The sequence below is a fragment of the Oryx dammah genome, unplaced genomic scaffold (assembly GCF_014754425.2).
Source record: "Oryx dammah isolate SB20612 unplaced genomic scaffold, SCBI_Odam_1.1 HiC_scaffold_13, whole genome shotgun sequence".
Classification (NCBI taxonomy): Eukaryota; Metazoa; Chordata; class Mammalia; order Artiodactyla; family Bovidae; genus Oryx; species Oryx dammah.
Window position 1 is genome coordinate 9,145,006 of NW_024070197.1, and position 69,401 is coordinate 9,214,406.

The window sequence follows — 69,401 nt, forward strand, 5'->3', positions numbered from 1 at the left end:
GTTTGAAGGCATGAGCCACCTGTCTCCTTGCAGGGCCCTGCTGTAAACCGTTCCCTGTTCCAAACTCTGACGTTTTTGGTCTTGTTTGGCCTCACTGTGCGTCAGGCACACGGACCTGGGTTTCAGTAACACTTATGTTCTAGCGTTAAGTTTTCAATTACATTCTATTTATTTGTTTTCATGTGCTGTGTCCTTGTTGCTGCAGGTCTTTTCTTTTCTTGCGGAGCACGGGGTCTAGGGCATGTGGGCTTCAATAGTTGCAGCTTGTGGGGTTTACAGCACGGGCTCAGTAGTTGCGGTGCACCGGCTTCGTTGCTCCGGCATGTGGGATTGTCCCAGGCCAGGGATCGAATCCGGGTACCTGCGCTGGCAGGCAGATTCTTACTCACTGCGCCGCCAAGGAAGCCCTCCATGAAGTTCTATGAGCAGGAAAAAAAATTTTATGAGCACCTGTTTTCTTGCCCATCCCTACTATTTAAAAGCGCCTTTAAAGAGGTGGCCTAGCCTATCGTCAGTGCTTACACATTCCCTGGAGACAGACTGTTCGTCTTTGGGAGTTGACGGTTGCCCTGGCAACGGATGCAGCGTGGGATTAGCTTTCAGAACGCAGCTTGTGACTGGTCAAGAGAAAACGAACTGCGTGACCGCCTTCTCCACTCCGCCTGCAGAGGCTAGAAGCCTTTGACATCGGTGTACTCCAACCGAAAGCCGCCTCTGACGCCAGGGTTCTGTCCGCCTTTGCCATCAGAGGACCGTCGCCTCGAGGATCCCGAATCCCGCGCGGATCTGGGAAATACTGAAGAGTCTGCGCAGGCGCAGAAGCTTGCATGGCGCTACAGCTGCGCAGTCAGCCGCGGTGCCTTCAAGGGGATGGTAGGTGTCGGGGCGGGCTCGAAGTCCAAGACCCAGCTGCCTGGTACTTCAGAATACGAGTGTTAATAACATTCATTGTGTCCTCTCGGTCTTTGGCCAGAAGAGCGGCTCCGAGCAATCTCGGGGTCTTAGGCTATCTAGAAGGATAAAGGGGCGTGAGAAGCTGGTGGCAACTGTGGCGTGTTTGGAACCGGTCCTTAGGCTGGACGAGGGGCGGGATGAGAGGCGGGGCGGGGTTTTGAGGCGTGGTTATAGAGCGGGGATTGACTGGAATGCAGGAAAGTGGGGCAGGACCTCCGGTGGGAGCCAATGAAGCTGGAGTAGGCGGGACGCGCTGGCAGTTCTGAGACTCCTACCCAGTATTCTTCCTGACTCCAGGAGGGAAATAGGCTCAAGAGAGGAGTGGAGGGTAATCCAGGGCTGTTTATTCATTCTTGGTTTAGGGACTCATTGGCTGAATTAAATGGTGTTGAACCAGCTCAGGTTGTCAGTTTTATTTTCTAAGCTTATTTTCTAAGGAAAGTAATTAGTAAATGTTTAGTAACAAATCTCTCTCTATTCAGTTCAGTTCACTCAGTCGTGTCCGACTCTTTGCGACCCCATGAATCACAGCATGCCAGGCTTCCCTGTCCATCACCAACTCCCGGAGTTTACTCAAACTCATGCCCATCGAGTCGGTGATGCCATCCAGCCATCTCATTCTCTGTCTTCCCCTTCTCCTGCCCCCAGACCCTCCCAACATCAGGGTCTTTTCCAATGAGTCAACTCTTCGCATGAGGTGGCCAAAGTATTGCGGTTTCAGCTTCAGCATCAGTCCTCCCAATGAACACCCAGGACTGGTCTCCTTTAGGATGGACTGGTTGGATCTCCTTGCAGTCCAAGGGATTCTCAAGAGTCTTCTCCAACACCACAGTTCAAAAGCATCAATTCTTCGGCACTCAGCTTTCTTCATAGTCCAACTCTCACATCCATACATGACCACTGGAAAAACCATAGCCTCGACTAGAAGGACCTTTGTTGGCAAAGTAATGTCTCTGCTTTTCACTATGCTATCTAGCTTGGTCATAACTTTCCTTCCAAGGAGTAAGCATCTTTTAATTTCATGGCTGCAGTCACCATCTGCAGTGATTTTGGAGGCCCCCAAAATAAAGTCTGACACTATTTCCACTGTTTCCCCATCTATTTCCCATGAAGTGATGGGAACCAGATGCCATGATCTTCGTTTTCTGAATGTTGAGCTTTAAGCCAACTTTTTCACTCTCCTCTTTCACTTTCATCAAGAGGCTTTTTAGTTCCTCTTCACTTTCTGCCATAAAGGTGGTATCATCTGCATATCTGAAATTATTGATATTTCTCCTGGCAATCTTGATTCCAGCTTGTGCTCCTTCCAGCCCAGCGATTCTCATGATGTATTTTGCATATATATAAGTTAAATAAGCAGGGTGACATTATACAGCCTTGATGTACTCCATTTCCTATTTGGAACCAGTCTGTTGTTCCATGTCCAGTTCTAACTGTTGCTTCCTGACCTGCATATAGGTTTCTAAAGAGGCAGGTCAGGTGGTCTGGTATTCCCATTTCTTTCAGAATTTTCCACAGTTTATTGTGATCCACACAGTCAATAATACAAAACTGAAGCTTGTGTTACTTTTTGTCTCACTCTTCATCATAAGGGGACTTCCCTGGAGGCTCAGACTGTAAAGAATCCTCCTGCAATTCAGCAGACCCGGATTTGACCCATAGGTGGGGAAGATCCTCTAGAGAAGGGAATACTGTCTTCAGTATTCTTGCCTGGAGAATTCTATGGACAGAGGAACCTGGTGGGCTACAGTCCATGGGGTTGCAGAGTTGGGCACCACTGAGCGACTAACAAAAGAGTCTGAAATGCAGTACTCGGATGCAATCTCAAAAACAACAGAATGATCTCTGTTCGTTTCCAAGGCAAACCATTCAATATGATGGTAATCCAAGTCTATGCCCCAACCAGTAAAGCTGAAGAAGCTGAAGTTGAGCGGTTCTATGAAGACCTACAAGACCTTCTAGAACTAACACCCCCAAAAGATGTCCTTTTCTTTATAGGGGACTGGAATGCAAAAGTAGGAAGTCAAGAAACACCTGGAGTAACAGGCAAATTTGGCCTTGGAGTACAGAATGAAGCAGGGCAAAGGCTAATAGTTTTGCCAACAGAATGCACTATGGCTCAGATCATGAACTCCTTATTGCCAAATTCAGACTTAAATTGAAGAAAGTAGGGAAAACCACTAGACCATTCAAGTATGACCTAAATCAAATCCCTAATGATTATATGCAATATTGCTCTTTACAGCATCAGACCTTGCTTCTATCACCAGTCACATCCACAGCTGGGTATTGTTTTTGCTTTGGCTCCATCCCTTCATTCTTTTTGGAGTTATTTCTCCACTGATCTCCAGTAGCATATTGGGCACCTACTGACCTGGGGAGTCCCTTATACCAAGGGAACATTTCATGCAAAGATGGGCTCAATAAAGGATAGAAATGGTATGAACCTAACAGAAGCAGAAGATATTAAGAGGTGGCAAGAATACACAGAACTGTACAAAAAAGATCTTCACGACCCAGATAATCATGATGATGTGATCACTCACCTAGTGCCAGACATCCTGGAATATGAAGTCAAATGGGCCTTAGGAAGCACCACTACGAGAAAGCTAGTGGGAGCAATGGAATTCCAGCTGAGCTATTTCAAATCCTGAAAGATGATGCTGTGAAAGTGCTGCACTCAATATGCCAGCAAACTTTGAAAACTCAGCAGTGGCCACAGGACTGGAAAGGGTCAGTTTTCATTCCAATGCTAAAGAAAGGCAATGTCAAGGAGTGTTCAAACTACAGTACAATTGCACCCATCTCATACATTAGCAAAGTAATGCTCAAAATTCTCCAAGCCAGGCTTCAACTGTACGTGAACTGTGAACTTCCAGATGTTCAACCTGGATTTAGAAAAGGCAGAGGAACCAGAGATCAAATTGCCAACATCCACTGGATCATCGAAAAAGCAAGGGAGTCCCAGAAAAACATCCATTTCTCCTTTACTGACTACGCCAAAGCCTTTGACTGTGTGGATCACAATAAACTGTGGAAAATTCTGAAAGAGATGGGAATACCAGACCACCTGACCTGCCTCTTGAGAAATCTGTATGCAGGTCAGGAAGCAACAGTTAGAACTGTACATGGAACAACAGACTGGTTCCAAATAGGAAAAGGAGGACATCCAGCCTGTATATTGTCACCTTGCTTATTTAACTTATATATATGCAGAGTACATCATGAGAAAAGCTGGGCTGGAAGGAGCACAAGCTGGAATCAAGATTGCCGGGAGAAACATCAATAATCTCAGATATGTAGATGACACCACCATTATGCCAGAAAGTGAAGAGGAACTAAAAAGCCTCTTGATGAAAGTGAAAGAGGAGAGTGAAAAAGTTGGCTTAAAGCTCAACATTCAGAAAACGAAGATCATGGCATCCAGTCTCATCACTTCATGGGAAATAGATGGGGAAACAGTGGAAACAGTGTCAGACTTTATTTTTGGGGGCTCCAAAATCACTGTAGATGGTGACTGCAGCCATGAAATTAAAAGACGCTTACTCCTTGGGAGAAAAGTTATGACCAAGCTAGATAGCATAGTGAAAAGCAGAGACATTACTTTGCCGACCAAGGTCCATCTAGCCAAGGCTATGGTTTTTCCAGTAGTCATGTATGGATGTGAGTTAGACTTCAAAGGAAGCTGAGCACCAAAGAATTGATGCTTTTGAACTGTGGTGTTGGAGAAGACTCTTGAGAGTCCCTTGGACTGCAGAGATCCAACCAGTCCATCCTAAAGGAAATCAGTCCTGAATATTCATTGGAAGGACTGATGTTGAAGCTGAAACTCCAATACTTAGGCCACCTGATGCCAAGAGCTGACTCACTGGAAAGATCCTGATGCTGGGAAAGATTGAAGGCAGGAGAAGGGGACGACAGAGAATGAGGTGGTTGGATGGCATCACTGACTCAGTGGACATTAGTTTGAGTAAACTCCGGGAGTTGCTGATGGACAGAGAAGCCTGGTGTGCTGCAGTCCATGGGGTCGCAAGGAGTCGTACCCGACTGAACGACTGAACTGAATGAGTGACTAACACTTTAACTTTTTTGTCATACCAGGTGTAAATAATCTCTCAGGAATGGAATGGCCCAAGCCTTGTGATGCTATTTTCCTGGTGAATTTATCAGTTCTTTTCTGTTTTTCTGTAACAGCTGATATTTACTGAACAAGGACGTTTTCTGACTCAGCAGGGATTTGCTTTTATACAGCTTCTGATGCAAAGAGAACAATTCGTTTCTATCTTGTTGGGACTTTCTTTACCAACAGAGAGGTAAGTCTACCCATAAGTTTCAAAACCAAGCAATTAAATGCTGTAAGCCCCCCGGCCCCCACAAAAGGAAATCTTCATATAATAATCGCTTTTTTTTTTTTTTTTTTTTTACTGCACCATGCGGCTTTTGAGATCTTAGTTCCCCAACCTGGATTGAACCCTGAGACCAGGGCAGTGTTAGTGCCATGCCCTAACCACTGAACCACCAGGGAAATGACTTTTTTGGGGGGGGATTATAGCCATCCTAGTGGGTAGCATCTCATTGTGGTCTGGATTTGCATCTTGTTAATTTATGTTCAACATCTTTCGTGTGCTTGTTGGCCATCTGTGCATCTTCTTTGAAGAAATCTATATGCAGATCCTTTGCCCATTACTAAGTGGGCATTTTATAAAACTGCCTTTTCCCCCAGCTCCTTGAAACCACCGTTTCTTTTAATAGGTATGATTTTCCCAGACCAGTAACTTCTCAATGTTAGGTATCCACATGCCACCTCCTTGGTTCATGCAGAATGGCTAAGATGCCACTGCCTGTCTGAAGAGTCTACTAATTTCAGTCTATGTCCTTAAAAACTTTCAACCACAACTATGATTGAATGATCAGCATCACTTGCCATGAATGGAAATTTGCACATTTTCAATGGACAGCAATGCCCACCCAAAGTGCAGAGTTTGGAGTCCTGGAGTGAGGCAGTGTTAAAGCTACTTACTTTCTCACTGGGGTGACCAAGAGGGATCAACAGACTCAAAAGGGGACACTGGTCTCTCAGGTGGATAGAGCAGATACAGCCCCACCCCTGCCAACGCACAGTGAACATGAAGCACTAGTGAGGGGAATAAACAGGTACTGTGATCTGACACACAGTTATCAGATCTGGCAACTGGGTTGCCATAGCACAATCTGGTTTATCCATTGGCAGGATGCAAGGCTTTAGCTGAATGTTCCCCAACCTCAGTGATATATTGCCATCCAATTTTTTAGCTGCAAATGTGTGCCATACATTTTCCTTCAGATCAGCTTTAAAAAAAAAAAAACAAAACTTAAATTGATTTATTTTTAAAGAGGACTTACTACCTTTCCAGGAGTGGGAAACTGGTATCTCTCATCAGTAGAGGATAAAGGGGGAGAGGGGAAAGTAAAATAAGTACCAGGAGAGCAAAATAATGTTAAATTCTAGCAACAACTCTTGCCTGAGCCCAACTGTATCTTTGTAACTAGAAAAGAATAAACAACATGCAGTCCATACTTCCTCCTTGATTAGGCAGAACTAATGAGGATGGAAAATTGCTGGTTGATGATGTGCTGACAAACAACTGAAAATGAGTGGCTCCCTAGTTGTCCTTGACCCTCCCGGGCTTTGGAAAAACAGAATTAACCATCTCATCATGGGATGGTTTTCACCATCAGGAGCCCGCTCCTCCCAGAACTGTGAGCACTCGACAGTTAGTGACTGTGCATGCCCAGCCCCTGGCCCAGCCCCTGGCCGGGTGTGTGGCACTGAGCTGAGAAAACCAATTAACCCTTAGAAACTCAAAAACTTTTTATCAGAGAACACACACTCAAACATGAGGGTAGGCTTTTCTACCCTGGTCCACAGAACACAGATTATTAGTTACATAGATACCACACACACACACACACAAATGGCTGCCAACTTTCCGCAGGGCCTCTGAGTTCTATCTTTGGTGTAAAAACTCTTGCTTGAATACACTTAGCAATTTGAGTTCCTGCCCCTATTATCAGGCCCCTTGCTCAGATACAAAAGGCAAGAAGAAGTTGGACGTTTTCAGCCATTTGAAAACCAGTACACTCCCCACTGTGGTGTGGTCAGCCGGTAAGTTCCCATTTTCAACAAACCAACCAGTGCAACTCAAGGTGCAAGGTTTTAAATATCCCAGGGGCCCAGAGCATAGACTCCTGAACATTTTTTAGCACCAAAAGTAAATAAATTTATATTAAAAAAAGAAAAATATAAAAGAATATTAAATGTGCCAGAGTCTAGTATCTTCGTAAGATTGTTTGTGCTTCAGCAAACAGGTGACTGGATCATGTAGCAAGTGGGACACAAAAGCTCAGAGCCGAGGAGGTGCTATCAAAAGAGCTGGTCATGTGGTTCCCTGAAGTGAGACTCAGTTGTAGAACAGGCCTGGCCACGGCGAGCAGTGAATGCGAGGGCTCCAACTCCAAGGAATCACCTGGCAACAAAGAGCGCTCCTCTATGAAATGAGGCCATTCATTTCCCTTGATTCCAGAAGATTCAAGGCAAGGGCAGCACTTTAAAGTATTGGTGTTCCCCAACTTGGAGCCTATAGTAAAGTGCCCGTGAGTGGCCAGGTTGGACAAATGATGGAGGAACATTCCAGAAGTCATTTCTGTGCATCACTATTTTTGCGCAGAGCACATCTTCTGCATAGATCGTGTGAACCATGTGGAGACAATGATATCCACTGCAGCTTTCATAACTGAATCCAGCTATTTACAGCTTTAACTTTCATGATAAATTTGGTCTCATCATTTAACCAACCATTTGAAATGGGAGACTATGGGAAGAGGTAGCATGTGGATGTGCAGGGATCCTTTTGAGTGAGAGGTTTGGGAAGCTAGGAGTAGAAAGTTCTTTCTGTGAGATGTTAGATGTTACAGATTCTTCTTGGCTTTTTGTGGGTTAGTTAAGAAAGTACTAGGACAGACCTGAGATGAAGGGAAGGAAAAGGCTAGACTTTTTTTTTGTTTCAATAAAGAACAAAGTGCTGACATTTTGGAAACAATTAAGCCAAGGGTATACTGAAGGAAAACTTTGAAAATTAAAGCCATGAGTAATATTAGTAACAACAGTAACTGCAGTTGAATACAAATAGAGGGTTACTGAATCATCTCTTTGTTTTAATGTAAAAGAGTGTATTTGTTATATCTGATGCATATTTGTAGCTCACACCTGGTGAGTACTCACTATCTGACAGGTACTTGGTTCTAAGTGCTTTGCATCTATTTATGTTCACAGTAGTCTTTTGAGGTAGTAACTAGGATTGTGCCCATCTTCCAGATGAGGATACTGAATCCCTGAGAGGTTCCATGACTCTCTGTAGATCACCTGGCAGATGGCAGAACTCGGACTGAACTCAGTGAACAGGGTCCAGTCTACCTGACTTCCAAAGCTCCAGTTTTCATTGTTTTAATGAAACATGTGCAAATTTTCTAATCAATCTTTATTACCAGAGAGATTAATTACTCATGGCAGGGAGGGGCTTACACTGGGATGGTTTCAACTTTGGGCCTCAGAGGAACATTCTCAGATGTCTGGGAGCCTGCTGCTACCCAGGGGTCATGGGGAGGATTGCTACCTGCTACGTTGGAGTGTGAACTCACTGCTGTCAGCTGAGACCTGAGCAGCAGCACAAGGCTTTCTGACAATGTTGACACTGATATGGTTTCTCCTGGGTGTGAATTCTCTGGTGCTGACTGAGATGGGCCCTAAGGCGAAAGGCTCTCCCACACACATCACAAGCATAAGGCTTCTCCCCTGTGTGAGTTGTCTCATGCTGTATCAGATTTGTTTTCTGGGCAAAGGCTTTCCCACATTTAGCGCACACATAAAGCTTCTCCCTGGTATGAACTCTCTGAAGCTTAGAAAGGCACGAGCCCTGCCGGAAGGCTTTCCCGGATTCCTGACAAATGTAAGGCTTTTCTCCGGTGTGAACTCTCTGGTGGTAAACGAGCTGAGCACCCAGGCTGAAGGTTCTCCCACAGTCACCACACGTATAGGGCTTCTCATCTGTGTAAACTCCCTGGTGCTCAGAAAGGCACAAGCTCTCCTGGATAATTTCCCCACATTCATTCTGCTTAAAGGGCTTCTTTCCGGCCTGAGTTCCCTGATGCTGAATAGGGTGGTTACTGTGGGCCAAGACTTTGTCACACTTGTTAGGTTTCAAGGGCTTCTTCGTAGTGTGGATTAACTGATGTTCTAAGAGATGTGCACTTTGGCTGAAGATCCTTCCACATTCGTTACATTTAAAAGGGTGTTCAATCCCATGGAGGGATTGTTTGATGAGGGAGGTACTGTAGATAAAGGCCTTCCCACAGTCCCCACATCTGTATGATCTCAATCTAGAGTGGATCCTCTGGTGCCGGATGAGCTGTGAACTTTGCCCAAAGGCTTTCCCACACTGGTTACACTCAAAGGGCTTCACCCTGGTGTGAATCAACTCGTGCTGAGTCAGGGATTTTCTGCAGCTGAAGGTTTTCTCGCATTTGTTACACTTAAAGCACTTCCCACAGATCCCTGCATGCTCTTTGTGCTCAGGTTTCTCACAAAAGCTCTCCCGGCTCTCACTGAGTCCTTTTTCTCTAGCGTGAATGCTCTGGTGGCAAGTTAGGGTTGAGCAGCAAACAAATCGCTCACCACACTCCTGACATCCATAGAGGGTTTCCACAGCATGGATTTTCTGGTGCTGAACAAGGTGTTCATTGCAGCTGAAGGTCTCGCATTTGGCACAGCTGTAGAGCTTTTCTGTAGCGTGCATGGACAGGTGTCAAATCAGGTGAGAGGGCCAGCTGAAACTCTTGACACATTTGTGACATTTGTGGGGCCTGTAACCCGTGTGACCCCTCTGGTGTTCACTAAGGTGACTGTTCCGATAAAAGGCTTTCCCACATTCGTTGCATTTGTAAGGCTTCTCTCCACTGTGAACCCTCTGGTGGATCTTTAGGGCCAGGCTATGGCTAAAGGTTTTCCCACACTCATCACACATATAAGTCTTCTCTGCAGTGTGAACAGACTGCTGTTGGACAAGAAAGGAGCTCTGCCTGCAGGCCTTGCCACACTTCTGATCCTCAGTGGTCATTTTGGCAGCATGAATTCTCTGATGTTGAAGGAGGTATCTGTTGGAGTTGAAGGTTGCCTTGCATTTGGCACATTCGTAGCATTTCTGAGTATGGGTCTTCTGATGCACAGAGAGATGAAAAGTTTGGCTAAAACTCTGGCCACAGTCGTTACAATTGTAGGTTTTACCTGGGGGTGCTTTATGACACTCAAAAGGCTGTGAGTTGTGATCTGCTGGACAGTCACCACCTTGACTCTCCCATGGTTCTTCTTCAGTGTGAACTTTCTGATGACACAGAACGTGTGTATTCTGACTAAAAGTTTCCCCGCACTTGTTACACACATAGGATGTGTAGCCTGTGTGAGGATGTGTTCCTGTGAAAAGGCAGGAACTCTGGCTGAGATCTTTCTCATACTCTTGAAGCACAGTGGGATGCTCCCTGTTGTGAAGAATCCAGTGACTCTGGCTGAAGCTCTTCCCACACTCACTGCACTTACATGGTTTCTCCCCTCCCTGGATGGTATCCTGCTGGCTGTGGTCTGAGTAGCACCCGAAGTCATTCCCACATTCCTGAGACTCAGCTGGTGCCAGGCTCTTTTCAGGGAGATCAGGTGTCATGGAACCCACTCCTGGGGAAAGGTGGGACTCGGGACTGAGGTCTATCTTGAGTTCATGGCTCTTGAGTTGGTAGCTTTTGCATTTTTCCAGACTGGTAATATCAGACCTCAGAAGACTTTCTGAATCTCCTAAAAAACTATCTAACCAGCTTTGGCCTATGGAGGCTTCTCCCAAATGGGAGTTCCAGAGATCATCCTTGGAAAAAGTCTCAGTAATCTCCTGGAAGAGTCCTTCTTCCAAGAAGTCCTGAGGCAGAGGAGAAGTCTAAGCTATGCCTGAAAGAGAGGGCAAGTGCAAATGTCTCATTTCTTGGGAGTTAGAGACAGGAGCTGCAGGCTAAGAGCAAACAAAAAGGAGAACAGGTGACACATCCTGAGTCAGTCCTGACTCGGAAGGGAATGAAGGAGACAGGGCCAGCACGGTGACCCAGGGGGTACTGACATCACAGGAAAAAGAGCCCATTTCAAGAGGTGTTAGGAGGGGGAGCTGGGGGACTTGCTTAGTGACCCAGTAGCTAAGACTCATGCTCCCAAGGCAGGGGACCCCAGTCCAATCCCCGACCAAGGAACTAGATTCTATGTACTACAATGGAGACCTTGACACAACTAAGACCCAGCACAGTCAAATAGATATTTAGAAAAAGGGGAGGTGGGGGTGGTGCTGGGCAGGCATGGAGGTTCCAGAGGGGTACTTGCCATCATCAGCCCCATCAGCTAAGGCATACTTCCTAGAGAAGTGTACTCAGTGGAAAAGAAGTATAAATGATGACAACGCAATACCACTGTCACCACAGGAGGACTTATCTGGATGTGGCTATACAAGCTTGGAGTCAGCCTGGATGCTAAGGTGGCAGAAAAGGAAACCCATGGTGCCTGTGTCCAAGTGAAACACCTGTGTGCTCAACAGGAGGCTACAGAAGGTCCACGCTCACGAGAGGTGAACCAAAAACAGAGTTGCCTGCTGACAGCTAGGGTGCAGGCTGAGACTGAGCCATGCGGCCCCCACACCATGGCCTCTGGTTCAGGGGCCCTTCTCCTCATGTGAACAGTCTAACAATGAGAAAAGCTGCTGGCACCCCAGGGAGGGCCCCTGACTCTCCCTTCAGGGATGTCTCAACCAGCACACCCAGGAATCCTGACTGCCTGACCAATCCCCCAGAGAAACTGTGGCCTGGGAGAGGGCAGAGTGAATGCTCTTAGCAGTGTTTAGGCCCAGGCTTGAGTCACTAACAGACAGGCCATCTGCTGGGCCAGGAAGGAAGGATGGGCCTGCCTGAAGGCAGGTGAAATAGGTAGACCGGGAGATCCACAGTGCTCAGGGGGCACAAGACAGAAAGGAGGAGAGACTGACTCAGAGAATGGAATGCTGAGCCCTGCTGAGTCTGGAAGGATGCAGAGGGGACAGAGGAAGGGCCCCAGAATAGCCATGTGCTGAACACAGAGATACACGGAGATACGGTATGCAGGGTGAGGCTCCCTAACCTGAAGCCAGTGCGTGGCAGAGTGAAGCCGAGAGACAGGGGGTGGAGATGTTCCAGGAGACCTCCTGGGCAGGAGGGAGGTCTTAAAGACAGAGGGCCCACAAAGGACCACACCCCATGAGCTCCCTCCACACTCCCCTGGGCGGGCCCTGGCTGCCCACTCACCAGCGTCTGTTGATTCTGGGCTTTCTTTCACCAGGGCCTCCAGCTTTTCCCCACCATCTAGATGGGAGGTCAAGTTGGGTCTGGGGGGGTCTGTAGGGAGAGAAAGGCATTGTCACCAACCAGATGACATCAACATGGGGGGCCATCGGGCTGCTGAACAGGAACTTCCTGGCTGTCCTGATGATTATTCAGCACCTGATCCAGCTCTGCAGGGTTCCTGGCCCAGTGGAGGAGAGGGACCCAGTCACAATCCAGGGTGATCAGAGATGTGACCACCAGGGCTGGGGACACAAAGGATCTGTAACAGCTCTTGAGAGATAAAAGAGAGTTGCCAGGGAGAGTCATGTACCTCCTCAGTCATCCATGATTCACTCATTCTCCCATGGACTGGACATACCTGAGGCCTCCATAAGATAGGCCCCATGATGAGAGTGTGTTGGGGGTCCCAAAGACCAGTCCTGCTTCCTACCCTCTGCAAGCTTCCTCAAGGGCAGGAACAGAGCTGTGATCCCAGGGGATGCATGCTACAGCAGGGAGACAGCCATCGCTGACTTCAAAGATGAGAAGCCATGAGCACAAGTAGGTTTCATTTGGCTTTTAGCTGAAAGAGGACAAGGAAAGAGATTCTCCCCAACAGCCCCCAGAAAGAACCAACTATGCCCATGCCCAGATTTAACCCAGTCAGACCCATCTCCAGAACAGTCAGAGTCAGAGTATGTTGTTTTCAGCCACACTTGTGGCATCTGTAAAAGCAGCTACAGGAAAGGAATACACCGCTAATAAATAAACACAGATGAGTGTCTGGAGGACTAGAGGAGAGCACTCTAAGTGCTGGCCTGGCACAAGACCTAGTTCCTAACACGCTGACTCCTGCTCCCTCTTCTATTCATTGAGCCCCCAAAGCCAGTACTGTCTGTTCCAGACACAGGGGCTTCACCAGGGAGCAGCACGGGTTCCTGCCCGCATCCGGCAGAGGGAGACAGACCATAAAATGAGCAGTGAGCAAGCCAGGCAAGGGAGAGGTAGGGAGTGGTCAAGGGGTCGCAGTTTGTCTTAAAGCAGCAAAGCCCCTCAAGTGTCAGCTGGAGGAATTCGTCTACTTTAAGGAAAAGGAAAGTGCTGATGGAGCTAGAGGGCAAGCACAGGTTTCTCTTCCCAGGCAGTACTGACATTTGGGGTTGGATAATCCCTGAAATTCTGGAGTGTGTGGCAGCACCCTGGGCTCCACCCACTGGATTCTAGGAGTACACCCTCCACTCCTCCCAAGTGGCGACAATCAAAAAGGTCACCAGGCACTACTGATGTCGCAGAATCAAGCAACTAAGCACAGTGATCTGAGGCGCTCAGGAGCCAGGAGATCACCCCATAGGTGACAGAGAGCCATGGGTGATCCCTGAGCAGGGCGATGACTCCCAGGGCAGGGGTGGCACTCACTCAGCAGGAAGAGGTTCTGGTAGTTGTCCAGAGCCGTGTCCCAGAACAGGTCTCCCTGCCCCTGCCCCAGCTGTTCCCAGTTCTCCAAGGTGAAGTCCATGGCTATGTCATTGAGGGTGGCAATTTCCTGGAATGCAACGGGACTGGGGTCAGGGAGGGGCCAATGGCTCACCTCAGCACCCTCATCCGCCACATGCCAGGCCTCTGGAAAAAATCATCTTGTGAGAAGCTTCAGATGTGAGACCCCATATTTTCTAGGCAAGGAAAAGGAGGCTAGAAAAGGAGATGTGCTATCCCCTCAAGGTCACAGAGGCAGGTCTGCCTCAGCCTAACATCCACCTACCTTGACTTTTGCTTTTTTCAGTGTTCAAGATTTTAAGTTTAAAAAGATTTTTTTATTTAAAAAATTCAAGCATAGTTCATTTACAATGTATTATTTTCTGCTGTACAGAAAAGTGATTCAGTTGTATATACATTCTTTTTCATATTCTTTTCCATTACAGTTTATCACAAGATATTGAATAGTTCCCCGAGTTATACAGTAGGACCTTGTTTACCCATTCTACAGTTTGCCTCTGCTCATCCCAAACTCCCAGTCCATCCCTCCCCAACCCCCTCCCCTCTCTGCAACCACAAGTTGGTTCTCTATGTCTGTGAGTCTGTTTCTGTTTCATTTCCATTTTCATTCATTCATTCAACAAACACCTCAAGGCTTTCTGTATGCCAGACCAGTAATGTTCCTAGGGACCCAGAGATGAGTCCCAATTAGTACCTGTCCCTGTGGAGTGCAGAGTCTGATGGGACTGACAGATATGGGCAGAGACACCCCAAGCTGGTGGATCTGTGTTACAGTGGAGGAGGCAGGGGTGACCTGGGAGACCAGAGCAGGGAGGAGCTAATGCTGCCCAGGAAAGGTGGGGAGAATAAACTGAGTCTTGAAGGCTGTGCAAGCTTTACCAGCTGGAGATAGTGGCTGCAGTATACTCTAGCAGAGGGAGGAGCCTGATCAAAGGCAGGAAGCTGGAAAGTATGAAGTAACATTTTCACACACGGCCAAGAAGGGAGTAGTACAGCTTGTGTGAGGGAAACGGAAGAAGAGGAGAGAGGAGGGCAGGACTCAAGCCATGTAGGGATGGGCTGAGAAAGCTAGATTCTATCCAGGGGGCAGTAAGGATTTCTGGAAGGGTACTGGGCAGGACAGTGACAGTGTGAGAGCTTTCCTTTGAGACTAATTGGGGGTGGGTGAGGCGGGCATAAGACAGTGAGCTGGAACAAGGCAGGCCAGATGTGCAGCCTCTGGGGATGATAGGTTGGGATGAGAGGGACACTTGACTCACCTCAGTCGTAGCTGATGGAGACCCAACAACCAGTTCCTCATTTAAGTTCCTCCTCCTCCTCCACAATCCTGGCTGGCAGGGCAGCAGAAAGGACTAGGAAACTGGGAGAAAGTGTGCCTTCCTCCTAGGGCTGACTCTGTGGCCATGCTGGAGGAGCTCCCAAAACGTCCAGAAGCAGGAGTGAGGACGTGTGTCTCCCTGCAGGAATCACAGCAATTCTATTTACTAAAAGCACCCAGCCCCAGTGCTTCAGAGCCTATACAGCCCTCCTTAGCACTTGTCAGGGTTAAGTACAGTCCGTAAATACCCACGTGGGAGAATGTGGACATTCAGATCTCTCACCTTGCTGGAACCTTCTGTCTTGCTCACCACTGTGGGCACAGTGCCTGGCACACAGTAGGGACTTATATCATCTCTAAGACTAGAGTTCAGGCACGCCTCCAAGACTGTTGTTATTTCTACAACAGCATGATTTCTTCAACTTTTGTTTTTAACCATGACCCACAGTAACAAAGATAATATATACTATGACTTCTCATTTGCATACATAACTGTACAAAAGCTTCGTGAAACAATACTTCATCTTACAAAGTAGGGTGGACTAGGGTGTTTACCATTCTATTTACTTCACTTAAAAAAAAAATATGGTCACTGCCCACTGGGTTACTCTCAACTCATAATAGACAAAACACGGTACACTGGCGTGGCCTCTCTGTGCTTCCTAAGTGGCATATGTCTATGGGTGTTGAAAGCATTCCACACCATGAAGCAACACCATGGGTCCATAATTCTTAAGCTTCTGGGCCAAGTATGCTTTAAATTCAGCAATTTTCAGATTATAAAAAGGTAATCCACCATATATGGTGTAGTTCATTAAAATCCCAGTACCAGGGGGAGGGGAAAGGAATAAGGGGAGTATTTCATAACTGAACACTTCAATATTCCCAGAGTGGAGGTAAAAATGTCCACTCTAGCCAGGATAATTAAAAGTAATAAATCACAGCATTTCTAGTCAGGTTCAGGCATCAAATTCATGGAAAAGATATTTGGTTTTCAGAGCTTTCTAGATTTTGTGACTGCAGATAATGGAATGTGATAGGCCTAAGAAGTGAAGTGAAGTGCAAGTCGCTCAGTCATGTCCAACTCTTTTCGACCCCATGGACTGTCACCTGCCCAGCTCCTCTGTCCATGGGGATTCTCCAGGCAAGAATACCGGAGTGGGTTGCCATGCCCTTCTCCAGAGGATCTTTCCGACCCAGGGATCAAACCTGGGTCTCCTGCATCTCACGCAGATTCTTTACCGCTGAGCCACCACAGAAACCTCAGGACTATAATAAGAGCTAATGTTTTACACAACAAGGATTTTCCTCACAAAGAGGTTAGCACAAAGAGGTTAAGACTTGACTTGTGAGTATAAGTCAATCCACAGATTTAAAAAAAATTTTTAAGTATAATTAATTTACAATGTTGTGTTAGTTTCTGGTATACAGCAGTGATTCAGTTATATGTATATATGTATACTCTTTTTCATATTTTTCCATTATTATAGGATACTGAGTATAGTTCCCTATGCTATACAGTAGGATCTTCTTATCCATCTTATATATAGTAGTTTGCATCTGCTAATCCCAAATTCCCAATCCATCCCTCCCTCAGCCCCCCTCCCAACGGGCAATCACAGGTCTGTTCTATGTCTGATCCACAGATGTTTTATCTGGCCTGAGTTGGCATAGAATGTTTGGTTTGTTTTTCTTTAAAAATTTTTATTTTTGGTTGCACTGGGTCTTCATCGCTGTGCAGGCTTTTTTCTAGTTATGGCAAGCAGGGTCTACTCTGTGCTGTGGTGTGCGGGCTTCTCATTGCGCTGGCTTCCCTTCTTATGGAGAATGGGCTCTAGGGCATGCAGGCCTCAGCAGTTTTGGCTCATAGACTCTAGAGGGTAGGCTCAGTAGTAGTTGTGGCACACAGACTCAGCCACTTCATGGCATGTGAGCTCTTCCCAGACCAGGGATCAAACCCGGGTCGCCTACATTAGCGGCAGATTCTTTACCAGTGAGACACAAGGAAAGCCCTGGCACAGAATGCTTTGACAGAAAATTCTTCTATGTAATCCCAAACTCAAAAGCTGGGAGATTTCACCTAAAAATTCAATTTCCAGTTTCTGAAAAATCCTAGGATTTGGCCATATGGGGTCTGCATTCCCACAGAGATAGTTTGTTGGAAGCCATTTAGAGCTCTCCACCCCCTAGATGGGATGATCCCTCTGAGAGGCCGGACAGTCCTCACCCAGACTTTTCTCTTCATTTCCTTATCTGCCTGGCCCTCAGACATCTGAATTTGATAACTCTATGGACAGTTTTCAAATCCCATTCTGTCCAAATCTCATAAAGTCTTAGACCTGGGAGGGAAGAAACTGAAGCCCTGAGGTGAAGCTCAAGGTCACCCACTGTCATAGTAACTTAAGGCAAATCATTACCAGACTGGAAAGTCTTAGGCCCTGGAGCCAGATAGTCCTGCCTCTTCCTGGTGTGGGACCACAGCCACATCATTCACCCTTTTTGTGTTTCACTTTCTACATGTACAAAATGAAGCAGAAAAAAACCAACCCACAATCTCTTATCTACAATTCTAAAAACAAAAGGCTTAGAACCAGAACTTCATTCATAAATTGGTAGTCAAACTGAACCCAAATAGCCACAAGCTATGCATAGTCTTTATTCTCCTTCAGTGTGACTAACGCCTTTTCCAGCAGAAATATTCAATTTCCAAGAATTGCCCCAGATATCACTGGGGGTGTGGCCTAATTATGAAATACTGTTGTTTGGCTTGCGACTCGATGGACTGTAGCCCACCAGGCTTCTCTGTCCATGGGGTTTCCCAGGAAAGAACACTGGAGCGGGTTGTCATTTCTTCCTCCTTCCCCACCCAGGGATTAAACTCGCATCTCCTGCATCAGCAGGCGGGTTCTTCACCACTGATCCACCTGCGTGCCCCCGTGCTCAGTCGAGTCTGACTCTGCAACCCTAGGGACTGTAGCCTGCCAGGCTCTTCTGGCCATGAAATTCCCCAAGCAAGAATACCGCAGTGGGTTGCCATGCCCTCCTCCAGGGGATCTTCCCTGCCCAGGGATAGAACTCGCGTCTCCTACGTCTCCTGAATTGGCAGGCGGATTTTTTTTTTACCGCTGAACCACTCACTGGGAAGCCTTGAGCCGCCTGGGAAGCCCCAGTTATGAAATACACACACTATTAACTTTCTAAAATCCAGAAAATTCTGATGACGGGGTAGCTGCTGCGGAGATTACAAGAGAAAATGTGACAACAGCACCTGGCACACAGACAGCGCTCAAATGAATGGTAAATATCTTGAATTCCTAACGAACTCCCATTCATTCATTCCCCCAAGATCCTGCCCAGCTCTGCCAACGACTTCAGGCAACTCACCTCCTTCTGTCTCAGTTTCATCATCCGAATAAAATGAAATAGAATCGTTCTTCTCAGGGGGGCCGGTTAGCGTTGGAAAGCACTTTAGCAAGATGTGGTGGTGATTTAGTCGCGTCCGACTCTTGGCGACCCCAAGGACTGAAGCCTGCTAGGCTTCTCTGTCCATGTGATTTCCCAGGTGGGTTGCCATTACCTTCTCCAGGCGATTTTCCCCACCCAGGGATCGAACCTGGGTCTCCTGCATTGTAAGCGTATTCTTTACCAACTGTGCTACCAGGGAAGCACGTTAGCAGGATCCTGATCCTTTATTCCGAACCAGCGTTCGAGGCTCCACCTAGATAACCACAGCCCAAGGCAACGCGCCCAGAGCCGAAATAGCCCCAGAAGCATTCCGTCACCCCTCGGGAAGGACCTTGCCCACAAGGCTCCAGAGTCCTCAGTGAGCCCAGCCCCGGTATATCCTCACCTCGAGACTGCAGTCCACCGGATTAACAGACACGGCGCCAGCCAGGCGAGAGGCGGAGACGCGACTGCTCTCACAAGCGCCTACTCGTATACACTTCCGGTGCCGGGCGAATATCTTCACGACTACTTCACCCAGGAGCCTCTGAGCCAGAGCCCAGGATTGTTTCCCAGAGGGCTGTGCGGAGGCCTTCCCTTGTCTTCGCATCTCCACCAGCTTCCTTGTCTTTAGCGGGCCCGCTGAGCACGCTGGGAAATAGACTAGAAAAACAAACGGCCCCAGATGGCATTTGGGTATTGTAGACACGTTTTTGATGGGCAACCAAATCACTCTTCTGCCTTTTCGAGAAGCCTGAGAGGGTTTTCCATTTCTGAAGGAGACAGAGTGTCGCCATGGAAACATATGAGGAGGAAACAATTCCTGAGAAGACGCGCGATGGTAAGGGGCGGAGTTGAGGCGGGAGAAATCAGACTGTGACCTCTGATTGGCGGGAAAATGCATCGGAGTTTATCCCGCCTTACGATTGGCCCTATGTTGGCACATGCGCAGTCGAAACAGGAAGCGTTCTACTAAAGGTGGAATAGGGTTGGGCGATGAGGGAATAATCCATCCCCCAGCCTTGAGTCACCGGACTGGCCTGCCGCAAAGGTGCCTGGGAAATGGAGTTCCCAGGCAGGCACAGCCCACAGGCAGTCGGGAAGTCGGCAAAGGCTGCGCGGGCGCAGTCCGCCTGGCGAGAGGATGCGCGCGCAGCGCCTCCCGCCCTAGCGGAAGTTTCCGCAGGGCAACTGAGAAGGTGAGTCCCAGTTCCCCTGGAGGGTCAAGAGAGTGTGGCTGCAAATATCTGTCTGCCCACTCAGCTCGCCAAATCCAGAGGTGAGGGGAAGACGAGGCGGAGTAGGGGCCTAGTCACTGTTCGGTCGTGGTGCCTGTGACGTCAGCGCGACCCTTTGTGGGAGACTGAGCCCTCGGGAGCGGGGATCGCGGGTCAGAATGAGAGAATCTTCTGGCCTCCGAGATAACCTGTCAGCTGGAGCTGTCCGGTCTTGGTGGTGGGCGTGGATACAACGGAGACGGGCAAAGCTAATGGAGAGTGTGACGGAAGCCCCGCCTTGGTACTATGTCATCCGTGGTCCCTCCGGAGGGCGGGGCCGAGGCAAATCATTTCACTGTTATTCCTCCTGCCCTAAGGTGGAGTCTAGCCATTAGCTCTTTTGCTGTGCTGCGTTTCAGGACCTGCCAGGAGGAATACAGTACTTAACACACTCCATATGTTCAGTAAATATTGAACAAGTCAATAAAGAAAATGTATGAATGAATGATAAAGACCGACTTGAGTGTTGGAGCCTTGGTTTTGAGTCCTGAGCTAGCCAGATGACATTAAAATGGTGACTTCCAGCCCTCGGATTCTTTTCTTCTATACATATTTATTGAGAGTTTACTATAGCTCTTTCCTCGTGTGACTTTTTAAAGTTACTTGCTTATTTGTTTATTAAGCTTGTATTCCCGCACTAGAATGAGCTTTGTCAGGTCAGGAGCTGTTGATTTCCTTTGCTGCTGTAGGAGTTCAGTGAATAATTGAATAAATGAATGAACATAGCATGTGTTGGTTGCGTAGCCAATTCTCAATAAACATCAATCATCATTTTTTACTCCCATGTACAGCAAGCCTGAGTCAGCCTCTCCACGTTTATTCATTTACAGGACACAGTTAAGATGGAGTTTCCAGCCCAGTGAATCTGAGGGCCAGATCGTGATCCCATAAAGGTACCATCCCCTCGGGCACATGCCTCCCCACCAGCAGCCTGTTCCTGCTCCATCTCTTGTGTGTTGCTTCTCTCAGACTTCATTCCCAGGAGGAAAGTTATCATGGGCATGGCAGTGGTTTCAAGGGCAGACACTGGAGTTTCATGAGTCTGCCCCAAGAGGAACTAGAGAGATCTGAGAGGCTCAGAGCTTAAGATATAGAAAGAGAAAAGGGAGGAATAGAAATATTAACAAATGGAAGATGATAACCAGTAACATAAAGGACTTTCCTGTTCTTTGCAGTTGATAAAAATGTATTCCATTTATGCCTTCAACCATTTTCAAATGTGAGCAGGCTCAGTTGTGTCTGACTCTTTGCAATCCCATGGATTTCAACCTGCCACGCTCCTCTGTCCATGGAATTTTCCAGGCAAGAATGCTGGAGCAGGTTACCATTTCCTCCAGGGATACTCCCGACTCTAGGAACAAACCCACATCTCATGCATCTCCTGCATTGGCAGGCAAATTCTTTACCACTGAGCCACCCAGGAAGCCACTCTGTCAAATAGGAACTGTTAAAAGCCCCATTTCACCATTGAGAAGACTGAGGCACAGAGAGGGTAAGTAACATGTCCAGCAAAGAGCACATCTGGAATTCAAATCCAGGCAGCCTGGGCCTAAAGCCTGGGACTGTAAGGACTCCCCTTTTTGCAATTGCAACAGAGACCAGCCTTTAAAGTGAATAAAGGAAAATGTTTTAATTGGATTGAGCCAGGCACAGAAGGATAAATACGCCATGATCCCACATATATGTGGAATCTAAAAAGAAGTGTCAAACTCATGATAACAGAGTGGAATAACAGAAGCTGTGGGGGAAAAGGGATATTGATCAGAGGGTGCAGACTTCCTACTGTAAGATGATTAAGTTCTGGAGACCTAATGTATAACGTGGAAACTATGGTAAGTAATAATGTGGGTGTATACTTGAAATTTGCCGAGAGAGTATATCTCAAGTTTCCTCACCCCACACACACACACACACACACACAGGTTGGAATTATGAGAGGTGGTGGATATGTGAGTTCGTTTTATTATGGTAATTGTTTCATAATGTATACTGTTAACCACAATCTCAGAAATGGGGACCAGGTTAAAATAGGCATTTATTTGAGGTTTGTTAGGACTGCAGCCCAGGAGACCCAGATGCAAGAAGCACTTGAGAACCTCCTAATAAATGCATCAGGACTTCCCTGGTGGTCAAGTGGTTAAGAGTTCACCTTCCAGTGTAGGGGGTGCAGGTTCAGTTCCTTATTGGGGAACTAAGATCCCATGTGCCTGGCTGCCAAAAAACACAAAATGTAAAAGAGAATGTTGTGAAAAATTCAATAAACACTTTTATTTTTAAAAGGTATACATATATTCGTGTTTTGATAAAATAAAAAGAAGCAACTCGAATTGTGTTCTGTTGGACTACAAGTGGAGGAGGCTGCTAAAGGCAAAAACTGCAAGGCCACAGTTAGTTACATGAGTTGTTTATCAAGAATTACAATTGGAGCTGGCAAGAAGTAAGGGTGCTTGTTAAGCAAGAATTAGTTGGGATCCAAAGTGGGTGTTTGGTTACAGGGGAAATAACCCTGACACACAAGATGCCAGGTAACAGATGTTTCAAAACACTGTGTCCTTGGGTTAGGCAGCAGTCACAGAAAGTTCGAGTTCTCACAGATCCTCAGTGACCACCCAGTTTTGGTTTTTTATGCCTGAACTATGATCACTGTTTTAATCTCAGTTTGTCATATATGCTGCTGCTAAGTCGCTTCAATCGTGTCCGGCTCTGTGCAGCCCCATGGATGGCAGCCCACCAGGCTCCCCTATCCTTGGGATTCTCCAGGCAAGAACACTGGAGTGGGTTGTCAGTTCCTTCTCCAATGCATGAAAGTGAGAAGAGAAAGTGAAGTCGCTCAGTCGTGTCCGACTCTTCGAGACCCCATGGACTGCAGCCTACTAGGCTCCTCCATCCATGGGATTTTCCAGGCAAGAGTACTGGAGTGGGGTGCCATTGCCTTCTCCGTGTCATATATATATATATATATATATGCTTCTCTGATAGCTCAGCGGGTCAAAATTTGCGTGTCAGTGCAGGAGACCCAAGAGACACAGGTTCAGTCCCTGGGGTGGGTGGGTTCAATCCCTGGGTGGGGAAGATCCCCTGGAGGAGGAGATGGCAACCCACTCCAGTATTCTTGCCTGGGAAATCCCATGGGGAGAGGAGCCTGGCGGGCTGCAGTCTGTGGACTCACAAAGAGTTGGACACAACTGAGCACAGACAGGCATATACTTATACACACAAGTTTTACACTTTAAATATAGACAGTTGTTGTTTGTCAAAGATAAATAAAAGTAATGAAAAAAAACCTTTGTCTTGCAAGGGTAAATGAAGTCAAGAGCAAAAGTTTATTTTGACTTTGATTTTGATATCCCAGCTAATAACCAGGACTGTACACTAAGAACAAATGAAATAATTTTGCTTTTTTTCCTTTTGCTGTTTAAAATATATTCATTGAAAGTGCCTGTTGTACTGTTATCCCTGTTGAATTTCTCTACTTCTGTTATGAACTAGTTTCATCCTGCTCTCATGACCTGAGTTGTGTCCCACGAAAATTCGTTCATGGAAACCCTCAACCTGAGTATTTCAGAATGTGTCCATATTTGTAAATAGGGCCTTTAAAGTGGTAATTAAAATGAGGTCTTTAGGGTGGGCCTGCTGTGGGCTAAATGTTTGTGTCCTCCCAAAGTTCATATGTTGAAATGCCCAATGTGATGGTTTTAGGAAGTGGGGCCTTTGGGAGGGAGGGAGGGAGGTAGGTCATGAAGGTGGAAAGTGAAAGTGAAGTCGCTCAGTCATGTCTGACTCTTTGGGACCCATGTACTCTAGCCTACCACGCTCCTCTGTCCATGGGATTTTCCAAGCAAGAGTACTGGAGTGGATTGCCATTTCCTTCTCCAGAGGATCTTCGCACCCCAGGAATCGAACCTGGGTCTCCCGCATTGTAGGCAGACGCTTTACCGTCTGAGCCACCAGGAAGTCCTGGTGAAGGTGGAGCTCTCATAAATGGAATTAATGCCCTTATAAGAGACCCAGAGAGCTGCCCAGCCCCTTCCTGCATATAAGGACACAGGGTGAAGTTGTCAGTCTGTAGCCCAGGAGAGGGCCTTTATCAGGACCCAACCACAGTGGTGCCTTGATGTTGGGCTTCCCAGTCTCTAGAACTGTGAGAAGTAAGTTTCTATTGTCTGTAAGCCACCCAGGCTATGGGCTTTTTTGTTTTGTTTAGTTTTGTTGGCAGTGTTGGGTCTTAGCTGAGGTGTGCAGATTCTCTAGTTGTGACTCACAGGCTCACTAGTTGCAGTGCTCAAGCTTAGTTGCTCCATGGCATGTGGGATCTTAGTTCCGCAACCAGGGATCAAACCCACGTCCCCTTCATTGCAAGGCAGATTCTTAACCACTGGACCACCAGGGAAATCCCATGTCTGCAATATTTATTATATTTATTACTATTATATCATTATAATATTGATTATAGCCATTTAAACAGACTAAGGCCCTAATCCAATATGATCGGTGTCCTTATAAGAGGAGGAGGTTAGATTGCAGACAGAGGGACAAGCACGTGAGGACAAAGTGAGAAGGTGGCCATCAGCACGCCAAGGAGAGAGGCCTCCAAAGAAACCAAATGCTGACACCTTGATGTCAGGCTTCTGGCCTCCAAAGCTGTGAGAAAATACATTCCTGTCGTCTTAAACCATCTAGTCTGTGGGAGTGAGCTGTGGCTGCCCAAGCTAGTGAATATACCTGCTGTGTCCTCATTTGTCACAAGCTCTGTGTGTGATTTTGGCTTTGGTTTTTGTTTAAAGTATTAGGAAATACTCAAGAAATACACAAGGCTTAGAGGGTATCATAGTGAACATCCATTATCTGACTAAGTCAGGATGTGGTGGGCTATGCTGCAGTAACGAATAAACCCTGAAATCCTGGTGGTTTGTATAAGGAAAGTTTATTTGCCAATCATGGGCTTGCAGTGTGGACCAGGCAGCTGCCCTTCATCTCGTGCCTCTGCCTCCTGAGGGCCATCCCTGCAGAGGACGGCTGGCAGAGGAGCTACTGGGGCCCCTAACTACCTTGGCCAGAAAATGACTTCTGCTCACACCCCATTGGCCAGAACTAGTCATGTGGCCCCAATCTCACTGTAAGAAACCCTGGGAATTGCAGGGGGAGTATGTGGCTATCTGGTGAGCACTAACCGTTCCTCCCATCCCCATCACGTGGTTCAAGAGATGAGCATCACAATTACAATTGAAGACCCTCAATGCTTCCATGATTGGGGCAGTTCTCCTGCCCAACTTCTGCTGACCTCAAGGCATTCCTGTACCTTTTGTGAGCTCTCTAGTTTCACTCTGCGTTTGTTCTGCTTTGTACCTGCCCTGGGCCCTTAGGGAGAGACTGGACATGGGGCAGGAACTCATTTTAGAAGTGGCCGTTTTGTGGGAATTCCCTGGTGGTCCAATTGTTATGATTCTGTGCTTCCACTGCAGGGAGCCCCAGTCAGGGAACTAAGATCCAGCATGCCACAGGGTGTGGCCAGAAAAAAAAAAAAGGCTACTTTCTGAGGGTATTCCAGGTATGATAACTTTTCTTCCTTCTGCATTCTTGTCACCGAGGAACTCAGGTGACTACTCAACAGCAATAGATTAAGTTTTTCAGCTTCCTGTCCCCCCCGCCATTCTGTTTTCTAGCATGATCTGTCCAGACTGTGGCAAAGGTATTGAAGCAACGTTCAAGTTCTGCCCCTACTGCGGAAAACCTTCGCCTACAGAGAAACATGAGGGGTCCCAGTCCTTTGTCAAACCGTTTACATCATCCTCCCAAGGTAAGAACCGGGCCTTTGTGCTTCTCCCTGGAGGAGGGGTGATGTGTGTATGTGCGTGCATCTAGGAAGACCACAGACGCCTTTGCAGCCTGCCTGACCCCGCGTGGATACTAAAGCCCAGAGCTCAGGCTCACTCTCTCTACTCAGTCTGTCTCTACTCAGGTATCTTTAGCAGACTCACAGCTCTAAACTTGACATTGACTCATTTCTGTCTCCGGCTTGGACTCCTCCCCTGAAATCTATATCCATATAAATCAGACTGCCTGCTTGACATCTATTGGATGTCCCATACATGTCTCCACGTGCCCAGAACCAACCTTTTGATAGGCCTGTTGCCCCGTCTGCCCCTTCCAGAGACTTCCCCATCAAGGTAACAGCAACTCAGTTTGTCCAGTTTCTCAGACCTTAGAGTCATCCTCAAGTTCTCTTTCTCTCCCACCCCACAACTGCAACCCTCCAGCAGATCTCGTCAGCTCTCCCTTTAAAAATCGCTGCTGAATCAGACTACTTCCTCCCACCACCCTGGTCCATCTCACCCACACCAGTATTGTCGTAGAAGCTTTCTTACCCCTGCTGTCCCTGCTTCTCCATCACCTGTGGTTCTCTTCAAGTGGCAGTCCAAAGGATCCTACTAAAACAAAGTCAGGGGACTTTCCTGCTGCTCCATTTCTTTCTCCAGAGGCTCTTCCCAACCCAGGGACCGAACCTGCGTCTCCTGCACTTCAGACAGTCTCCTGCATCACAGGCAGATTCTTTACTGACTGAGCCACCAGGGAAGCCCTAAATATATTCTTTTACTCATTTATATTACTGTTCAGCTTTGAGCTCTGTAAGGATAGGAGTTTTATCCTGGTTTTTAAGCTCTGTTGATTGTAACCTATTGTTTGCATAGCACCCAGGACCATGCCTGGCACAGATTTGGGTGCAGAGAAATCTTATTGATAATGAAGGAACAAAAACTAGTTAGAATTGATTAGGCAGAATTTTAAAGAACCAAATAAAATCTGTGATAATAAAAATAAATATCGGGACTTCCTGGTGGTCCAGTGGCTAAGACTCTGTGTTCCCAACGCAGGGAGCCTAGGTTCGATCCCTGGTCAGGGAACTAGATCCCACATCTTGCAACTAAGACCCAGCACAACCAAATAAATAACATCATGGCAATCAGAAACTCGTAGTATGCTTTAAGCTGTGGCCTAGACACAGCTTAAGGGAGAATAGTGAATTGGAAGATAGATCTGAAGAGATTATATAAAGGATACCACACAGTGCTCGAGGGTATGAAAGGGGTTCAGACCCATGAAGAAAAGAATAACTAAAAGGAAGAGTGTGCTTAGATTATTCAGGTAAAAGAAGTAGAACTTGGCTGTGAGGGTCAAAGGGAAGTGAGTGGTTGAATATGATCTCAGGGTTTCTGGTCTAATGGTTCCTGGAAAGGACCTTTGTAACTGCAGTCTGCATTCGGTCTGCCTCTCTAGGCTCAAGGAGAAAGACGAACACCAGTTCTGAAACACCTTCCAAGAAAGTGAAATGGTCCAGCTGTGCTGCCTCCCCCTCCCTAACCCTCCCCTCAGAAGGCAAGAGTTCTGGATCTGAAGACACCTTGAGTACCAGTGGGAAACCCAAAGGTGAGAGTTTTACTCAACCTGGCCTGACTCTTGGTGGGGGGAGAGGAGGGTCATCTGCCAGTGGGGCACCGTGCCTCTGCTCAGGCCTGCCTCCCCCTTGCTGGACCCTCCTCCCAGCATCCTCCCCCGCCGCCCTGCCTACAGGCTGCCCTTGCAGTCCATCTCTCCATGGCCGGAGCTGACCTCTCCCCTCTCTCCTCACAGCTCCCTACCATCCCCATGGCTGCCTTTCCTTTATTCTGACCATCCTCCTGCAGGGCACCTGAGCAGTTCCCCAGCTCCCCGTAGCAGCCCTCAGACGACCAGACAAAGCCCTCAGACCCTGAAGCGAAGCCGGATGACCGCCTTGCTGGAGGCTTTGCCAGTGGGGACGGTGCTGACAGACAAGAGTGGGCAGCACTGGAAGTTGAGATGCCTGCAGACCAGGGATGACCAGGGCATTCTCTATGAAGGTACACTCTGCACAGGCGGGCAGGTGCTGGGCTGGGTGGGCCGTCCTGGAGCCCAGGCAGAGGGGAGAGAACCCCTTTCTGAGAACAGAAATGAAAGTGTATCCCAGCAGCAGACCTGCCTCAAGGCAGCTTTCTTGTAGATTTGGGACTGCAGCCATAGTTGCCTGCAGCATAGGCGCCTGTAGCTACCGGGCAGGTAGAGTAAGTACCAGCAGGAGGCTGGGAGTCAGGCGACTGGGATTGGTGGGAACTGTGGCTAACCAGAGAGCTTGTGCCCTGTTTAGAGGCCGCTACTGACCTCACACGGGAGTGCAAGCGCAGTGTGGCCAGGAGATAAGGGCACTGATGACTGTTCTGTCTGCCCCGCAGAGACAGGATGGATGCATGCATGCTGAGTCGCTTCAGTTGTGTCTGATTCTTTGCGACCCTATGGAATGTAGCCCACCAACCTCCTCTGTCCATGGGATTCTCCAGGCAAGAATACTGGAGTGGGTTGCCATGCCCTCCTCCAGGGGGTCTTCCCAACCCAGGGATTGAACCTGCATCTCTTATGTCTCCTGCACTGGCAGGCGGATTCTGTACCACTAGCGCCACCTGAGAAGCCCATCTCTGCCACCAGAGATAGGATGGACCCTGCCCCCTAACGTTGGTGCTTGCGTTAGGAGATATGAGGTGAGGGGCAGGGAACAGCTCTACAAGAACAAGGAAGAGCACCCAGCACAGGTTTTTATTGTGGTTAAGAGATAAGGCGGGGGTGAGGAGTCTGTACATGAGCCAGAGCTTCGTGTGGTTTGAATCTCCACCATCAGCAAAAGAGGGAGCTCCAGGCTTCCTTATCAGCAGGAGGGGAAGAAGCAGGGCCAAGCTTAAAAACTGTCAGTAGGTAAACAAACCCCCATGGACAGAGGAGCCTGGTGCACTGCAGTCCATTGGAGAAGGAAATGGCAACCCACTCCAGTGTTCTTGCCTGGAGAATCCCAGGGATAGGGGAGCCTGGTAGGCTGCCGTCTATGGGGTCACACAGAGTCGGACACGACTCAAGTGACTTAGCAGCAGCAGCAGTAGCAGGTAAACAAAAAAATGCAGTCAGACACCTTGTTTCAATGAAGAAAAAAATAACTGCGCTGGAAATATTAGTCTTAATCAACCTGACATTTACTGCATTCATACTCCAGACCCAGACCCTGTCTAAGTAAGCACTTTATGTGGTTTTGTGAGATTTTTTTTTTTGCCTTTTTAAAAATTGAGATAAAATTCATATAACATAAAATTCACCACTTTAAAGTCTGCAATTTAGTGGGTTGCAGCAGATTCACGATGGTGTGCAACCATCACCACCATCTAGTTCCAGAATATTTCTGTCACCCCAAAAGGAAACCCTGTACCTCTAACAGTCACTCTCATCCCCTGGCAGCGACTAATCTACTTTACGTCTCTGTGGATTTGCCTGTTCCGGACAGTTTGGGCAGATGAAGTGATACACTGTGTGGCCTTTCGCGTCTGGCTTCTTCCCCTCGGCACGATGTTTTCAAGGTCCATCCCGCACCGTTGCCTTTGTCAGAACTGCCTTCTGTTTTATGGCTGAATAAGATGTGTCTGTTTCACATCTGGTTCTATTTATCGGTTGGTTTTAACTGTGTCCGCTTTAGGCCGTGATGAATAATGCTGCTGTGAACATGTGTGTGTATAGGTTTTCACATGGACATCTGTTTGCTTCATGTTAATCAGTTTAATTCTCACAACAGCTTCACGATGTCAGTATGGTCATCATCCCTATTTTCTTGATGAGGAAAATGAAACCCAGAGGTGTTAATGACTAGCCCTGGCTCCAGAGAGCTTCCAGGTTTTCAGGAACAGCCAGAAATGTGGATTCTGAGAGGAGACCTTGGACTTGGAAGTGCCAGGCAGACACTCGTGCAGGCAGTTCTGAGCCTCAGGTTGGTTGTGCTGCCGTAGAGCTTGGGTGTTGGAGACAGACCCAGGTAGGGCCATGACTCGGCTCTCGTGCACCCAGTGAGCCTGGGCAAGCAGCTGTCCCTCAGCGTCCCCACTGGAAAACTGAGAGCCGACCCACATCTCCTGCCTTGGCCAGCAGGGTCTTTACCCACTAGTGCCACCTGGAAAGCCCTTGGTTACACTGGGGCCCCCTGGATCCTCTGGGACAACCCCACAGCACAAGGCCCTTAATTTACTCACACCTGCAAAGTGTGTGGTTCTAGAACCTCCACTTGCCGCCCCTTAACACACCCGTGTGTTCCTCCCAGCAGCATGCCTGAGCCTTTCCCTGGTCCTCAGTTTCAGATGCTCTGGGGGGAATGGTTGCCTCTCTTTTCCATAGGTTCCCCCCGGGGTCCCTTAGAGCTCATTTTAAGTATGCTGTTTACCCTCTTATAAACTAGGCCAGGGTTTCTCAGCCTTGGCACCCTTGGCGTTCATTGTGGGGACTGTCCTGTGCACAATAGGGTGTTTAGCAGCATCTTTGGCCTTTACCCACCAGCTGCCAGGAGCACCAGTCCCCTGTCCCCGTCATGACAACCGGAACTGTTCCCAGACATTGCCAGATGCCCACTGGGGGGCAGAACCGCCCACTGTTGAGAACCACTGAGTCAGGCTGTCCCTCCAAAGATGGAGGGATCGTCAGCTAGTAATCCTCAGGTGGAATCACTCTTCTTTAAAAAAAACACAGACGCACACATTTGTTTATTTACTTGGGCTTCCCTGGTGGCTATCGGTAAAGAACCTGCCTGCGATGCAGGAGACATGGATTTAATCCCTGGGTCGGGCAGATCCCTGGAGAAGGGAATGGCTGCCCACTCCGGCATTCTTGCCTGGTGAACTCCATGGACAAAGGAGCCTGGCAGGCTACAGTCCATGGGGTTGCAGAGTCAGACACGACTGAGCGACTTTCACTCACTCACTTACTTGGCTGCATCGGGTCTTAGTCCTGGCACACGGGCTTAGTTGCCCCATGACATATGGAATCCCAGTTCCCCACCCAGGTATCGAACCCGCGTCCCCTGCATTGGAAGACGGATTCCCAACCCGGCTCACCTGCAAAATGGAGAGCTTTAATATTGACCTCACAGGGTTGTCGTTGGAGAGTTAAACAAGTAGAACAATGCGCAAACAGCAAACAGCGTATGAATGCTTCCTGTTGGCATTCTGGTTTGTTTTTTTGTTTTTGTTTTGGGGGGGTGGGGATTGGGGTTTTTGGCAACGCTGAGAGGCTTGCAAGATCTTAGTTCTGCAACCAAGGATTGAATCCAGGCCCTCACAGTGGAGGTACTAAGTCCTAGCCACTGGACCACCAGGGAATTCTGTTATTGTGGTTATGATGGATGCCAGCATGGCATTCTTGCTCCAAGTTCAAGGTCACCTGTCTCTTGGTGGTCGGAAGCTGCCACCTGCCTGCCTGCCACACTCTTGTCTGCCTTTGGCACATGTGGGGACCTTCCATACATCCATCGGGTTTGCATGCACCAGGGGTCTCCCAGGTCACAGCATCTGGAGCGCCAGGGGTTTACATCCAGGCTCTCCAGGGGCCTCGGCCACGTCCATCGCCCTTCCTGGGTGTCTGCTGGCTCCTGTCTGTAATGGGAGTTTCCCAGCTGGCTCTCCAGCTGTCAGCGGGAGGGACAGTTAGAAGAGTGGAGGAGAAAAGCCCTTTATAATCTGCACAGAAATGCAGGGAAATTGTATTTAAATTGCCAGCCGCCCTACCTGCTTCTGAGTGTCGGGCGTCTAGGATAACGCTTTCATCGAGTGATAGATTGAGTGGTGCTTACCCTCAGACCTCGAGGTGACTCTGTGAGACAGATCCTGCTATTATGCCTACGAGGTGCCCTGGCCACTTCCTGGTTGTCCCTCGAAGATTCCCCCCAGCCCCCTCCTCACAGGTGGGGAGGACCCCCTTTCCCCCTCAAACCAGCACCTTCCTAAGTTTCCCTCCTAAAGGTTGAGCTCAGGTCACCTTCGGCCTTGGCTCAGTAAGCACTGGTTCCTGCCTTGCTCCAGCCAGAGCTTCTTGTGGGCAAGCATGGCTTCTTAGTCACTTTACCACCTCCCTGCCCTTTATCTCAGTGTCTTAGACGACACCAGCCTGGGTGGCTAGGAAGGGTGGGGAAGAAAAGAAAAAAGGAAGTATGACTCAGAGGGCTGGCTGGGACCCTGGGCGATAGTTCAGTTCACAAACTCTAGAATGAGCTGTGTCTCAGCCAAGGCCACTCTGCCCCTTACCAGCTGTGGGCGCTCAGCTGATTATATTTTAAAAGCTGCCACGTATTGAGTGCTCCCGGTGTGCCCAGAGTGGTGCCAGGCTCTGAGGCTGGGAAGAGGGTCACTGAGTGGCTCATATGAAGGGTGAAGCTGGGACTTCCTTGGTGGCCCAGTGGCTAAGACTCCCAATGCAGGGGGCCCGGGTTCAATCCCTGGTCGGAGAACTAGATCCCACGTGCTGCAGCTAAGAGCTGGCATAGCCAAATAAAAAAATAAACATTAAAAAAAGAAGGTGCCGCTGAGGGATTCCCTGGCGGTCCAGTGGTTAGGACTCTGCATTCTCACTGCTGAGGGCCCAGGTTCAGTTCCTGGTCAGGGAACTAAGATCTCACAAGCCATGCAGCACAGCCAGGAAAAAAAAAAGAGTGAAGCCGGCTGTGATTCCTTCTCACTTGTGCCACTGTTGTCCTGCCCTCTGAACCATTGCCTCTGCTCTCTGGGATGAGCTTCATCACTCCTGCTTTACTGATGTGGAGCAGAGAGGCCCAAAAGGGGTTAGCCTCTGTGACACCTAGTCACACAGAGTTGACGGGGGGTCCTGGGCTTGAACCCAGATCTGCCTGGCACAGAGCCTCCCGTGCCACATGGCCTCTCTAAGCTTCAGCTCTCTGGTCTCATCCGTGAAGTGGGAACATGGAACAGTTCTCAGAGCTTTCTGAGATGCTCTTCCCTGGTTGTAATCCTCAGATTTGTCTCAGATAAAATTTTCCTTTTCTTTCGTTTTTTAAAAACAAGAGTGAACTTCCTGGTGGTCCACTGGTTAAAACCGCTTCCAGTGCATGGGACATGGGTTCTATCCCTGGAACTAAGATCACACATACCGCAGAGCAGCTGAGCCTGCATACTGAAACTAAGACCCAATGCAGCCTATATATATATTTAATATAGCTAACAACAATCACCATAATTATATGGTAGTAGAAAGACTCTGGTTTGATCCCTGGGTCAGAAAGATCCCCTGGAGGAGGAAATGGCAACTCACTCCAGTATCCTTGCCTAAAAAACCCCATGGACAGAGGAGCCTGGCAGCCACAGTCCATGGGGTCGCAGAAAAGTCTGACGTGACTGAGCCCACAAGACCTTCTCTGGGCTGTCAGGAGCCTTAAAGCAAACAATGTGTGCCAGGACAGGAGACTTTGCAGGGTCTGACATTAAGTGGAAAGGGCAGAGCTCTAAGAATGTTTAGAGGAAGTGCCCCAGGGGGAGATCGACACCTAAAGATGCTAAGGGAAGGAAGTGGGTGAGGCAGCCGGAGAAAGGGGATGGGGGCGGATGGGACTCAGCTGGAGCTCTGGGCTTTGGAGCAGAAGTGGTCCTTCAGCATGGTTCTGTGCTAGGCCACCACCGCTGGGCCTTCCTATCCCCTGCCATCAGCCTTTGCATATGGGCCGCCCTGGGACTTGGAGCTCAGGGGATCCCTGAGGGGCTGAAGGCTGCTGCAGGGGCCCTCCCACAAGGGGAGGGAGCTTATATAGTGGTCAAAGACAGGAATAATGAATAGTGTCCCCTGACCTAAAAAGGAACCTTGAGATTTAAAAAAGAGAAAAACGAAGTGGAGGGACTTTCCTATTGGTCCAGTGGTTAAGATAGCCACCTTCCAATGCCTGGGATGCGGGTTCGATCCCTGGTCTGGGAACTAAGAACCCACGTGCCACGGGGCAGCTAAGCCCACAACTTCTGAGCCCACACACCACAGCTAGAGAGTCGGAGTGCGGCAACTGAGACCGAACACAGCCAAAAAAAAAAAAAAAAACAAGGAACATAAAGTAGTTATGAAGATTATCGTAACTTACATACGGATAGGATTTAGTGGTCAGCAATCTGGAAGCATTTGCAAGTGCACTCTGTTTTGCCAGCGGGTGCAGAGGGAATTAAAGGGGACGAAGCTAAAGGTAGAGTCTGACTACTGAGGGAGAAGCATGTCTAGGCCAACAGGAACCAGGGGGTTCCTCCCCCAGGGATCTCATGACCATTATTCCTCATGAACCATCTGTGTCAGCAGAAGGTGTTCTTCCAGTTTTCAGAGGAAGGAAAGAATTAATGAGTAACGCAGCTGGTTTGGGTACACTCCTCATAAGCAAAAGCTCAGTGGCTAAGAAAGGGGAGCGGGCAGAAGAGTGGGCCTAAGATGGCGCTGATGGAGTCAGTGTGATTCAGCCACACACCCATATATGCAGACACATGCATACAGCGGCTGAGTCAGAGGCTTCAGGATCACCCCCCAGGCTCAGGGATTCGCTAGGGGAACCCACAAGTGTGCACAGCTGTGTATTAGAGAGAGAAAGAGGTAGAAAGAAAGAAGCTGTTTGAAAATGAGAAGGTTCAGGTCTTGAAAGTTGAGAATGCACTTGACCCCGTGGGAACTCATTAACCACAACTGCTGCTTGTTACTCGGAGGGCAGTGACCCTCATCTTCCCTGCAGATGATAACCTCCCTCATTTTGTCCGTCCACAGCTGAGTCTGACTCCACCACTGGCAGCAAGTCAAGTCCCCAGAAACAAAGATTCTCACTTAAACTAGTGAGTGGGCCCGAGTGGGGTGGGCAGCCTCGAGGGGAGGGGAGGGGAGGGGAGGGCTGGGCTGGACGGGCCAAAGAGCACAGCCTGGGCCAGCAGGGGCCCAGGGGCCTTGGGCGGGGCACATCTTCCTCTGGCCTTGGGCTCTCCGACATGGGGCCCCTCAGAGGCTGCAGTCAGGTCCGTCCCCGAGACCTGACTCGGATGTTGTCTGGCCGTGTGATCTGCACAAGCGCCCAAAACTGGGACAGCTGGTCCAGATGTCCTCCCTTGGATCTAGATGGAGGCCCTGTGAGTGATTTCAAGTGAGGGCTCTGGAGCCAGACTTGCAGATGAGTTATAGCACCTGCTTGCTGAGAGCTTGTTCTGTGCCCAGCCCTGGTTCATAATCAGACCTTTAGGATAGTCACCGTGTTCCCCCATTTAACAGATGAGAAAATAAAATCTTGGTCACTTGCCCAGGGGCACCAGTGGGCAAGTTGCTTTGTTCACTGCTGTATCACCAATACCCAAAAGAATACTAGGCACATAATAGGTACTTTATAGAAAGAATGAATGAATGTCAGAGCTGGGATTTGAATCCAGCTCTCTTTGATCCTGTGCTCTTAAGAACCCAGCTTTACTAGTTGTATTTAATTAAAGTATTTGGGTTGACTGCTTGGGAAAAGTGACCCAATGTTAATAATGGCTTACACAAAAATAATATTTTATTGCTCTTTCACTTAAAAGTCTGGGGCGGTGGCCCAGGGCTGATATGGTGGTTCCATAAACAAGGGGTTAGTTTCCTTCTCTCTTGTTGCTCCAAGACCTTCAACCTGTAATCATCTCATGGGCTGAAATGGCTGCTCCAGCTCCTACCATCTCATCTGCATTCCAGCCAATTGGAACAGGAGAAGAGAAAGGGGAGAGCTTGCCCTAGCCCTTTAAGAGCATAACCTGAAAGTTGCCCATCTTTCTTCTGCTCACATCCCCTGTGGCCAGAACTTGATCGTGTGGCCATTCCTCACTGCAAGGGAGACTGGAAAAATGTGGTGTTTAGCTGAAGGGCCTGTATCTAGGGAAAACTTGTGGATCCTGTCATAAAAGAAAAGGAACCTAGGCAGTTACTCAAAGTCTCTGATACGTGGTCGCATGAAGCAACCTAGGGTGTTGCTGGCATTACCCTGGGATGACCCATGGCCAGTGATGATCTGGGAGCCCTTGCCTATGAGATTCCAGTATGACAGCCTTTTCCCCTCCCCCCCCAACTAGGATGCCAAGGATGGGCGCTTGTTCAACGAACAGAACTTCTTCCAGCGGGCTGCCAAGCCTTTGCAAGGTATTCCTCAGGGAAGTGGGCAAGTGGGGTGAGTTTGGAGGTACCAGCTTGGTCAGAACAACTGGCTTCTCCCTGAAGGTGTGGGAAGGGTGGGGATGAATTTCAAGGCCCAGGTTTGCTCCCATCACCCCTCAGGCCTCAGAGGACAGACAACAGACATGGCCTGAGGCTGGCTCATCGTCCCAGCTCTTGAGAGCCGTGTATTACATTTTCAGAAATACTGTAAGCCAGTTATTAAAACAGCCATCATAAACTAATTGTACCAGAGACTTCCCTGGTAGTCCAGTGGTTAAGACTGCACTCCCAGTGGACGGGGCCCAGGTTCAGTCCCTAGTCAGGAAGCTAGATCCCACAGGCCGCATCTAAGAGTTTGAATGCTGCACTTCAACTCGGAATTCCCATGCCGCAACTAAGACCTGGCGCAGCCAAATAAATAATAATTAATCATATCAATTTACAATCAGGTTAAGAACAAGAGTGGGCTCTCCTGGTGACTCAGTGGTAAAGAATCTGCCTGCCAATGCAGGAGACACAGGTTTGATCCCTGACCCAGGAGGATCCCACATGCTACAGAGCATCTAAGCCCATGCAGCACCACTGCTGAGCCTGTGCTCTAGAGCCCAGAAACCACAACTACTGAAGCCCACACCGTAGAGCCTGTGCTCCACATCAAACAGTAGCCCCAGCTCGCCACAACCAGAGGAAAGACCTCACAGCAATCAGGATCCCACACAGCCAGAGATAAATAAAATGTGAAAAAGAGAGGAGCAAGGGTAATAAACACTCGAAGTTTACCACTTCCTTATTATTTGTCTACATTTTCCATTACCTGTCATCTATAATCTGTGCTTTTTTTTGTCCAGACTGTGTGGCATGTGGGATCTTAGTTCCCTGACCAGGAATTGAACTGGACCCTGGCAGTAAATGCACGGAGCCCTAACCACTGAACCACCAGGGAAGTCCCTATTATCTATACTCTTGAGGTTGCTTCCATTCACTGTATCCGTGTGGTGGAAATACCATATAAGGGCATACTACTGCCTCTCTGCCCAGCTCTTTATCTTCGGTGATACCACATTGGTAGCTTGTAATTGGCTGTACTGGGAAGCATTTACACCACGGAAATCCACAAACACAAATCAGGGCTATTTTTTTCCTGAACAACCAGTTATTAAACTTTCATCAGCACACTGCTCCATCTCTACCATCCAACTGAGATCCTGAAAGGTGGTCAGAAATCTAGTGACACAGTGATCAGTTTAGACTTTTCCCGATCTCATTAGCTCTCTGAGTGAGAACTCATGGGTTACATGGTCACTCTACCCCTTCCACTCACTCCAGATTTGTCAGTGTTTCCTCAAAACCACGTTCACACCCCCCCATGATTCCCCCCCTAGCCCTCACCCACCCACAGAAGCAATGTCTCAACCAGGAGGGAGACCCAGGGTCTGGCCGGGACTCAGGTGCATTCTGCTTCAAGTCTCAGAATGGGCTGTGGTCCACTGTGGGTGTGGGACCAGATGGGCCCTGACCTGTCAGGCCCCTGCCTCCCACAGTGAACAAGTGGAAGAAGCTGTACTCAATCCCCCAGCTGGCCATCCCCACCTGCATCGGTTTCGGCATTCACCAGGACAAGTACAGGTGAGTCACTTCACTTGGCACTCGCTTCGGGCTGCTTCCTGTCTCTCTGTCTCATGCCCAGGCGTGGCTGGGACCCTGGAGCCACTGGCCAGTTAGTCGCTTCCTTCCTCCCCCAGCTTTGAGCCAGACCGATCCCCCACCCATCCAACCCTTCATCTCACCCTGGACTGGGACCTGGTGGTCCCCAGCCACAGTCCCTCCTTGGTGAACTATACTCTGTCCCCGCCCCGGTCCTCTCTCCCACCTCCTGGGACACTCATGTCTTCCAGGTTCTTGGTGCTTCCCATCCTGGGGAGGAGCCTTCAGTCGATCCTGGATGACTTCCCGAAGCACGTGATGTCGGTGAGGTCTGTGTTCCAGATGGCCTGCCGGCTGGTAGGTACTAGAGGGTCTCAGGCTCCCATCCAGGGCATGGTGCCCTGGGTCCTAGTTTATCAGTCTGTTTGCTCTTTGATGCATTCAGCCCACATCTCCCTCCGCTGGGCACTGGGGCAAGTAGGGTGACTGGCACCGCTGAACCCCAGACCAGTAGAACCAGAGCGATAAGTATTGCCATGAGGGATGTTCAGGAGGCTGTGGGAGTTGGAGGAAGGGTCCCAGCCTAAATTGAGGGGTTTGGTTGTGCTTCCTGGTGGAGTTTATTTCTGAGCCAAGAGTGGGGAATAGCCAGGGGCTGGGTAGAGTGGGAGTGGAAATGCATGGGGCGCGCGTTCCAGCCCAAGGAAGTAGCTTAGGCAAAGGCTTGTGGGGGGAGAGCACAGGACATCTGTCATTCGTTCCTTCCTCATCCATCCTTCCATGAAATATTTATCCTGTCCCTGCTGAGTGTCAGACACCGTCCCAGGGCCTGGGAGTGCAGTGCGGGCCAGCACAGACATGGTTTCTATGTCTGCTGGGACATGGTGAGTTTAAGCCACGGTTGCACCAATAGTGAAAAGTGCTCTGGATAGAAGTGACCCCAAGCTGTGACGGAGAAGAGGACCTAACTTAAACTGCTGGAGGAGGGACTTCCCTGGTGGTCCAGTGGCTAAGGCTCCTCCCTCCCAATGCAGGGGGCCCACCCCTGGGTTCAATCCTTGCTCCAGGAACTAGATCCCACATATTGCAACTAAGAGTTCGCATGCCGCAACTAAAGACCCCGCATGCGACAATGAAGATCCCGTTTACCACACGTGAGACCCGGAAGAGCCAAATGCACACATAGTGACTTCCCTGGTAGTACACTGGCTAAGAATCCATCTGCCGGTGCAGGGGACATTTCGATCCTGGTCCGGGAAGATCACAGATGCCGTGCGGGGCAGCTAAGCCCGAGCACCACAGCTACTGAGCCCGCGCCTTAGAGCCTGTGCTCTGCAACAAGAGAAGCCGCCGCAGTGAGAAGCCTGGGCACTGCATCGAGGAGTAGCCCTCGCCTGCCACAAGTAGTGAAAGCCCTCACACAGCAGTGAAGACCCAGGGCAGCCAGAGATAGATAAAAAGAAACGAGAACTGTAAACAAACAGCTAGCGGCATGGGTCCCCAAGGTACGAAACGCAGTGTTTGCCTTGTGATGTGTCAAGGGTGGAAGGCAGGAGCTGCGTTGGTGTGGAGGCTCAGCAGTGACCAGAGGACCCAGGGCCTTGAACACCAAGCTGAGGGGCGGGACTCCTGTCCCAAGGGCACCGGGAACCCACGTGAGGACTGAGGACGGGAGGGGGAGCATCAGCTCTGGGTGTAGAAGGACCCCGTGGGCCACGTGGGGACGGCTGGGGAGGGTGCGGTGGAGGCTGAGTGAGGCGGGCACGAGAGGGGACCAGGCCTGAGGAGGAGCTGGGCCGTGGGGACGGAGTGTCTGTGGAAGCAGCAGAATGGGGCAGGCAGTTAAGCCTTGGAGTCAAGGGGGTTGCAGTCAAGATGCGGCAAGCACCTGGGGGTTCAATATATGCAATTGGAGCTCAGTGGAAAAGTCAGGGCTAGAAATAAAAATACAAAGTGCTCAACTAAATGTATTTCTGCTTCTTTGGACAAATGAGAAAACCTCTTTTGTATATATGAGTGTTGGTTTGTTTTTGTTTTTTTTTTTGGGCAAGGGTCAGTAAGTAACCAACTTTTTCCCCTCCAGAGATTTCAATCAACTAAGAAATAATGAGTTGGTCAAAAAGTTAATTCAGGTTTTCCTGTAGCGGCTTGAGGACAAACTAACTTTTGGCCAACCCAATAGATACAAGAGATCGATGGAAAATGAGATATCAGCTTCAATACTGAATTTTTCAAAATCCTAATGTCTTCTAAGACATTCTTAGGTGTGCTGTCGCGGCGGGCAGCCACATGCTTCACTCGGAATTAGTCAGGCCCTGTCCACCACTGGGGCTTCCCTGGCAGCTCAGTGGGTATAGAGCCCGCCTGCCAGTGCAGGAGACTCAGGAGACACGGGTTCGATCTCTAGTTGGGAAGATCCCTGGAGGAGGGCATGGCAACCCACTCCAGTATTCTTGCCTGGAGAATCCCGTGGACAGAGGAGGCTACAGTCCATGGGGTGGAAAGAGTTGGAAATGACGAAGCAGCTGAGCGCACACACAGGCAATCTACCAGTGTTACCACCCCCACGACAAGCAGGACCTCGTGACCCCAGGCCCAACAGTGGAGTTTCCTTCCAGGGCTTCACATCAGAGCCCCTTTGTGTTATCAGCACTTCTCACAGAAAGGCTTGCTTTCCTCCCCTAGCTGGATGCCCTGGAGTTCCTCCACGAGAATGAGTACGTTCATGGCAACGTGACAGCTGAGAATATCTTTGTGAATCCAGAGAACCTGTGCCAGGTAACTGCCAGATCCTTGCCCTCCCTGGGGGCTCTCTAGGCTCCCGGGCTCGCCTATCTTAAAACCTGCATTTATTTCACAATGCTTATTGCAGACAAAGAATTGCTATCCATCATGTATAAAGTGCTTCTTCGAGTAAATGAGGAGAGATAAGCCACTTAGTAGAAAAATGGACAAAGGATAGGAAAAGTAGTTCATAGAAAAGGAATCCACAGGTCAGTTAAATGTATGAAAAAATGCTCAATCTCCCGCAATTATTATTATATTCTAGTAATCATGGAAATTAAAATACACTACTACTTTTACCTTTCGGGTAGACACAATTAAAAAAAAAAATCTCTTGCTGATAAGGGTGTGAGGATACAGCAATTCTTTACTTATTGGAAGTGTACTTGGGCGAACTTTTTGGAAGGTAATTTCTTATAGCAGTCAAAATTTTAAATGTATATGGATTTTTGTTTTGCGTTTTACAGGATTCACGTTTATTGGTTCAAATACAGTACCTAACATTTGCTAAACATGCATTTCACACTAATTGGTCACCATTTCCACAGGTAGTCAGTGCACAGAAGAGGGCCCCTCCCTTGCCAGTTGTCAGGGTGGGAGGTAGCAGCGGACCTGGGTAGCAGAGCCCGCCAGTGGTCATCTGGTTGTGCAAGGTTGATGGAGCGAACTGCATAAGTTTTTGGATCTACCGGTTCCTCTGTGAGGAATTTATCCATTCCATGTTTTCAAAGATATATTACAGGGACTTCCCTGGTAGTCCAGTGGTTCAGAATCCGCCTTCCAATGCAGGGGACACAGGTTCAGTCCCTGGTCAGGGAGCAGAGATCACACATGCCTCAGGACAACTGAGCCCATGCACCACAACAAGAGAGAAGCCCCAAACGAAAGACCCCTCATACTGCGAAGAGGATCCCGAGAGCCGCAGCTAAGACCTGATGCAGCCAAAAATTAGGAAGAAAAAGATACACTTACAAAGTGTTCCTGACAACACTGATTCTGACAGTAAAATGAGAAAACCTCAATATATACTCCTGATAGCATATTGATTAGTATTTAAAGTAAATCATAATTACTCTTTCTAATGCTAGACACCAAACTTAACATGCCTTAAGCAAAAAAAAAAAGGGGGGGAGTTAGTTTAAAAACAGGGAGGTACAGTTTATTGCTCCTTGGAGTGAAAAAATCCAGGACTTCACTGGCTTCAGGCATGGCTGATTCTAAAAATTCAGACCCTGTCATTAGGAAACTGGATCTTCCATCTCTGGGCTCTTCTTGTGTTTGCATTGCTCATTATCAGGCAGTCCCTCTTTGCTATGGGGACAAAATAACCACCAGCAAATGAGGCTTAAATCCCCTCCATTTAGCAGCCCCAGTGGAGATGCATTGGGTGAGCCCCACCTCAATCACTTGGACTGAGAGTTGGAGAGGGGTGGTCTCAGAGAAAAATCCTAGAACCATATTAGGCAAAACCAGAACGTCTCTGTTAGTCCAGTGGTTAAGACCTTGAGCTTCCAATACAGGGGTCATGGGTTTGATCCCTGGTCAGACAACTAAGATCCCACATAGCAGGAGGCCAATAAGAAAAACAAGAAAGAGAACCAACAGAATGTATGTGTGTGTGTATGTGTGTGTGTGTGTGTGTACATAACATATATATATATGTATGTATATATATATATACAGAGAGAGACACTATAAGAATTTGACTCAAATTCAAAAATCTCAGTGTCCCTAGATCTGCAGTTGGCAGGCTGGAGAACAGGAGAGCTAATGGTATGCTTCTAGTCAGAGTCCAAAGGCCTGAAGAAACCTGTGTGAGTTCCAGTCTGAAAGCTGGCAGACTCGAGACGTGAGAAGAGTTGGTATTTCTGTTCAAACCCAAAGGCAGGAAAATGCTGATGTTCAGCTCAAGTGGACAGGCAAGGGGCATTCCCTTTCACTTAAGCTTTTGTGTTCTGTTCTTCAACTGATGAGATGAGGCCCACACACTAGAGAGGGCAGTCTACCACCCATTCCAGTCACACCCTCACAGACATACCCAGATTAACCTTTGGCCACACGTCTAGGCACCGTGTAGCCCAGTCAGGTTGACATATAAAAGTAACCATCACAAACTGTGACCAGAAAAATGTAGGTCTCACATGGACAAAGCCAACAGGTGTCCCCTCTCCATTCAGCAGAATAAGAGGTAGCCGTTGGAAAGTCAGTATGGCTAACTGTGTGTCTGGGGCTAAGCACTTTGTGTTTTAAACTCAGTTAAGCCTCCTGACAACCCTGCAAGGTAAGGACTATGATTATCTTCATTTGACCATTAGAGAAATCAAAGCACAGAGAGTTTCATAATTTCCCCAGAGCTGTATGGGCACTAATGGGCCAAGCTGGCACTGGAGTCTGGTCTGTCTGGCTCTGCAGTTAATACACTATTGAAGTGCAGAAAGCTGTGTGCCCAACAGGAGGTATGGTGCGGTCCCTCTGTGGAAAATTAGAGCATCCTCCTTATCCACATGTGTTTGCTGATTATTTAAAGAAAATGAACATATGAGAAGCTATTAGTGGTTACTTCTGGGAACTGGGACTGAGCAGTGATGGGAATGACTGGTTTGGGTTCTTTCCACATCCTCCTGTACTGTTTGGCATTGGGTTGTTTCAAATTGCACCTAGAGTTGAAATCTCTGACTCCAGAATACAGATTCCTAATCTTCAAACTGTATGGCTTCTCCCCACGTGCACACAGGTGACCCTGGCAGGCTACGGCTTCACCTTCCGCTATTCGCCAGGTGGCAGACACGTGGCCTACACCGAAGGCAGCAGGAGCCCACATGAGGGGAATCTTGAGTTCATTAGCATGGACCTGCACAAGGGATGTGGTAAGAGGCCAGAAAAGGGGTTCAGGAGCTTGGAGACATGCTTCTCAGACAAGGACAGCTCCCGGTTGTCACAGCCATGGACAGCAGGTGGCCACACGCAGGAGTCACACTAAGGCGGGGAGCCATGGTGGGGGTCAGAACCATGGACAGCATCCCTGCGTGTCAGGCGCTGTGGGGCAGCACGGAGGCCAGTGAGCCCTGGACTGCCAGGAAGCCCGGCAGGTCCCCAGGGTCACGTTCAGGACCTATGTGGACTTAGAAGGCGAGAGGGGCCCCGATGTCATCCAGGAGGGGCTGCTGATACGCAGTAGTGAACCATTGACTATCCATCTCTGCAGCACACCAGTGAGGTCTAGACAGAGACCCAGATGTCAGCAGTATCTCAGAAGTTGTCACTTGAAGCCCAGGGACAGGAGTGAGATTATCCTGGGCAAGTGCATGGGAAGAGAAGAGCACACTTTGAGGAGATGCCTTGAGGAGGTCTTGGCCTCTCTCACCAAAACCCCTTGAAACCATGGCCATCCAAGTCCCTGCCCGCATCCTCCCATTACGCTAAGTCCCCCAGGGACGGGATGGTGCGTGTGCCCCCAGCACCAGGTGGCAGAGGGTCCGACACAGTCAGCTTGCAGTGTTTGTCGAATGCTTATGTGAAGTGTTTAAATCATGTGATTCAGGAAGTGAAAGAAAACCAAACCCCGCTGTCTGCTTTGTCTGTCCTTCCCTACCAAGTGAGGCTGACTTCAGTGGCCATCCTTCTAGGCACCTTCATGCCTTGTTACATTTCTCCACTGGACTGTCAAGGGCTGGGACCCAAACTCTAGTCTGGAATTTAGGACTGTGGGAAGGAGGCCTTCCCTGGTTGTCCAGCAGCAAAGACTCTATGCTCCCAATGCAGGGGCCCCAGGTCCATCCCTGGTCAGGGAACTAGATCCCAGATGCTGCAACTGAAGAGTTCACATGCGGCAATGAAGATCGAAGATCCCACGTGCCACAGTTAAAACCCAGTGCGGCTAAACAAATACTAAAAAAGAATGTGGGAAGGGTCTTGTCACCCAAGGCTCTGAGGATTCACGGAACAAATAGGTTCATGAATGAAGGACAAGTAGGTGAGGGAGTGAGCTAGTGAAACCAGGATTGAAGAGATGACCAAGGGAGTGAATGAGTAATTGACTCGTGAAAGAGTGAGAGTAGACAAGTGAAAAGTGGATGAACAGTTGAGAGGCAGTATGTTTGGATGGTTGCATGTGTGAGCACATGCTTGAGTTGGTTAGAGAAAGGATGAGGGTGGGCGTGTCAGAACGTCTGCCTGAGTGGCCACGTTCCTTCCCTCCCTCCCCAGGGCCCTCCCGCCGCAGTGACCTCCAGACCCTGGGCTACTGTTTGCTGAAGTGGCTCTATGGGACCCTGCCATGGACAAACTGCCTTCCCAACACCGAGGAGATCATGAAGCTGAAACAGAAGTGAGTCTAGGGGTCAGCAGAGCCCAGTGCTGGTCCAGCATCCCTGCAGGTGGGGCAGAAGCTCAGAACCCAAGAGGGGACAGAAAAGGAGGAGGCAGCCTCTGGCCTCTGCAGTTCTCAGGCAGTGCTCTACGTCCGTTCCAGCGGGCCAGAGCGTGGGCTCTGGAGCCACACTGCCTGGGGTCAGACTCCGGCCCCACCACTGCAGGCTGTTGGGTGGGCAGCCTACCCTCCACAAGCGTCAGTGTCCTCCAGTGTTAGGGATCCTATTAGCGCCCACCTCAAGGTGGAAGGATTTGAGGGAGTTGGGTGCACAGCACTCAGCACAGAGCCTGGCCCGTAGAAAATGCTCACGGTGTGCAGGACACCATGATTCATTCACTCCCACAGGGACACACGGGCAACCTGAGCAGTTAGGCCTGGGCTTTGCCTCAGTATCTGGCAACACGGGCCTCTGGTGTCCACACTTCCCTCTCTTCTGCGTGTGAAGATCTTGCTAGTTCTGTTTTAGATGTTCAGCACCAAGGACAGTGGGATAAAACCAAAAGTGTTTGGGTGGTGTGGTTCAGCACCAAGGACAGAGGGAAGTGGGGGTACAGGGGGTGTGGGTGGGTGCGCGGTTCAGCACCAAGGACAGAGGGGCTGTTGGCTGTAAAGGGAGGTGCTGCTGAGTATGTGGACAGTGGACAGCTAGACTCAGGGTAGTTCTGCAGGTCCAGAGCTCGGGATTCAAGCTGTGGTGTAGGCTTGGGGCAGGAGAGCTACCCCAAGAGGAGCCATTCAGGAAATGGTGGAGTATCACATCTGATGTGCAAACTTGAAGTTCAAACAGAGACTCAGACTTCAGCAGTGTCTCAGGAGCTGTCTGCAGAAGCCCTGGGAGAGTGGAAAGAGAGAAAACTCTCCAGTGAACAGCATCGAGTCTGTGTGTCTTCTCAGTTCCGAGCATGCTGTGTCGATGGTTCGTGTTGAGCCTCTCATTTTGTCCCCTTTATTATCCCATCTTCCTTTACTCAACCATGGGTACCCACTCATACATACTGAATATATACGTGTTCTACTGATATGCTTGCTTAAATGTACTTGTATCTTTAAAATTGCATGACGGTCGTGGCACTGTATCTGACTTGCATAAATGTTACTCTGCTTCGAATCTCACTCGTTTCTGGCTTTCTTCACTCAACACTTCCAGTTTAACCCGTTACATGCGCGTCGAGTTTACTGCTTCTGACTATTGCTTTTAAATAAGGTATAGGCACATCTGTGTCCTTAAACGACAGTTTATATTTTTTTCTTAAACATGTGATGAGTGCGTTTGACTTGCATAAATGGTCTTGTATTCTAAGTCTCATTCTCCTTCTTTCACTTAATGCTTCATTTCTTTAACTTTTTACATTGCTAAAGAAGCTCAGTGCTTCTCCTCAAGTAATTTTAGATGTAGCTGTGTCCTTGAAAACTACGTTGTGTTTGATACATGCCAATCGAACACTCACCCGTATGTGTGTGTTCCGTTGGCATCAGTGGTACCCCGCCCCAGATCTCATCCTCCGTCATGTTTCAGCTTAGTCGTCACTCCCCAGGGAGCCCTTCCCTCACCCCCACCGCATCGGGTCTCCTGCTTATTCACTTCCAAGGAAGGGACACCTGTCACATTGGCCTGCCCGTAACGACCTGTTCACGGCTAACATTGCTGTATGCTTTTCTGCCCCGGGCAGAGCACCCACCGCTTCCCTGTGTCCACTCTGAGGCAAGTGCTCTCCCGATCTGAAGCACGGAGATATTAGGTGATCAGCCTGGGTCACACAGCTGATGAGAGGTGCTCCCAGGCCCTTTGACTCCAGAGGAGGCCCTTTCACCCGGAAGCTGGTACCTCCCAAGTTTGAGAGGCTCATCACAGCGTATCAGTGGCGTTTGGATGCAGCCACCCCCCACTCATCAGATACTCACTGAGCACTTCCCTGCACTAGGCTCTTCTAGGGCCTGGGGATACAGAATAGCTAAGACAGACACCCCTGCCCTCAAGGAACTCACATTCTAATGGGAGAGGCTATGAACAGATAGTGAAACACAAAGCATGTCAGAGGTCAGAGGGCGGGGCAGTCAGCTCAGAGCCCTGGGCATCCACCAGTGGCACTGGCAGGGTGTGGGCATGCCTGCTCTTTTAGATTTAAAGGCCAGGGCAGGTCTCGTGGCAATGGTGACAGGTGAAGCGACTCTAGAAGGTGAGTGAGGAGGTCCCACCTGGGTGCTAATACGCCCTAACATCTCTGCAGAAGGGGGAAAAAGAGAGCAGCCCTCAGCAACCAGGCTTCTGCAGGCAACCTCTGCATTGGAAGGCAGCCTCAGTACCTGCCGTAACACAAGCCCGTTGCCCTGTTTTCTTTTCTTTTTGCACTTATTTTCTAGTTTTCCAGTTATTTTGTGTTTTCTACAGTGAAGCCAGGTGAAAACAATGGGTCTCAGGATTAGTGACACAGGTCGTCGGAGGACACAGCCCAATCACTAACATGTTTAGTGTGGCTGAAGTCTGTGAACTGCTCCTTGACGCACTCTGCTATGTTAGCGATGAGAATGAGCTGCTCTTACGAGGAGACCCTGAGAGAATAAATAACAGTTCCTTCCAGATCCCCAGATCCCAACCACAGCCACAGAGGGAGGGCCAGGAACATGAAGATGCTCCTCAGGGAAATGTCAGCGGTGATGCGGGACTCATTCTAGACCCCCCAGCCCAGCCTGTCAGCTGACCTAAGGGCCCACAAGGGGGCATGTTGTTATATGCACATTTTCTTCCCTGGTGGCTCAGATGGTAAAGAATCCACCTGGAACTCAGGAGACTTGAGTTCCATCCCTGGGTCAGGAAGATCCCTGGAGGAGGGCATGGCAACCCACTCCAATATTCTTGCCTGGTGAATCCCATGGACAGAGGAGCCTGTCGGGCTACAGTCCATGGAGTCTCAAAGAGTCAGACACGATTGAGCAACTAACACTTTCACTTTTCAACTGTCCTCTCAGATGTTACTGGTGTATGTGGCTTTTTCTCCATTCACTCAGCAAATATGTATTCTTTATTTTTCTTTTTTGTAAATTCTAGTTCATGACAGAATGAATGAATAACAAAGAGAGATGAGAGGCAGTCTGATTCCCCAGGCTTTCTGGCATGCGAGGCCCCCAGCTAGGAAAGCACAGACTCCACTTGGAGTTGGTCTCTGCTCTTAAGCCTGCGGCTGGGCAGAGAGGTCCCACGATTCCGATGGTGAGAGCCTGTGTAGGGGAAGTGCTCACACAATTTACACGGTCCTGAGGCTGGCACAGCCTTTTTATGCCATCACTCTGTTGCTCAGTCATTTACCTCATGTATCCCGAGAGACACGCGTCAGACCCAGTCCTTCTTGTACCCGTATGACAGTTGCTGTAAGGCATCCATGGACCTGTGTGCAGGCACTCAGGAGGGACCCATTTCCTCTGCCTGGGGTCATCCAGGGGAAGCTTCCAGGTGACAGGCCCTCGAGCCATGTCCAGAAGGGAGAGCGGCCACTTACCAGGTATCAGAGTAGGGAAAGTAGCCAAGGGCAGAGGAGCGGCAGGTGCAGAGGCCCGGAGCTGTTCGTGGGTGCCTGCGCCGGTTAGGGGGTTAGCAGGAGTCTGGTGTGACTGGAGCATGGCAGGCGGGAGGAAGGAAGGGAGACAGGCCACAGGGGCAGGTAGCTTTGGTGCCAGAGGTTCCCCCCGAACCAGGGCACTGGGAAACCCTGGGATGGCTGTGAGCAGGGAGGGGCAGGGTCCACTCTGGGCATAGACAGACTCTCTGGGGCTCTGGGGGGGGGTGTCGGTGAATGGAAAGCTGGGGAGGAGGCTGGGTGCCAGGAAGAAAGTGAGGCCTGAGCTGGGCCCGGAGCCATGGGAGGGGGTGGAACAGAAAGGGTTGGGGAGCAAGAGGCTGGGGCTTTTAGGGACTTCTGGGCTGTGGAGGAGGGAAAGGGAATGACAGCACCCCATGACTCGGTGGACAGTGGGGAGCCAACCCGGTGGTCTAGGCCAGTGATTCAGTTATGTTTGTATATATATGCATGTATATACTTTTTAAGATTCTTTTTGCATGTAGTATATTACAAAATACTGAGTTCCTTATGTTATACAGTAGATCCTTACTGGTTATCTGTTTTATATGTACCAGTATATATATGTTAATCCCAACCTCCTAATTTATCCCTCCCCCCTAACTTTTCATTTTTCTTTCATGGTCCAAGAGGGGTGTGTGTGTGTATATTTATATATGTATATTTATACAAATGGGCATCCCAGCTGACTCTAGTGGTAAAGAACCTGCATGACAATGCAGGAGATGTAAGAGACATGGGTTTGATCCCTGTGTGGGGAAGATCCCCTGGAGGAGGGCATAGCAACCCACTCCAGTATTCTTGCCTGGAGGATCTCATGGACAGAGGAGCCTGGTGGGCTATGGTCCGTCGGGTCACAAAGAGCCAGACACGACTGAAGCAACTGAGCATGCACACAGGCACACACACAGGTGAAACCAGGTGATGTATTGATAAGTTGGTAAAAATATTGTAGTTGGAAGCCTGCAAGTACTTAATGCTGTGCTTCCCCTAAACGCCTCATTCAGAATTCACTCATCCAGTATCCACGGTGACTCTCTCGAGCCGCAGTCCCCAACCTTTCAGGGACTGGTTTCATGGAAGACAGTTCTTCACAGACTGGTGGAGGACGGGAGGATGGTTTCAGGATGATTCAAGCACCTTGCATTTATTGTGCATTTTATTTCTATGATTAGTACATCACCTCCACCTTGGATCATCAGGCATTAGGTCCCAAAGTTTGGGGACCCCTGTTCTAGATCACAACTAATGAGAATAAGGAAAACTAGGGCACGTCTACCAGACATCCTGTTTCAAAAGGTGACTGTCCTTCCCTGAAAGGCCTTTCACGTGTGCCTCTGTCCCGTCAGGTTTCTTGACAACCCGGAGGGCCTCGTGGGACAGTGCAGTCGCTGGATCACCCCCTCAGGTATGTCCCAAGGGAGGGAGCAGGCGGGGCCCGTGGAGGGACCAGGACTCGGGCCCATCCGGGGGATGCCTGTCCTCACACCCCTCTATTTCCCTCGAGTTTTCCAAATCACATGTGTATCTGTGCCCCTTGTAGAAACAAAAATCTCCCCCACCCCCAGATTCAGAAGTGTGTCTGAACAATAACAACAGCAGCGCACATACACACACACAGACACACACACACATGTAACCACATACACATCATGGGTGGGTTTTTTTTAATAGAGTCATATCACCTATATTTGTCTCTGACTTACTTTTTCATCTAAGAAGATTCCTTGGAGATTTTCTGTGTCAATACTTATAGAATTTTATGGATATTTTTAAAATTGTGGTAAAATACACTTAACGTCAGCTGAAACTGTAGTTGTGACTCATTAGTCAGTCATGAAATCCATTTATGGGGATTTTAAAAGTGAAAAAGACAGGGACTTCCCTGGTGGTCCAGTGGTTAAGACTCTGGGCTCCCAGTGCAGAGGATCCAGGTCTGATCCCTGGTCAGGGAACTGGATCCCACATGCTGCAACTAAAGATTCTGCGTGCCGCAGCGAAGATCAAAGATCCCACGTGCCACAACTGTAAGATCCCTTGCAGCCAAATACATACATACATATAAATAAACCACACACGGTCAGATCCCATTTTCATTATTAAAAGATCTCATCAGAGAAGAAAATCTGAGAAGAAAGCATTGCAGAGGATGTGCAGCCAATGTCAACAGCAGTTCTCTCAGGGATTCCATCAGGTGGTTTTTAAAAAAAAAATTAAAGGACTTCCTTGGTGGTCCAGTAGTTAAGAATCCACCTGCCAGTGCAGGAGACATGGGTTCGATCCCTGAGCTGAGAAGATTCCAGATGCCAAGGGGCAACTAAGCCCATGTGCCACAACTGCTGAGCCTGTGTTCTAGAGCCTGGGAGCCCTAGCTGCTGAGCTCACCCTAGAGCTTGTGCTCCACAACCAGGGGAGCCACCGCAGTGAGATGGCCAGGCGCCACAACTAGAGAGCAGGCTCCCACTCGCCGCAACTAGAGAAAGCCCGAGTACAGCAAAGGAGACCCAAGGCAGCCAAAATTAAACAGATAAGCAAAACTTAAAAGACAGGAAAAGTATGAATGCCTTGCAGAAGGAAATGCTTAATGAGATACTAGCTTCAGTAATACATATTTATAGTCCTATATATGTATGTGAGTAACGGGTTATAATTAGAAATACATATTTCATATGACAAAATGCCTTTCTAATTATACATCTGTTTCTGTTTTGTTTATAATTTCACTTGTATCTTTTGAAAAAACATCAAAAGAACATCGTTTCGTGACACACAAAACCTGTGAGATTCAAGCTGCAGCGTCCATCAGTAAAGCAGTCTTGTCTTGGTGCATTGGCTTCCCGGCCTCCCTCCTTGGGCCTTTTGTGGGAGAACAGCCGAGTTTGGTCCTCCCTTCACAGGTTCCCCACGTTCTGAGCCAAAAATATTTACTCTCCGGCACTTCACAGTAAAAGCTTGTTGGCCCCCATTTCAGAGATACACACCAAATAGTTAGAGATAAAATCATATAATTAGCTGGGATTTGCTTTAAAACAATACAGGAGGGGGAAGCGGTAGGGGTTTTGATGAAACAAGGTTGGTGTGAGTTGATAGCTGATGATAAATCCGTGCACCTCAGATTAAGACTTGACCCCACTGTCTTTTAATTGGAATGACTCACCTGATGCCTTGACTTACTGAGGCTCAGATTCTTTTTGTCTCAGCTCAGAAGGAATTCAGCAAGAGGCAAAATGATAGGCACGATGTAGATTTATTAATACAGGATGCTCATGAGAGGTGCAAGCCAGCGGGCAAGTGGGCTCTGCCCCAGAATTAAGGAGGCAGTGTGTGTGTGTGTATGCCTGCTCAGTTGTGTCTGACTCCTTGCGACCCCACAGACTGTAGCCCGCCAGGCTTCTCTGTCCATGGGATTTCTTAGGCGAGAGTACTGGAGTGGGTTGCCATTTCCTCCTCCAGGGGATCTTCCTAACCCAGGGATCGAACTCACATCTCCTATGCCTCCTGCGTTGGCAGGCAGATTCCTTTACCACCTGGCCACTGAGGAGCCCCAATAGCTTTCTTGAGGCAGCATCAACTTAAAGTGGTCTCCAAAAGTTGCCTAGGTTTCCTCTATAGTCCCCTACTGGGGCTTCTACAACATCCTGAGTAACTACCTGTCTTGCTATAGTTGAGCCCAGAGTAGGCCAGCTGCAAGCCAGGCAGCAGATAGGAAGAAGGTGGAAGAAGATGCGAGGAACTGCAGACACGCTTTGTTCGCAGCAGCAAGGCAGACAGGCTTTATTCTTCTCTAATGGTTGACATCACCCCACTGTGCGGCAGGGGCTTTTCAGGCGGTGCTTCTGTAGGCATGATTCTCCTGCGCAGTGCTATAAATGATCTCAGCTGTTCCATAACCATGCAGAGTTACTGTTTACACAACGTAGACCAGAGCAAGTGGACCGTGGGACGGCAGTGAGAAGAAGCCGGGCGAGAGAGCCTGACCGCCACCGTCTCGGCTGGCTCTTGTTTGCCTACACTGTCCTATTCTGTCCCTATCTGTGATGCTCGGTGACAGGCACACTGCTGCTCTTGGTACCACTTTCCCGGTGCTTATGTTTAATGTTTTAAAAAAACTAAAATCTTAAGTGGCTGCAGCAGTGCCGGGCCCAGAGGAAGCCCTGAGCAAAGGAGCACCGTGGCTGAGACCCTCTGGGCACAGCCCCCCAGGCTCTGGGTTGGGGGGCCGCTCCCCTCAGGCCTCCCCTGTGTCTTGGCCGCAGAGACCCTACAGGAGTATCTGAAGGTGGTGATGGCCCTCCAGTACGAGGAGAAGCCGCCCTACTCCACACTGAGGAACGAGCTGGAAGCCCTGCTGCAGGACCTGCGGGCATCTGCCTATGACCCCTTGGACCTCCAGGTGGTACCCTAGGTGGGTTCCAGCAGGAGGAACCGGGGGGTCTCGACCCTGTCCCTGGTTCCCACTGCCTTCTCCACTGATGCCGTTTGATGTTTCTGCGCCCTTCCTGGGTGCAGAGCGCTCCAGAAATGCCAGGTTGTTTGTTTGTTCAGAAACCTAGCACACTCTCCACCTTAACCACAGACACTCTCCAAATATGAAAGCATGACCTCCACCCAGCTTGCCCTGTCCCCGCCCCACCCCAGTCTCTGTCCCCACCCCCACAGCTGTCTGAGAGACCTCTGGCTCCTCCCACACCCCTCTCTTCCCCTCCGCTCAGTTGCTAAGTCCCTTCTAGTCCACCTCCTCCAGGGCTCTGCCTCCATCCTCTGTCCGGGGTCCCCTGGAGCATGGGCACTTGTCATAGTCACCTGCTGGCGATGAGCTCCATGAGGACCAGGTCGAGTCTGTCTCTGCATCTCTGTTCCCCGCTCACATCACTAGCCTGGCTCACAGATGCCCCACCCATATTTACCGAGTGGGCCATCCGGCCTTCCCGTCGATGCTGGCCTGTCTTACATACCTCCCCGTCCAGCCCATATGGTGGAAATTTAAAAGCAAACCTAACGGCCCCTTTCAGGACCATAGTTTCCGGTCTGCTTGCTCCCTGAGGACCACTCACTCAGCAGCAGGTTTGTCCTCGGTTAGGAAGTTAGTGAGGAGTTGCTCCTTAAGGAGCCCGGGGACCTTGGAGTAACTTGGGGATCCTCTTGCCTCTGCCTTGGCCCGAGTGCCCGTCCTCCCCTCAGATCCCAGCCCAGGCAGAGGTCAGTCCCGCAGGACCTCAGCATGCGCCATCCCCACGGCCTGTGGCCATCGTCCCTTTTGTTTTTGCCACGACCGGCTCCTCCTCGTCACTGCCCATCAGATCCTGAGGCCTCCCCAGATCGCTCCAGTGAGGTGCCTCCCGGCCACCTCCCTTATCACGTCTCCTGTTTTCTGCACACCCCTTGTCCCCTCCCGGGGGGGAAGCGCGTGTTTAATCTGTCATGTCTCCACAACTCTCCTCCAGATTATAAGCCCAGCAAAGCCTCCTTGGTCCTCTTGTTTGTGGTTGTGTTGCCCATCCCTAGAAAGTATTGATGGAAAGCTGCTGTCACACAGTAGGGGCTTTGAATGAATGACACTGACAGCCATTTCTATTGTCTTCTAGAACTTTCAGCCTGGAGTTTGAAATAGAAAAAAAAAAAAAAAGGAGCAATGTGACTCAAGGCCTGCTGTAGAATCACAGATAAGCTTCTCAAAAGATCCCTCGAATGTGCATTCCTGCCACTTCTTCAGGTGAAACTGCTCATCATCGGTCTAGATCAGCCTCAGGGAACCCAGAAGTTAGGCCCCAGATACTGTGAACTCCCTCCTTCTGACTGTCCCTCTCTCTTCAGCTGTTGTCTTCCGCCAGCCCCAGGGGTTTTGGGTGGAGAAGACCCCCAGTTCACAGACGGGGGTTGGGCTGGTCCCCCAGTGGGGACACTGCCGTTGGCACCACTACGCTTTGACAATAAATTGTTTCATTGGAACCTGGAGAGTCGACTGTCTGCAAAAGAAGTTCCTTTTGGAAAAATTTAGCTCATTTTTCTTCCCCATCCATCCATCCATCCATCCATCTCAACCTTTCATCCAACCATCCACTCTTTCTTTTTGTTTTTTTTTTTAATATTTATTTATTTGGCTGTGTCGGATCTTAGTTGCTGTGAGAGGGCTTAGTTGCCCCAGAGCATGTGGGATCTTAGTTCCCTGATCAGGGACTGAACCCACATCCCCTGCGTTGGAAGGCAGATTCTTAACCACTGGACCACCAGGGAGTTCCCTCCACTCTTCCATATATCTATCCACATTTTTGAGCAGACACTCATTCATCCATTCTTTCACTTATTCATCCATCATCATCCATCCATCTATTTCTCCATGCACCCGTCCATATGCTTGTCCGTCCATCCATTCACCCTCTCATCCGTCCACTCGTTTACCGCTCATTCTCTCATCCACTTATCCTTCTTCTCTTCCACACATTCACCCTTCCTCTTATTCAACAAACATTCAGCAGACACGTCTTGAGTTCATGCTGTACGACACCCATTGTGCTGCCCAGAGGATCCCGATGAACCGGACCTACGTGCCGAGGTCCTTGAGCTGATGGAGTCTACAGTCAAGCAGAAGGACACGACTTCGGGCTGTGATCGGCACTCTGAAGACAAAGCGCGGGTTGTGATGGAGAATGAGGGTGCTCCAGACTTGGGGGAGCCTGGACACAGAGAGTCCAGGGAGGAGGCCACAGGACAGAGAAAGAGAGAGCTTGGGGAGAGACTTCAAAGGCAGGCTGGCCAGCAGCATGTGCAAATAAGTAGGCTGGGAGGGACTGAGAAGGAGGAGGAGCTTCAGTTAAAAATGAGATAAACATGCCTCCTTGAATTTCGCTCTGGATATTTTAAATTATGCACCCTGCTTTGGGATGGGAAGAATTCAGAGGCTGGAAGCAGGGATAAACTGCTCAGAGAAGCCTCGATTCTCCCCCTTCTCTGGAGAGGAAAGAAGAATGAGCGGACTGGGGACCATCTCCTGGCTGAAAGGAAGGGTGTATAACCCTTTGCAGAAGGATGTATTCCTCAATGAGAGAGAAAACCCATCAGAAAATCTCCCACTGGCAGCCCCTCTGTGTTCGCGAGTCCACAAGGGAAGAGGGAGGTCAGCCACCCTTGGGGATCCCAGATCAGGCAGGAGGAATGGTCACAGTCGATGCCTGCCCCCCAACCCCGCCACCCTCCTGCCCTCGGTGCACTTGACCAAGGTCCGGCTACTCTCCCCACCCTGGTCCTCCCCTCCCCTCTCTGAGCAAGCCAAGCCAGCAGGACCAGCCCTGTTCAAACAACGGGAGAAGCCCACATCCAGGCAGAGCAGCAAGAGTGTGGGCAGTGGACAGTCTCCTCCCTGCCTCTCAAGCAGCCTTTATCTGTCTCCAGAGCCCAGGTTTTGACAGTTCATCCCAACTTCTGAAAGAGGAGGGTGTTGTTCTCAGCGTTAATGATCTTAGTTCTCGGAGCAGTGATTAAAACCTGTACCCTCTGTTGGCAGGCAGATTTTTAACCACTTGTCCACCAGGGAAGTCCGGACATCATTTCTAAAGGTCACTGGTCAAGAGATGCAACATAATCCTGAAAAATGGCAAGGCAAAATGTGCCACGAAAGATGGAATTACGTCCTTCAACACCTCTAGTTTGTAGAGCAGTTACAGCCTGAAGTTATTAACTTTATGCTAAAACATATTCCTATATTGGCTCATAACTCTACTGTTGGGCGTGTTCCCTCATGAATAGAAACAATGGAAAAAGTTAAATGGATTCTCAATGGGAAAAAGAACTAAAGCAGTTGGCTATGACCCTTATAAAAACTATATTACAATGTAAATGGACACAGTATGGAACTGCAAGGAATTTTATAAGCAGATTCTGCAAAAAAAAAAAAAAAAAAAAACTCTTTAAGAACCAAAATATCAAGGACACAGAATTAAAAAGAACCCTTGTCATTTATTTCAGATAATCAGTGAATGATTTTTGTGTCTGAGAAAATAGACAAGTTGGGTTTCCAGGAAGCAGGCTCAGAGAAAGACCAGTTTGCAGTGTGTTCACAGGAAGTGCCCCAGGGGTGAGTCCCGGTAGAAGGGAAGGGAAGGGTTGGCTACATGGGGCCTAGGGATGTGATCCTGCCTAATGACAACCTCTGCTCAGCCTTGGGGGTAGGGGGAGGCACCTCTGTAGCTAGATAGCCCTGCAGAGTGGTCCCCATTTGGCCCAGCACGCCAGACCTTTATCCCAGCAGGTTGTCCTGGGAAGAGGTTTAAGCTTGGGCGAGATGCCCTTTGCGTATTCACCCCCGTGGGACACTATACGTTAATTACTGCCTTGATGCTCCACGACAACCCTGTGAGTTAGGTTTGTGGTGTCCATTTTACAGAGCGGGAGACTGAGAAGGGAGAAGGTGACTCGCTCAAACTCACACGTGTGTTTGGTGACGGGTCCGAAACGTGAGCCCAGTTCTGCCCATCACCCCACCAGCGGGACTCGCATATGCTAGCTGGTAGCCCATGTGCATGGAAAACTTCTCTCAGGCATCGTCCCTCATGTCTCTCTTCCCTGAGAAGCCCCGGGTCTCCCAGCCACAGGCTGCAGAAGGTTGCGGGAGGCAGGATCATCATTTAAGGATCTTGACCTCTGCATATTCAGTGGTGCTGGTGGTGACCTGGTCCCGAGGCTCCCAGGGCCTCAGCTCAAGGAAACTGAGGGAGGCGTAATGAAGCTCCTGATCCTCCCCTGAGAGAGGGGCGGCCACGGCTGGGGGCAGGTAGGCCAGGGGGCTGCATGGAGGACACTCATCCTGGTAACCCTGCGTGGAGGGGAAAGAAGGGCATCATATTAGGATAACAGGGTCTGGGGACTTCCCTGGTGGGCCAGTGGCTAAGCCTCCACCCACTCAGTGCAGGGGCCCTGATCAGGGAACTAAGATCCCAGGAGCCACCACTAAACATCCCACATGCCCCACAAAGATCCACACACTGAAACTGAGACCCGACACAGCCACATAAAAATAAATAATTGAAAATTTTTTAAGGGATAAAGAGCTGGAAGAGAGCAAGAAGGGTCCACAAGTGAACCTGGAAACTGAACGTTCAGGCTTTTCATCTATTCATTGCAAACGTTGGCTGGGCCCCCATTCATTCATTCATTCACTGTTTGAGAGTATTAATGCCTGGCACTTGGTAATCAGTTGCCAGTCTTCTAGATTCCTCACAACAGTCTACTTGGGAGACACTCTTATCCTCATTTATCAGGTGGAGATAAATGAGGGCTGTGGCAATAAAATCGGGCTTCCCTGGTGGCTCAGACAGTAAAGAATCCACCTGCAATGAGGGAGACCTGGGTTTGATCCCTGGGTTGGGAAGATCCCCTGGAGGAGGGCATGGCAACTCACTCCAGTACTCCAGCCTGGAGAGTCCCCATGGACAGAGGAGCCTAGTGGGCTGCAGTCCACAGGGTCTCAAAGAGTCAGACATGACTGAACGACTGATGTGCTTACACACACATCAGGTGGAGAAATTGAAGCTAAGTGAATGTCCCCAAGCCCGACATTTAATCATTGGTAGGGCCAAGATTTATGCTAGGTCCTTCTGACTCCAGTACTGCCTTAAGGACCTGCTCTCCTGGTGCCAGGCACTGGATATTCAGTGAAGAACAAAGAAGGTGCCACCGCCTATCTCATGGTTGCAGTTGGGGAAGCAGACATTCAAGCTGTAGTCAGTTATATTACTATCTAATAGGACTGGAATGGGATGGATGTTAGAAGAAGGTCAGGGATTTGCTCAGGCCTGGACTGACCTCAGAGACCACTCTTCATTACAGAGTCAGGGAAACACAATCACCAAACTGCATTATAAGCTTTCTTGTTTGCTTGTTTTTTGTTAATATTTATCTATTTATTTGGCTACACTGGGTCTTAGTTACAGCATGCCAACTCTTAGCTGCAGCACGTGGGATCTAGTTCCCCGACCAGAAATGGAACCCAGGCCCCCTGCATTGGGAGCGTGGAGCCCTAACCACTGGACCACCAGGGAGGCCCCCATTATGAGTGTTATAGTTGAAAGATCTTATGCCGGAAAGAGTTAACCTTGCCTGAAGAAAATTTGACCTTCTGCTCCAGCACCTGGGAGGGAACCTCTAAGCCCTCGAAATATCTTGCCTGATAAGTTTGTCTCAGAACTTGCCTGGTGGTATCTTAGGGACCCCTGAACTTGATTTTGTTGGTAGTACATAGTTATTTTGGGGAGATCCTCGCAGCATCCTGTCTTGGGGAGGTGAGGTAGGAAGTGGGGGCAACGTGGGTCTGGGGTCCAGAGAGAAAGGAGGAGGGCCCGGTTGGAAATAAATGCAATCAGTAAGGTGGATTAGTGGTCCTTGGCTCTCGAGAGAGGAGACAGAGGGCAAAAGGGAGGGGCTCCCAGGTCGTTGGACTGAGTGGCTGTGTCGATGGGTTGTTGTTTTAGTTGCTAAGCCATGTCTGACTCTTTGCAACCTCATGGACTGTATCCCACCAGGCTCCTCTGTCCATGGTACTTCCCAGGCAAGAATACTGGAGTGGGTTGCCATTTCCTCCTCCAGGGGATCTTCCCAACCCAGGGATAGAACCCATGTGTCCTGTGGCAAGCGGATTCTTTACCAGCTGAGCCACCTGGGAAGCCCCATGCTGATGGGACCCAAGAAGAAAAGTCTCTGTGGGTCGTGATGTGCACCTGAGTCATCACGAGGACTGCGGCCATGGCAGTCAGCCAGGTGGGGAGTCAGCCAGCTGGGATCCTGAGGGACCAAGGGCTCACCACTCACCTGGGAGGTGGGACCCAGCGTGCAGGGTTCATCCTTCTCACGGGCTGCCTTCCTGCAGGTCTTCACTCTGAGAGGGGAAGCCAGGACCTCTTAGCAGCCCAGCTGGCTCAGAGTGTGGAGGGCGGCTATTGCCCCCCTCCTAACCCCCTCCCCATCCCCACTTGAGGCTAGAAGGGGCTGGGACTTCCCCTGGCAGGCCAGTGGCCAGTGGTTAAGACTTCTTGGCCCTTCCACTGCAGGCTCGATTGCTGGTCGGGGAATTAAGATCCCACATGCTGCGTGGGGCAGCCAAAGATAAAAAAACTTAAGAAAGACAGGCTAGAAGGGCTGACCAAGGCCAAGAGGTAGGGCACGCACCTTGTCTCATGATCTTCATAGCGACAACGGGCATCCTTCACCGATGGCTGGGGTGCACGGTGGGGACAGACCCTGCTCTGATTCCCTGACCCATGACCCGGTTCTCCAAAGCGCCATACTGTCCAGATTGCTCCAGAGGGGGCCCTCCAGGGATTCCAAGGCCATCCCCTTCCCCACCCTGCACTCGCCCTGCCCCTAGAGAGGACACTCACCTGAAGATGAGGCAGGAGCAGAGGCTGAGCAGGCCAGCGGCGCCAGCTCCCCCGATGGCCCCCAGAACAAATTCCCCTCCAAGCCTGGGCTTCCCTGCAGACGAGAAAGATTTAGGGTGACTCCCCTCCAAGCCCCAGGACCCACGTGCCCCCTCCTCCAGTAGAGTTTGAGCTCTCCTGTCCTCAGTCCCCAGCCAGCCAAAGAACAGTTCTCTGCCCCCACCCCTGCCTCTCAACCCTCCCGCTCAGGCCCCTCTCCCCGCCAAGCGTCATCTTCTCTAGATGACTCCTGTCCCCTCTAAGCCTCTCCCCCACCACCACCGCCCGCAACAGACCCCTGACCTGGCAGCAGCAGGACAGACCCGCTCCGGGCCCCGTGGACATTCAGGGCCTCACAGCTGAGGCTGAGGCCGGAGCTGAGCCCCTCGCGGAGGCTCAGGGAACTGTTGGCCCAGGGCCCGTTGGAGCTGGAGGCGACCTCAAAGGAGGTGTTGCTGAGCTCCACCGCCAGCAGCCCCTCGCCCAGCCACCAGCGCAGGGAGGGAGCCGGCCGGGCTTGAGAGGAGCAGCTGCAGCGCAGACCCTCGTCCTCCTGGGAGCAGGAGGGGCCCAGCAGCTGCGGGGGTGCTGCGGGGAGGGAGGAGAGTCAGTGGTGTCTGTCCCCTCCCTGCACCTGAGTGTCCTCTCCCCGGGGGGTTTTCCTCCCCTCCCCGCCCCCCCTCACTCTGCACAGAGAGATGCACAGAGATCCACAGGGAGCCCCGAGGGTGCTGAGCTCGGCAGGTGAGTTCGCCTTCATGGCCTGACTCCACTCGGGGCAGGTACAGGACCCCAGGGTTTGAAGGATGTGAGGGGCTCAGGGTCCGGCTCCCCTGGGACCAGCTCAGTGTGGCCGGGGGGTTGCTGTCGGTGTCGCAGGCCAGGCGCAGAGAGTCTCCTTCCAGAACAGGAAGAGATGAGCCGTTCCCCAGGTGTTTCAGCTCTGGAGAGAGACACACACACAGAGACAGAGAGAGACAGAGACACAGAGAGACAGAGGAGCACAGAGAGCTGAGCCCAGACTCTGAAGCCCTGTCTCTATTTCTCTATCCTGTTTATTTTTTCCAAGTTGCCAAGAGATCCCACAAGTAGCTTTTTAAGCAGCTTTATAGAGATATAATTTACAAACCATACAACTCCATTTACATACCACTTGAAAGTCACTCGGATAACCATCACCACAGTCAATTTTAGAACATTTTCATGACCCCCTCCAAAACACTCTGCACCCCTCAGCCATCTCCCCCAATCCTTCCATTACCCCAGCCCTATGTGACCACAACTGTCTCTATAGATTTGCTTCTTCTGGACGTGGCGTGTAAACATCCAGCTTTTTCCCCTCAAGGTGATGTTTCTGAGGTTCTTCTACGTGTATCCGGAATGAACGGGGGGGCGGGGGGCAGGGGGCGGCTCTCTCTTCTCTGTGATCCCTGCCATGCTCCATGGCCCTCCCTTCCTACCTGTGCCAATTCCTCTGGAGACGCTGATGGTCAGCTTCTGGGGAGGATCTGGGGGGCAGAGATGCCACGGTGAGGAGGGATTCAGAGCTGCCCCTGCCCCAGCCCCCTTCCCAGGGCCCCCCACACTTCCCGGAGGCACAGAACCAGAAGCAAAGCAGAACAAGGCCCCACCAAGTCCCTGGCCTGGGGTCACCAGTGCCCATTCCCAGCCCCGCAGTCACCCTGCGGGCCTGGCCCAGTGCTCACAGGACACATTGAGCGTGACAGTCCTCTCCGCGCTCACAGAAGCCCTGCGGAAGGTCACCTGGCAGGTGAGGCTCGTGCCGTGATCCTGCGGGAGGGGGGTGAGCAGGATCTCCGAGGAGTTATAGGCCTTCTTGGAGTCCAGTCCGGGGGGTCTGAGGGCAGCCCCGGTCCAGGAGATGGTGGGGGGCGTGGCCCAGTCACAGGCCTCAGGCAGAGAGCATTTGAGGTGGCTGCTGGAGCCGGACTCCAGGGGCTCCTCGATGTGGACATCAGGGGTCCATGTTAGCGCTGGAGAGGAGAGACGGAGAGGCCAGACCCTGAGGGGGACCCCTATGTGTGCCCACCCTGACCTGACTGTGGGCCACTGTCCCCCACCACACTCAGATATTGAGGGGCAGGGTCCATCCTTCCCACCCTCCCTGACCTCGGCTCCCAGGGACCCTTCCATACGGATCACGTTCACAGTGAGCTGGTTATTCTTGTAATTGTGTTCCGCAGCTTCTAGTGTCAGCTGAAAGTAATAGTTTCCACTGTCCCTCTTGCGGGCCTCTGCGATGCCCAGGGAGCAGTTGTTGGCCCTGGGGTCCCCAAGGAGGTGGAACGGGATATTTCGCTTCTTCTTTCCACCCCGGGCTGAGTTGTCTGTGGCCACAAGGACGTCCTCTTGGAGTCTATCCTCTTTCCGGAACCATGCCCCGTAAACGCGTGTGGACTTGGCCCAGCCAAGTAGGGGGTAGGAGATGTTACAGGGCACGGAGATGCACAGACCCTCCTGCACTGTCACTGGTCCCCGCACTTGCAGCTGGTATAGTGATTCCTTCTCCAGGGACCCTGGGGGAACACAGAGGCTCAGCTGCAGCCCCAGCCCCAGCCCAGGACCCGCCCTCCCCATGGCCCACTTACCCGCCCACAGCAGGGGCAGCAGCAGCAGCCTCTCCATGTCCAAGGGGCCAGGAGTTCCCAGGGCAGTCCAGTTTCTGGACCTGCCTGTCTGTCCGTGAAAGAAGCTCCAATAGGAAGGGGAGAGTGAACATCCACAAATGAGCAAAAGAAGAAGCTCAGAGCTGCCGATGTCTGATAAACGTCTCTTCTGACTTCTCCTTTCGTGCTTGGACGTTACCGGGCAGCTCTAATTCAGGATGCAGCCACCCTGGGTGAGCCTCTGACCAGTGGGGCTCTCAGGGGAAATGGGTGGGGAAGGGCTCCAGAGGCAGGGATGCAGTCATTCAATTCATTTGCTAGGCAAATGTCGACTCCATGAAGGAGCTAAGGGCAGAGGAAGGCGAGACCTCACAAATCTTGCCTCACTGTTTGCGCGACCCCAAACCCAGGATCCCCAAAGGACACAACCTCCCTGCCTGTCCTGGGGACATGTCTGTGTCCACAGAAGGCCTCCAGCTCCAGTAGAAAGTGAACTATTTACACAGGGCCTCATGCTCTGAAGGGCTTCCCGACTGAGGTTTGATGCTTTAAGGGGGTCATCTTGAAATTGCTAATAATTTTGATCTTGGACTTTGTGTTCTATAAGTGAAATCTCATGGGATAAGGAGCACGCACCTGGGGAACTAGAAGGTTGGATCACACCAGGTTGATCCATGGACAGCCGAGATCAAGAGACGGGTTCTCAGCCCCCTTCCCGCCTCCATCCCCCTACTCAGGCTTAGAGAGAGTCTGGAACATGCTGTGTTGAGTGCCTGTGAGAGTCTACACTGCTCACCCGCCCGCCCAACTCCCAGTCAAACCTGAGGAATTGGACATTAGCTAGTAAATTAAAAACACTGTGAAGAGGGACTTCCGAGGTGGTCCAATGGCTAAGATTCTGGGCTCCCAATGCAGGGGGTTCAATCCATAGTCTGGTTGGGGAACTAGATCCCACATTGCTGCAATTAAGAGTTGAGATGCTGCAATGAAGATCAAAGAACTAAGAGCTGGCTCAGGCAGATAAATACATTAATATATATACATTATAATTTATTATTATTATTTATTATAACATATATATATATATATATGCACAGGGCCACATACTCGGAAGGGGCCTATATTTTAAAGTAGACTGCTGGTTGCCTGGGGCTGTGGGTGTGACTGCTCATGGGTGTGAGGTCTCCTTTCGGGAGAGATGTAAAAGTTCTGGGACCGGATAGTGGAGAGGGTGGCACACCATCGTGAATGTACTTTGTGTCATGGAATTGTATACTTTAAAATGGTGAAAATGGTAAATTTTACGTGATGGGTATTTTACAACTATTTTGGTTTTTTTTTTTTTAATTTGGCCACAATGCATGGCTTGTGGGATCTTAGTTCCCTGACCAGGCGTTGACCCTGTGCCCCCTGCAGTGGAAGCTCTGTGTCTTAACCACTGGACTGCCAGGGAAATCCCACATCAATTTTTTTAATGTTAAAAAGGAAAAAGGTTTTTCCTACTTTTTTTTTTTTTTTTGGTCAAAGGGGCCGCACATTTTCATTTTGCTCAGGAGCCTGCAGAACATTTAGGCATCTCCGGTGAGAAGCTTCCAGACTGCTGCCTTGTGGTCAGCACTGCCCAGAGGCTGAGTTGGTGAGCGTCCATCCCTCTCCTGAAGGTCAGAACAAAATAGCAATGAAGGACACGTATCTGAGGCCACTCTGCTGGCCAGCTCCAACCCAGCTCCCCAAGTGACTGGCAATGCATGTAGTCAAGAATTAACCTCAGGATTTCCCTGGCAGTCCAGAGGTTAAGACTCCATGGTTCCACTGCAGGGAGTTCGGGTTTAATTCCTGGTCTGGGAACTAAGACAGCCAGAAAAAAAAAAAAATTAACCTCATCCACAGAGAGGTATGGGCTTTGCCCAGCAACTGGGAGGGAATGCTAAGCCCTTGGCATGCATGTCTTGGTATCCGCATTTCCTTTTTAAGACAGAAAAAAGAATACCTGCCAATCGTATTGGGTTGCATGCATGCATGTTAAGTCACTTCAGTTGTGTCTGATTCTTTGCAGCCCTGTGGACTGTAGCCCGCCAGGCTCCTCTGTCCATGGGGATTCTCCAGGGAAGAATACTAGAGTGAGTTGCCATGCCCTCCTCCAGGGGATCTCCCTGACCCAGAGATCAAGTCGGAATCTCTTACGTCTCCTGCATTGGCAGGTGAGTTCTTTACCACTAGCACCACCTGGGAAGCCCTCATATTGGATTAGGGCCCCCCCCCAATGACTTCACCTAACTTGATCACATGCAAAGACCTTGTTTCCAAATAAGGTCCCATTCACAGGGACTGGGGGTTGGGACTCGAACATCTTTTGTTGTGGGTGGGGGGACACAAACCTATAACAGGCCCCCAGTAAAAACACTGGACTCCGAGGTCTATGCTCCATCTGTGTTGTCACACATTGCCGCTGGGTGTATTGGTCAGCTTTGAGTTGCCCTAACATACCACTCAGCTGGGAAAGAATCCACCTACAGTGCAGGAGACCCTGGTTCAATTTCTGGGTTGGGAAGATCCCCTGGGGAAGGGATAAGCTACCCACGCCAGTATTCTTGGGCTTCCCTGGTGGCTCAGACAGTAAAGAATCTGCCTGCAATACAGGAGACCTGGGTTTGATCCCTGGATTGGAAAGATCCCCTGGAGGAGGGCATGGCAACCCACTCCAGTATTCTTGCCCGGAGAATCCCCATGGACAGAGGAGTCTGGTGGGCTGCAGTCCATGGCGTTGCAAAGAGTCAGACACGACTGAGTGACTAAGCACAGCACAGCATACCACACTCTGGGCAGCTTATACAACATAAATGTGGAAAAAACAAACAAACAGAAATGTACTTTCTCACAGTTCTGGAGGCCAGAAGTCCAAGATCAAGATCAAGATCAAGGTGTCTGCCTGGCGAGGGCCTCCTTCCTGGATGGGAGATGACTGCCTCCTCACTGTCCCCTCAGGTGGCAGAGACAGAGAGAGGGAGAGACAGAGAGAGAGAATGCTCCTGTCTGTGCCTCTTCCTATAAGGACACTAATCCTATTGTATAAGGATCCCACCCTGATGACTTCAGTAACCTTGCTCCCTTGTCTTCCTCTCCAACTACAGTCATGTGGGGGGTTAAGGCTTCAACATATGAACTGGAGGGGACACAATTCAGTCCATAGCACTGGGAAAATTAAGCACTGTCCCCAGTGCAAGAGGCCATCGGAAGCATGTGCCTGGTCTCCCCTCTATAGTGCCTTGGGCAGTTTTTCCTTTGAGGGCTCTATTCTATTCTATTTTCTATTCTCTTCTATTCTATGGACTTCCCAGGTGGCTCAGTGGTAAAGAATCCACCTGCCAATGCAGGTGGTCTGGCTTCTATCCCTGGGTTGGGAAGATCCCCTGGAGAAGGAAATGGCAATCCACTTCAGTACTCTTGCCTGGGAAATCCCATGAACAGAGAAGCCTGGCCGGCTACAGTCAATGGGGGTCACAAAAAGAGTCAGACAGGACTTAGTGACTAAACAACAACAACAACATTCTATTTTTCCCTTTGGCTGCACCACGTGGCTTGCAAGATCTTAGTTCCTCCACCAGGAATGAAAATCGGAGCCCAGGCAGTGAAAGTGCAAAGTCCTAAACACTGGCCCACTAGGGCATTCCCAGGTATGCAGATTTTTAATGTGTATCCTTCTGTGGTAACAAACCATCAGTATAACAGTCTCTGAATTCTTTAAGTCCTTGCAATGACTCATCAAACTTCAGAGTGGTTTGGGGGGATCCTCAGAACAGTCTGTTTCCCTCCTCAGACTGTGGTGCAAAAAGCCATGGTTTCCCTAAGTGGGGGCAACAGTGCCCACCTATGAAGGTCTGTCCAATCTGGGGACCAGAACTCATGTTCTTGGGTGCCACTTGCTGCCCCCCACCAGCCGCTGCCCCACAATCATGAGCTCTCACAGAGCCCAGAGCTTGTGTAGGATGGAGAGTTGCTGACCAGGAAAACTGCTGAGTTTATTACAGATACTAGAACTACAGATACTTTTAAACAGGGGAAATGCAGCCTGAAAATGCACAAATGCTCAGTTCCTTTTCATCTCACTTTACTTCCCTAGTTCCTCACTTTACTTCCCTATGGCTTGGTCTCTCAAACAGGAGGCGACATCACTTTTAACTGAATGGCCCCCGCTGGTACCAAGCTGCAGCGTGTCCCTCCTCTTGCCCTTGCTACTGTGTCATCTGCATCCCGGGCTGGGGGCCATGGAGAGCAGCCCTCGGGGGACAGGCTCTCAGGAGAAGGAGCACCAGGACCTCTGTCTCTGCTTTGTCTTGTTTTGAGTCAGTTTTCCAATTTCTGCTGAGTTGCAAAATGGGTCCAGAATACTTCCCTTCTTTCAAATCAAGTAGACTGTTCATTGCTTGTCCAATAGATGGCCAGAAAGATGGGGAGCAGGGAGATCAGCCGCTGGCAGGATTCCAGGGAGACCCAGGGCCACAAGACATGGACACTTAGTGGGTGCTCAGGACCCAGGTGTCACTCCAGGTCAGGAACTCTATTCTTTCTCTGCTGCAAGAGATGTCATTGCCTCTGGGTCTCCTTGGCCTGAAAACTACGTTTGGCTGCCTGAATATAGGGTTCCACCCCTCTCGGGAGAAATAGTAGGGTGGAGAGTGTACCCCAGATGTGTGTGTCTGTAAGCTCTTGCACGTGTCTGCAAGTGTGTTTGGGGCCCAGGACAGGCCATCTCAAAATATGCTTCAGGACTTCCCTGGTGGTCCAGGGGTTAAGAATCCACCTTCCAGTGCAGGGGACGTGGGTTCGATCCCTGGACAGGGAACTAAGATCCCACATGCCACGAGGCAACTAAACCCACAAGCCTCAACTAGAGAGAAGCCCATGCAGCTGAGACCTGATGGAGCCAAAAACAAATGCTTTTTAAAAAAGAAGAAAAAAATGGTGAACATAAGACACTCTGACCCCCCTTTCTTTCTCCCTGAAAGCAGGAAATAAATCTCTCCTGTGAAAGGTATCCTCTCCACACCTAGAAGGAAGGCACCCTTATCAGCAGACATAGGGAATCAAGCCGAGAAGCCTGAGTAAACAAACCTTCCTGTGCTTAGTCACAGACATGTCCAACTCTTTGTGACTCCACGGACTGTACCCTCCGGGCTCTTCTGTCCATGGGGATTCTTCAGGCAAGAATACCGGAGTGTGTTGCCATGCCCTCCTCCAGGGACTCTTCCCAACCCAGGGATCAAACCCAGGTCTCCCGCATTGCAGGCTTATTCTTGACCGTCTTAGCCACCAGGGAAGCCCAAACAAACCTTGGGAAACCTTGGGTTATTGCCTTGATTTCCTGTCACAAGACTAAATTCTCTTTAGATTCTCACTAATTGGGCCCCCAAAGCCTCTTTATCCTGCCAACTCCTCACAGATTTATTGTTTCTTTGCCTGAAAAGTATAAATGCTGTCTGAGTTGGCCCCTTCTTAAGTCCCATCCCAGGTGGAGGATTCTAAAAGACAGTGTCTGTGACCGGCTGAATAGCAGCCCCCAGAGACATCCCGGTCTTAATCCCTGGAACCTGTGACTATATTACCTTGCCAGACAAAAGGCCTTTGCAGCTGTGATCACGTTCAGGATTTGGAGATGGAGAGATACCCCAGGTGGACCCTCACTGTGATCACAGGATTATGAGAGAGAGGCAGAGGGAGCTCGGACCACAGCAGGGGGAAAGGAGTAGACGGCAATGCAAGAGATTGTAGTGATACCTTCAGGGTTTCCCTGGTGGCTCCCTGGGAAATACCATGGACAGAGGGGCCTGGGGGCTGCTGTCCAGGGGGTCACAAAAGAGTCAGACATGACTGAACGACTGAACAAGTGACACCACCACCCAAACCTGCAAAAAGCAGGGAGGCGATTCACCTTAAGATCCTCTGGAAGAAACAACCACTGCCAACACCTTGATTTTATCCCCCTGAGACTCCCTTTGGACTTTTGGACTCCAGAACCATAAGACAATGTATTTGTGTTTTTTTAAGTTGAAATTGAAGCCCTGCTCCCTTGAGAGGCTCCAGGGGAGAACCCATCTTCCTGCCTCCTGGCCCCTTCCGCCATCTGCAAAGCCAATGGCATAGCTTTCTCTGCCTGACTCTGCTTTCATCTGCTTTTCCATCACACGTCCTTCTCTTCTGTGCTCAAATCTCCCTCCGCCTCCCTCTTAGGAAAATCCTTGTGGTTACATTTAGGGCTGACTCAGGGAATCCCCAATAATTGCCCCATCTCAAAATGCTTAGCTTAACCACATCAGCAGGGTCCTTTCTGCCACAGAAATTACCATCCACAGGTTTCCAAAGATTAGGACCTGGATGCCTTTGAGGGCTCTGCTCTTGCACATAAATATCGTACGATTCCCTTTATATGAAGTGTTCAAACTGGGCAAAGTCACAGGGGCAGGAAGCAGATTAGTGGTGTCCAGGAGCTGAGCGGAGAGCGGTTTAGGGGGTGACTGACTGTTTAACCGGTTTAGGGTTCCTGTTTGGGGGTGGGGGAAGGGATGAAAAAGTTCTGGAGTGAGATTGCAGTGATGGTTGCGCCGCATTATGAATGTGCCAAATGCCACTGAATTACACACTGTAAGATGGTTAAAACCGTAAATCGTACATTATGGATTTTTAAAAAACGGAGCACAGTTGATTTACAGCGCGTTAGTCTCAGGTGCACAGCAAAGTGACTCAGTTAAATATATACATAGATATGTTCTTCTTCAGATTCTTTCCCATTACAGGTTATTACAAAATACTGAGCAGAGTTCCCTGTGCTAGATACAGTAGATCCTTGTTGTCTGCCTATTTTATATATAGTAGTTCACATCTGTTAATTCCAAACTCCTCATTTATCCCTCTCCCTGCTTTCTTCTTTGGTAGCCATCTTTTTTCCCCTGGCAGGTGGAATTCTTTACCACTGAGCCACCTGGGTCATGTATGAATCATGTATGGATGTGAGAGTTGGACTATAAAGAAAGCTGAGCACCAAAGAATTGATGCTTTTGAACTGTGGTGTTGGATAAGAGTCTTGAGAGTCCCTTGG

The 69,401-nt window shown here is 49.7% G+C and overlaps 3 protein-coding genes and 2 non-coding genes across 13 annotated transcripts; 3 read left to right on the forward strand and 2 right to left on the reverse strand.

Annotated features, from left to right (window-relative positions):
- Positions 1–6,301: 6,301 nt before the first annotated feature.
- LOC120873086 (zinc finger protein 215-like) lies at positions 6,302–19,232 on the reverse strand. Its single transcript, XM_040253825.1, has 5 exons — positions 19,029–19,232; positions 15,120–15,212; positions 13,783–13,909; positions 12,349–12,438; positions 6,302–10,978 (listed from the first exon to the last, which is right to left on the reverse strand). The coding sequence occupies exons 1-5, from the start codon at positions 19,230–19,232 to the stop codon at positions 10,968–10,970; spliced, it is 525 nt and encodes a 174-aa protein (XP_040109759.1). The 3' UTR covers positions 6,302–10,967.
- A 485-nt stretch (positions 19,233–19,717) lies between these two features.
- On the forward strand, positions 19,718–54,228 carry VRK3 (VRK serine/threonine kinase 3). Of its 9 annotated transcripts, XM_040252129.1 has the most exons (16): positions 19,761–19,901; positions 20,730–20,792; positions 25,362–25,447; positions 25,563–25,696; positions 27,175–27,324; positions 27,582–27,776; positions 34,507–34,571; positions 35,820–35,886; positions 37,443–37,527; positions 37,797–37,902; positions 40,231–40,323; positions 43,064–43,196; positions 44,536–44,656; positions 49,623–49,681; positions 52,530–52,678; positions 53,859–54,228. In XM_040252129.1, exons 4-15 carry the CDS (start codon positions 25,564–25,566, stop codon positions 52,676–52,678), a joined length of 1,356 nt encoding a protein of 451 aa, XP_040108063.1. In that variant the 5' UTR covers positions 19,761–19,901; positions 20,730–20,792; positions 25,362–25,447; position 25,563; the 3' UTR covers positions 53,859–54,228. The 9 variants fall into 9 exon arrangements, with proteins under 9 accessions (XP_040108060.1, XP_040108059.1, XP_040108066.1 ...); XM_040252126.1 differs by lacking the exons at positions 52,530–52,678; positions 53,859–54,228 and adding an exon at positions 51,025–51,661 and having other exon boundaries at positions 19,718–19,821; XM_040252128.1 differs by lacking the exon at positions 25,362–25,447 and having other exon boundaries at positions 19,720–19,821.
- Positions 26,729–26,801, forward strand: TRNAG-CCC. The gene has a single exon. It is a non-coding gene; the product is annotated as a tRNA-Gly (tRNA).
- Positions 32,299–32,371, forward strand: TRNAE-CUC. Its single transcript has one exon. It is a non-coding gene; the product is annotated as a tRNA-Glu (tRNA).
- Positions 54,229–56,206: 1,978 nt separating the features above from the next.
- On the reverse strand, positions 56,207–62,461 carry SIGLEC11 (sialic acid binding Ig like lectin 11). Its single transcript, XM_040252225.1, has 9 exons — positions 62,291–62,461; positions 61,838–62,218; positions 61,388–61,675; positions 61,142–61,189; positions 60,367–60,624; positions 59,985–60,269; positions 59,645–59,736; positions 59,074–59,145; positions 56,207–57,082 (listed from the first exon to the last, which is right to left on the reverse strand). The coding sequence occupies exons 1-9, from the start codon at positions 62,325–62,327 to the stop codon at positions 56,891–56,893; spliced, it is 1,653 nt and encodes a 550-aa protein (XP_040108159.1). The 5' UTR covers positions 62,328–62,461; the 3' UTR covers positions 56,207–56,890.
- Positions 62,462–69,401: the final 6,940 nt, after the last annotated feature.

Coding starts and splice junctions, on each gene's coding strand:
- SIGLEC11 (XM_040252225.1), bottom strand. CDS start 62,327: ATGGAGAGGCTGCTGCTGCTGCCCCTGCTGTGGGCGG. Junction 62,219..62,290: donor GCTGCCCCTGCTGTGGGCGG/GTAAGTGGGCCA, acceptor GTGTTCCCCCAG/GGTCCCTGGAGAAGGAATCA. Junction 61,676..61,837: donor GCTCACTGTGAACGTGATCC/GTATGGAAGGGT, acceptor TCTCCTCTCCAG/CGCTAACATGGACCCCTGAT.
- VRK3 (XM_040252126.1), top strand. CDS start 25,564: ATGATCTGTCCAGACTGTGGCAAAGGTATTGAAGCAACGTTCAAGTTC. Junction 27,325..27,581: donor TACCAGTGGGAAACCCAAAG/GTGAGAGTTTTA, acceptor ATCCTCCTGCAG/GGCACCTGAGCAGTTCCCCA. Junction 37,528..37,796: donor ATTCACCAGGACAAGTACAG/GTGAGTCACTTC, acceptor CATGTCTTCCAG/GTTCTTGGTGCTTCCCATCC.
- LOC120873086 (XM_040253825.1), bottom strand. CDS start 19,232: ATGCGAAGACAAGGGAAGGCCTCCGCACAGCCCTCTGGGAAACAATCC. Junction 15,213..19,028: donor CGGTGGACTGCAGTCTCGAG/GTGAGGATATAC, acceptor CCAGTTTCCTAG/TCCTTTCTGCTGCCCTGCCA. Junction 13,910..15,119: donor CTCCATCAGCTACGACTGAG/GTGAGTCAAGTG, acceptor GTTGCATTCCAG/GAAATTGCCACCCTCAATGA.